This window comes from Homalodisca vitripennis, chromosome 1 (genome assembly GCF_021130785.1).
Source record: "Homalodisca vitripennis isolate AUS2020 chromosome 1, UT_GWSS_2.1, whole genome shotgun sequence".
NCBI classification, from domain to species: Eukaryota; Metazoa; Arthropoda; class Insecta; order Hemiptera; family Cicadellidae; genus Homalodisca; species Homalodisca vitripennis.
In genome coordinates, this window is record NC_060207.1 from 140,223,822 (window position 1) to 140,295,910 (window position 72,089).

General features: G+C 31.3%; 2 protein-coding genes across 5 annotated transcripts; one reads left to right on the plus strand and one right to left on the minus strand.

Annotated features, from left to right (window-relative positions):
* Nucleotides 1–215: 215 nt before the first annotated feature.
* On the plus strand, nucleotides 216–37,497 carry LOC124372224 (E3 ubiquitin-protein ligase FANCL). 4 transcript variants are annotated; one of them, XM_046830607.1, is made up of 10 exons: nucleotides 216–311; nucleotides 16,831–16,981; nucleotides 19,149–19,265; nucleotides 24,803–24,865; nucleotides 26,932–27,183; nucleotides 28,287–28,440; nucleotides 30,930–31,054; nucleotides 32,037–32,255; nucleotides 36,209–36,280; nucleotides 36,771–37,497. In XM_046830607.1, exons 2-10 carry the CDS (start codon nucleotides 16,892–16,894, stop codon nucleotides 36,798–36,800), a joined length of 1,122 nt encoding a protein of 373 aa, XP_046686563.1. In that variant the 5' UTR covers nucleotides 216–311; nucleotides 16,831–16,891; the 3' UTR covers nucleotides 36,801–37,497. The 4 variants fall into 4 exon arrangements, with proteins under 4 accessions (XP_046686563.1, XP_046686557.1, XP_046686570.1 ...); XM_046830601.1 differs by having other exon boundaries at nucleotides 225–311; nucleotides 16,825–16,981; XM_046830614.1 differs by lacking the exon at nucleotides 216–311 and adding an exon at nucleotides 343–520 and having other exon boundaries at nucleotides 16,825–16,981.
* Nucleotides 37,498–47,112: 9,615 nt separating this feature from the next.
* Nucleotides 47,113–69,805, minus strand: LOC124372247 (39S ribosomal protein L9, mitochondrial). The gene is made up of 5 exons (XM_046830625.1): nucleotides 69,570–69,805; nucleotides 66,724–66,880; nucleotides 64,313–64,482; nucleotides 51,051–51,254; nucleotides 47,113–47,312 (listed from the first exon to the last, which is right to left on the minus strand). Exons 1-5 carry the CDS (start codon nucleotides 69,702–69,704, stop codon nucleotides 47,151–47,153), a joined length of 828 nt encoding a protein of 275 aa, XP_046686581.1. The 5' UTR covers nucleotides 69,705–69,805; the 3' UTR covers nucleotides 47,113–47,150.
* Between the last annotated feature and the right edge of the window lie 2,284 nt (nucleotides 69,806–72,089).

Here is a 72,089-nt window from a genome sequence, read left to right on the forward strand (position 1 = left end):
ACGGTTGGAGACAATCTTACTAAGTTATAAAGGCTATTGTTTCCTACTTAATAACACGAGGTATCAGGAGAAGACCTATCACTACACTTGAATTCTACCATTCGATTTATATTGAATGATGAAAGCATTTAAGTCCGTGTTTGTTGACCTTTTAATTTTTTCTTCATTCTCTATGATAAATACAATACTCTGCTTTGTTTTTCTGGTAGCATACGTCGGTGCATTGGCGGAGTTATAAAGTTGCTTGAGTTGTGAATGTTTGTATTTGAAAGTAAAGTAGTAGTTTACAGTGTCATGTCATTTTAATTTATGTAGGTTATGTATTAAAACTGTGAAGTATTACTTATTGTATTACTGGTGTTTGGCGTGATTGTGTTGGTGCATTATTAGACTTTAGTTACTTGCTTCATTGGTTAAAATTTACTAAATAGGCTATGCTAAATTAGGCTCTTATTTCTATAGTTTTACTTAAAAGTTTCTTTTATTTTTCCTCTAATTAATGTTTTTATATTATTAATCTGTAAGTATTAATGTAATAACGTAAAGATAAAGGGTAGAGTATGATAAGTGGACCAGCTTTTTATATCGATTAGTTTAATCATCAATGCTTAATATTCAAACATCTTATATGGTCTATAAAGCATATAAGATATCTATAGTCATAACAATCATATTTAATATGATACTCATAGTTACAATCTCATAAATAATAAATAAGCTATAATGATCAAACAATTGGAATTTGAAATAGGAAAACTAATAAATAATAACGAAATGGTAACAACAACATAATAAACGTTTATAAAATTTCTTTTCACAATCCTCCACAAGCTTTTGACTGTCTGTTGTTATCTCTAAAAGAAAATAACTATAATATATGAAAAAGTGTTTATAGTCGATACAAGTTAAATATTGTTAAAAAATCAGTATCGGTTTGTTATATTGACAGTTATAATTGGGTAGGGTCCAATAAGCGGACCCGGTTTTTTATATCGAAGAATATAATCATCGATACCTAATATTCGCATATCGAATCATAGACTATCAATCGATATAAAAGTAATAACAATCATATGTTTTACATTAAAATGTGAATTTAATGATGTAACAAATAATAAATGAACATAACCAAAATCAGGGAAACTCATAACTTTAACTAAATGAAACAGAACGAAAACGTTTTTACTAAAGTTGTGTCCACCATTACCTTCTTTTAGCATCTGAAGACGACCATGTTAGCTCCTCTGACAGTTACATTTGTTACCTTTCCACAAATATCATATAATGGATTCTTAGGTCCTAACCCAACATTCTGAAGCCATAAAAACATGTTTTATCGTCTTTTAAAGCAATTTCGTGAAGCTTGCTAAGATTGACAGCCATTTTTAATACACAATGTTACTTATATGAAATTTAAAATATTACCTTAATTGTATTATTTGAAAGTGTTTACAGCTGTTCATATAGATTATTTGAGTTAATTGTTAAAAATAATTAATCAGTATCGATTGATTATATCGATGGTTATGATTAAGTAATATCGTTTGCCAATTTCGATATAAAAAACCGGGTCCGCTTATTGGACCCTACCCTTATAATTAAGTAATATCTTTTGCCAATGTTGATATAAAAAACTGGATCCGTTTATTGTACTCTTCCCAAGATAAATACTTTTAAATGAACAAAGTCTACTTTTATATTAATAATTGCCATTTGCAGTGGCAATTTTTGGGACTGTACTGTTCTACAGGACAAGTTCTGATAAATCCTATAAATAGTCCCGTACCTCAAAAACTTACGAGCTGATTTTGATCAAACTTTATAAAAATCCCAGACATAGTTCTCTATAATAGTACTACCCTCATTCTTAGGCCAGTCCTATTTTCGGAGCAGCTACTACATCAATGTTACAGCCTATGTCCTGAAAAACAAACCTATGGCTGGCCGTACCTCAAAAACGTACAAGCCGATTTTGATAAAACTGTACGTACTTACACACTCAATTCATAGTCTACTATGTTATGGTATTTAAACCTTATTCCTAGTCCAAACCTATTTTTGGAACATTGATGTTACAGAATATGTACTGAAAAACGAAACTATGGATGGTCGTACCTCAAAAACATATGAAATGTTGATAAAACAGCATACACATTCAATACATAGTCTACTAGGGTAGAGTACAATAAGTGGACCTGGTTTTTATATCAATTAGTACAATCATCAATACTGAATATTCATTTAACGAAAATACGTTTATAAATCATCTGAACATATCTATTGTTGTAATAGCAATCATATTTTAAATTAAAATCATTAATACAATGCTCATAGTAATAATCTTATAAATAATAAATGAGCTTTAACGATCAAACAAACTATTAGAACTGGAAATAGAAAAAAACTCATAAATAATAATGAAATTATAACAACATATTAAACATTTATAACAAGAAACACGAAATGTGTATAATTATTGATATTTTTTTCTGAGTAGCAATGATTAACCGCTTTCGAGAAGTTGTTGAAGCATCTCCTCTAGTAAACTGTACTTATTTTCTGTACAGATATTCACAGAGATAACCTGCAAACAGGTCGGCTAATATGCCACTTTTTAAACTTCGTTTCGTAGTCCTCTACAAGCTTTTGTCTGTCTGTTATTATCTATAGAAGAAAATATGTTTATTACACGAAAAATTGTTTATAGTTTATATAAGTTAGTTATTGTTGAAAAATCACTATTGGTTTGTTATGTTGAAAGTTATAATTATTTAATATCGTTTACCAATATCAATATAAAAACTGGGTCCGCTTATCGTACCTTGTCCGTCTACTATATTACAAACCTCATTCATAGGCCATGCCTATTTTCGGAGCTACATCGATTTTACAAACTATATACTGAAAAAGCCTATGGGATGGTTCTGTACCTCAAGAAATACGTACAGATTTCAATAAAACTTTGCATATTCATTTAAGATATAGTCCTCTGTATTATATTACTGCTCTTATTCTTCCCTAAGAAGTGTAAACATCAGTACTCTTCTAGAATCACATTTAGATACTCCTTAAGAGTGTTTTAAGTAATTTTAGAGTTACTTTGTTACTCTCCTGTTTTTCATTGTTTTGGCAACAGTTTCTTCTTCTGAGGTGAAGTTTGATTGTTGTTTTCCTCTTGTTTTATTGGACTTATTGGAGTATTTACTTATTTAAATATTTTTCCTATGTTCTGATTTGTCATATTTTGCTGCATAGTTAATAATAGTAAATGTTTTATTGCATTTACAATTATTCATTGTATAGCCATACCATTGTATCGTCATACAGGTATTGAATTTATAAATGTTTCACATATCCTTCCATCTAAATCCTTTTTTAACATAAATGTTATGAATTCATTCATCTCAAATCATTCAAATTGTTCCATTCTAGTCCCCGGTCAGTATTCCAAGTCTACAGTCTTCCTATCATTATGTGCCATGAACTTATCTGTACTCTAAAATGGTTTTGCAATTAACATAGTTTTCAGGCATATTTTAAATGCCCTAAGCATTGGGATACTTTTAATCGAATTTGGTAATCTGTTGACAGATTGAACTCTTGTATGTGAAGGCCAACAACATGTACTATCGTTCTGTGTTCAAGTAGCTAGTTCTCCACATAATTTTTTAAAATTTAAAGGTGGTGTTGTGATTTACAATTTCATTTTTTTGTACTAAAAACAATGCCACAATCTGTTTTGAAATATCTTTATTCAATGAGCTTTATCCAAAAAGATCCTAGGTAAGGTAATAATGGGAACAAGTGTATAATGAAAATAATCAGGAATAATGAATAGAGGAAAGCCAAGTAGAACAATGCTTTTTATATTTACCTAGATTAAGACCAGACACAATATATAAAATAGATGCAAACGAATAGCAGGGCACAGGCAATATAAGATTGAAAGACAGTTTGTTGGTGAGAGACAAAATATGAGGTCCATTTTCCACTTTAATAAAGTTCTTTAGGACTAGAAATATTTTCTGAATGCCTAAAAACATCTATTATTTAGACCAGTAAACAAAGGGAATGAGAAGAAGGGTATAGAGAATCATCGCTCCATTGCCAATCCCCTAAAATTATTAAAAAATATGTAGCAAACAATGTATATCAATATTTAAGGGGAGTTGAACGCAAAAATCGGCAAAAAAATGTTTTTTCGCTTTTATTTTTTATTTTATTATTTGATTCTTTCTGAACAATTTACTGCAATCCCTACATAAAAATGGCTTACCGTTGAGCTTTTATGATTTTTCAAATATAAGACTACATAACAAATTTCGCATCAACTTTGCCCTCCGCCTCCTAACACCTGGTGCAAATACAGGTTAGCAGAAGTAAATAAAGAAGAAATTACCTACAATCACAAACATTCTCTACCTCAAGCTGTATTGACAGCAATAAAACCTACATACAGAGATTTGTCAAGATTAGATCTACTAAAAAAAATGTCTTCACGGTAAAACCCAGAACGTGAACGAATCTTTCAACAATGTAGTGTGGAACCGAATCCCAAAAAATGTGTTTGTTGGAAGAGAGACTCTTGTATTAGGTGTTCATGATGCTGTTCTAAAATTCAATGAAGGTAACATTGGAAGGATCAAGGTTTTAAAGGAGTTAGGAATAAAAGACTGTGGCAAATACACCGTAAGGACATTGAAGAGCCTCGATGAAGTCAGGATGAGGAAGGCAGATCTGAAAGCAGAATCAATGACTAAGGAAGCAAGAATAAAGAAAAGGAGACAGTTATTAGGTGAGGAAGAGGAAATGGATGGTAGCTACTGTCCTGGAGGCTTCTAAAGGTAATATAAACTTATAATTATTTAGATTTTTTGTTTTCCGCTGTTTTTAAAAATTACCGGTTTTTAATATATATGTACCTTTTTCTCAGAAACTATAAATGCTACACACATGAAATGTTTACTGGTTATAAAGTAGCCTTTTAGAAGTATGTAGCTCTAGTTTTATCAAATTTCATCAATAAATAAATATTTAGAAAAATATTTTATCTTAAAATATAAAAATAAAAAATAACACAAATACAAAAAATTTTTTCTTTAGTTGTATCAATTATTTTACAAAGATTTTAGAGGTATAAATACGATATTATATCCTACACCTTGTGTAAAGATTTCAACTTCCTAACTGTTATGAGTTCTGAGAAAAAGGTACATAAAGTTACCTTATTTTAACATTGGGCCTTATGGACCGTTCAACTCCCCTTAATTTAAAATCATAAATTAAAAAAAAGTTAGTTTGCATTTTAAAAAGGAAAAAATACAGAATACTTCTAAAATTTAAAAAAAATTTATTGATTTCACTAACTTTGTTAGGATAATGTGATATACTATGTCTATTTACTGATTATCAAAAGAATCAAGGGTTAAGAAATCTTTATTGTTTTTAAGCACTTATGACAATGCAATGGACGTCACTTTTTCTTATAATTAAATGACCTACTCTTATCACACCTTTAATATCCTATAGAACAAGTGTAATGATTAGACATTTACAAAATTAGGTAAAAATAAATTTTATACATACATGGTAATGTGAATACCGCCACAATCTAGAGGATTGTCTGCTCATTAAAAAGAAAATAAAAGTAAATATTGTGTTAACAGCATCTCATTAAATATATATAACAAATCTAATACATTATATCGTCGGTGAAGGAACAATACCGCCTAAGTGACAATTCTAAAACTTTACAGGAGGCACAAAAAACTGCACCATATAGTTTACGACAGTTAATTTTGCATAAAACTTTTTTCGTAGCCTTTTAAATATGTTGTATAAACTATACAATATAACTTTGAATACTTTTTCTTAGTTTGCATTTGGTTATTTCACTTATGCGGTATTACTACGTTGTTTTATTGTTTCTTCAAAGTCAAAGTCAAATTCTTTATTGCCATAAACACATTTTATACATGTATGACATCGTCAATATTTAAACAGTGATACTAATAAATGTATTTAATAATTAGTACAATATAAAATGAACTCTTTTACATCATAGATACTTAATTCAATCAACAATGACTTAAGCTTAATTTTAAATTTATTGTCATCTAAGCATTTAATTTCCCTAGGTAACATATTATAAATTTTAATCCCCATTTCATATGTTGATTTAATGGTTGCTTGGTAATTGCATTGCCTGATTCTAAGCAAGTTTCTTTGTCTAGTATCATGATCATGAATTGAACTATTTGTAGGTAAAACATTTAAATTTATCCTAACATACAATAATAACTGTAGTATATACAATGATGTAACAGTCAGAATACCTAAATCTTTAAATAAAGGCTTACAGTGAGTCCTACAGCTAGCATTGCACATAATTCTTAAAACTCTCTTTTGCAAGATTAAAAGTTTTTTTATATTACTATCACAGCCCCAAACAATGATTCCATAAGATAAATGACTTTGTATGTATGCATAATATACTGACTTGTAGATGGGCGGTTTTAAACTTTGTAGTTAAGCGGTATTAGATTTTAAAAGTACTTCATATTTAGCAGTTAAGCGGTATTAAATCAATCATTTCATTATAACACAATATTTAATAGACATTTACATTTTGTAGATTACAAAAGGAAGTACATTTTTAAGTAGAAATATTTTAAATTATATTTTTACAGTTGGTCTAAACTGATGACACTATAGCAGTCAATAAAACAGCAGTTTGTATACATTAAGGCAAAAAATATCAGTCTTCCAAGTGAGGTAGTTGGTCGTAAAATGCATGACAGTCCTGTGGAAGGACACACATTAAATCTTGTAGGTCCTTATATTTAGAACTCTATACAGGTACTTTTTGATGGTACAATGGTGGGAATGCTGTTACAAACATACCTTGCTTTGGTCGTCTAGGTAACTCTACATAACTTGATTTGAAATCTAACTTTGTTTCAATCTTCCCATTAGGATTATATCTGATAGCTGCTATGTCATAAACCGTTGGGTCACCTTTACCTCGGCCAGGCCTGATAGATTGATAAATCAAAGTTTCTTTCTTTGAGAAGTCCATGAAATAATCATGGGTCAAGAATTTTGATTTATATGGAAAAGGTTTAACTCTGGCTTCTTGAGAAATTTGATGATACTGACTTGGGAGGTGTATTGATTTGCCTTTTAATGCAGTTTCGATTGTGCTGTGTACGGAGTCACACTCCATTTGGGTGTGTCCTTTTACTAAAAATTTCTGTTCTATTGAAATGTTTTTTTCAACTGCCAAATGCAGAAGAGCATTTGAAAACACTGCATTTTTGTTCTGATACGGGCATCCGTCAGACCATAAGATTACTGATTTAGGATCATCATTTAAGATAGACTTCAGAGTGTCAATGACACAAGTGGCAAACACTGATGCTACAAGTTCAGCAGTTGTCTCGTCAAACCAAAAGCACTGCACCTCCTTTGTGGAAAGATTGTACATAGTGAAGTTGTGAATATTTAACTTTGTCTTGTAATATAAGGCACTGGCATTTACACTTGGGCAGAGCTTAACTGCCTGAACATCTGAGCAGAAAACATAGCATTGGTTCAATTTAGCTTTCTCCTTATCTGCATCCTTTTCTTCTCTAGCTTCAATTTTTAATTTTACATGCTCGTTGTAGTCCTCATCAGTAACGTTGCCAACCTCATGACCCACACACACATCACACCTGTCCTTTTTAGGCTGATAAATGGCCAAATTCATTTGTTTGAAAAGGTTTTCAAAGAGAGTTCTGCTAATAACTGTAGATCCTACTTCAAGACAACGGTCTTTGTATACTCTGTAGAGATGAGATAGTGTAGTAAATATAGGTTCAAGATAGAGGCGCGTCGTAGACGTTCGACAGTAATGGGATGGCAACTTAGCCAGGCTCTGAAGGAAAGATTTTGCGAATTCTTTTGCCTGAGCTTTTTTAGGCTTTTCGGCGGAAGATGGACGTGTAACTGAAGCTTGAAGGGCCATGCCAGCAGACGTGTAGTTTTCTAGACTCTCATTACCACTGCATTTGTCACCAGATACCCAGTAACGAACTGTCCATTTTTTAATACCTAATGTTTGTAAGAACATCTTTTGACAGACCTGTCTCTTGATATCATCTATGCTTAAAAAGTATCTTAAGGTATCACCTCTTCTGCTTGTATCTGCAGCACCTTCTACAACAGTGGTCCTCCGTTTGACAACGGTTTTTTCTACCATATTCACTAGGTAAACTTTCCGCTGGTCCCAATTCATGCCTTTCCAGAAGTTTTCAAATATGGTTTTTCTCTGTTCTTGTGAAAAATCATGACAATGCCTAACTTTTGATTTTTTGCACATTGCTGACTGGCAGGGTGCCCCCATTTTTCGTTCTACCTTGTCCTGATCGTGAAATACCTTTCCTTCTTTTGTGCGCCTATACCCAACATAAGGTTTTCCACTCATTCTCAGCTGTTTATTTACATTTTTCTTCCAATTCTTAGAATTATTTTTCTTCCTTTTCCGTTCGGGAAGTATTGCAGCTTTCTCATCATTTTCGAAATTCTGAGTACTCGGAATTTCACCTGCTGTAACATTTAACGTGCTGTTACTTCTCTCTATGTCCAAATTGTCATGTTCGTTTTCTACAGGGTTTTCTTCTGGGTCCAAATCAGATTCAAATAGATTTTCAAAGTTTACATCATTATTGGAGTAAAGAATTTCTCCAGTGTCATTAATTTCAGTCACTTCTGTTAATTGATTGTCAGAAATCATAACTTGTTGGTCACCATCAGTGTCGTTCCCTCCTTCTTTATTTTGTAAGTAACGAAATTCTTGTAGGTTATTTGTCTGTATCTCCTCTTCTCGTTCCACTTGTTGGTTCTCCAAGGAAAACACTAAAAATAAGAAGAAAACTTGTTAACTTTGCAATATTTTGTTAGTTGTAACATAACACATCATTATACTTCTGTGTTAGTCTCCTTATAAAACACTTCCACAGAAACACCTGTTCCATCTAAAAATAAGTATAACACTTGGTACCGGTAAAGTTTACAATATTGCTGAGCTGTAGTGGAAGACATAATATACCTCTATCCTAGTTTTGATAGGTTGATTATGAGGCTGCATCAAACTGAAAAACAAGAAAGGGCCATCGGCAGTGTCCTACACTTACTAGATGTGATGTGTGTGATACTGATCACTGCCGTTGGTTTCCAGTGGGTTAAGTTGTAAAAATATTAGTGCATGCGATTAATGTTTTCAGCCTTTAATAAGACTTATTTCTCATACAACATACAACAGCTCAATTAATAATTGTTGCATTAGATACCAGTCATTTCAAAATAGACTGACAATATTGACTTAATTAATTGACAATAGACTTACCTTCAGGTATAATATGTTCTAAACCAGCATGAGTATCATCGATTTCAATTTCCGCTTCACTTGTGTCGAAATCAACTGGAGTGTCTGGGTCAAGAAGTGCCTGTATTATTTCATCTGCAGTTATTAATTTCGCCATATCATCAATCCTGAAACAATGAAGCAATTAAATACGGGAACACTTAATAATGTAAGTGTTTAGGTTGGTTGATAGCTGTAGTTTTTTTATATTTTTACATTAGACCTAACAGAACATAACGTACAATTATGTTAAATTACTTAATTGAATAATATTCACAAGACCCTTTCCATTAGTGCAGTTTAACATTGCAAAAATAAACCAACATCTAATTTGTAATACCGCCTAACTACAATTTATCATGTTGATTTTGTTCCAAATAATACCGCCTATCTACACACAGCTTAATCACTGGATTTATTTAAGAATCCAAACACTAAATAAGTATAACTATTGTGTAACTGTAACTAATATAATATAATTATGCTAACAATGAAAATAAGTAGAAGTGTATAATTAACATGCACTTCAAATGTACAAAATGAGGTGTCGAAGACAGCTTACCTGTTGCATTCAGTGTTGTTTAGTGACGACTAATGCAGTTGGGCGGTATTTCAGGCAGAAATCTGATTGGCGGTATTGTTCCATACGGTATAACTGCCCTATCTAACGGAATTTTTTTAAAACTACGACCAAGAAAGAAGCCTATTCACAGTACCTTTCTATTGGGACCAGTAACTCTATTTCCGAAAAATGTGTAGATAGGCGGTATTGTTTCTTCACCGACGATATACAGTATAAATTAAATAGGTAGTAAATAAATAACAATAAATTGATAACAATACAACAACAAATAAATAGCAAACATTAAATAGAGAACAAAACAACAAATAAAATATAACAACATAAATAAATAATAGGACATATAACAGGAAACAAAATCTTAATTATTAAAAAATTAAAGTACTAATATCGCAGGTTAAGTAGTCCTTAAAGAATAAAATTTTTTATCAACAAGCCAATTACTTACAACATATTTAAATCTACAAATAGACAAATGCCATGTTTTTTCAGGAAGTTTATTAAAAAGTTCAATCCTTATATAAGTAAAAGTGCCTTTAGTTTACTCCAATTGAACATTCATCTGTTCAAGCATATATTTTTTCTAGTACAGTAGGAGTGTATTTCTTGTCTACTAATAAAACTGTCTCTTATACTAAGTAAAATACAATAGATACACCTGGATGGAAGGGTCATAATTCTAAATTATGTTTTAAATTGGGACCCAAGAAACTCTATTGCCAACAGTTGCAATAATTCTAATTATTTTCTTTTGCCAAATGAACTCAGTTTTTAGCACTACTGTTTCCCCAAAGTGGCTTAATATGCTATGATTAACATTTCATTGCTGATACTATACTTTACTTACTTTCTTCTGTACTTAAACCTTTTTTTCTGAGTTAATTTTTCCCAAGCAGCTTTACATTTATTTTTTTAATTCATGATATATTTCTCATTGAATAATGTTTTCTCTTTTTTAATATTAGATCTATATGGAATTTTTGCTCTTGTGTACACATTTTTATATTGTAGTTCATGAACTGTAACTTTATTGTTCTTAAACTTATCATATAACATGACTACTATTTTCCTAATATTATCAATTCTTTTGTATGCCATTTATTACTTAACCTATTAGTATTGTCACTATTGCCTAACTTAATAATCTTTAAAAAGACAGCACACATTGACAGTGCTTGTCAAAACAAATTTAAAACAATGAAATGCTGCATCTACATGGTAAAACGTAGCTGTGACCAGCCTACATGAGTCGAATGTTCCCTAAAAGTTTCAATAGAATAATGGCGTTATCATTCTACTGGTTTTGGTTGAAATACCTTTTTTTATACCTGAGTTTGGAGCACTAATTGTGTGAAAATTTGCGTAAACTGCTGCGTGATCTGATGAATAAGGTTCAATAACATTATAAGTTACAGTACCTTTTTTTACATTAGTAAATATATTATAAAAGGCATGCCTCACCCCTCGTGTTTACTAGATTTAAACAATACATGTTATGGGAATACAGTAATAAAATCAAATCAAAAAATCTTTATTCATCAGATATATACACTAAGTATACAATTGAATAGTGTCCAAAGACTCGCAGTCTGTACATCTTAAAACTACTAATATAAGTACATATAAATCTATGAGGAGGTGGAAAAGTACTCCTCCAGAGAATACAATGCCTTGTTTATCAAAAAACATTTAACTGTGTTTTTGAATATTCTCAGATTAGTTAAATTTTTTATACTAGTGGGTAGATGTTTAAAAAATTTCAGCCCCATGTATGATGGTTTTTTCTCATAATACTTTAAATTGTGATGAGTTGTTACAATGTATTTTTTATTTCTGGTGTTGTATGGATGAGGTTCAAGATTTAATTCATTACTTATTTGATTATTTTTTGCAATTAGAATCGTGTCAAAAATATATTGGCCATATATTGTTAGAATTTGTAATTCTTTAAATTTCTCCTTTACTGTTTCATTGTAATCTAGTCTCAATATAATTCTAATTGCCCTTTTTTGTAGTTTAAGAATTTTATCCATATTTGTTTTTGTCGTTGCACCAAAGAGACATATTCCAAAAGATAAATGAGAGTGGAAATTTGCAAAATATATATTTCTTAGTGTTTTTTGGTTACAAAAAAACGACATCCTATAAAAAGAAAATATCCCCGAGCTTAATTTTGATAATATTTTATCCACATGTTTGTCCCAGCAATGTTGATCTATTGTTAGGCCGAGAAATTGTGTGCTTTTTTTACTCTCAATTTCTTCTGAGTTGTACGTAATTAATGGTTCAGATATCTGTTTGTTGTTGTGTCTTTTAAATCTTACAAAGTTAGTTTTTTGAGCATTTAACATTAAGTTGTGCTGCTTAAAGAAAGTTCCAATATTTTCTAATTCAATGAAACTTATTATCTCAACCTGTTCAACAGTATTGGCTGCTACTTTAAGATTTGAGTCGTCTGCATAAAGACACAGATTATTTTGGGGTGCACGTGTGAGTGCGCTCCCTACATCATTTATATACCAGAGGAACAGAAGAGGGCCCAAAATCGATCCCTGAGGGACACCATATCTAATCATTTCAGTTTCTGAAGAAACCCTTTAAGACTCTATTTTCATGCGTTCTATGGGTAATTTCTACAAATTGGCATCTATTGTAAATGTACGATTGAAACCACTTAATTGCATTTTTTTGTATTCCTAATGATTGTAATTTAGTTATCAGGTGAGAATGGCTTACACTATCGAATGCCTTAGATAGGTCCATAAAGATTCCTGCTGTATATTCACATTTGTCTACTGATTCGATTATAGACTCAACAAAAGATACAGCAGCGGTTATTACTGATTTTTGTGGTCTAAAACCGTGCTGAATATTAGTTAGTAATTTAGAATCCTCTAGGTATGTTATTAATTGTTTGTTAACTATTTTCTCATAAATTTTTGAAATTATCGGAAGAAGGGAAATTGAGCGATAGTTTGACACAGTTTCTGGTCAGTTTTTCTTATGGATTGGTATGATTTTTGATCTTTTAAGCTGATTTGGGAAAATCCCTGAAACAAATGATGAATTTATTAAGTGGCTTAAAATTTGGATTAAATACTGTTTGGTATTTTTGATCACTTTTATAGGGATTTCATCATATCCGGCAGAGTTTTTGTTCTTTATTGAGTTTATGGTTTTTTCCACCTCCTCTGCATCAATAAATTTAAAGTTAAAACCTTTTCTAATACATTGTGCTTGTTCCTTTTCGCTAACTTCTGTATTTTGACAACTAAATTCACCGATCTCCTGAACTACATGTACAAAGTATTTATTAAATACATTAGATACAGTTTTAGGACTATACCAACTTTTATTTCCCTCTTGCAAAGAGAGGTTTTTAGTTTCATTCTGATTTTTTTGCCTAACTTCAGAGTTAATAAGTGCCCACACTGTTTTTTGTATATTTGTAGATTTTTCTATTTTATTTTCAAAATAATCGGTTTTAGCTTGTGTTAATTTTATTTTATACTCACATTTTCTTTGTTTCAAGTCTTTATTTAAAAGAGCATTTGTCTTTCCTCTAGTTTTTTTAGCCAATTGTATTAGTTCTTTTTTGTCATTTTTAAGATCTTCTGAAATCCAATTTTGTTTACAAATTTTTTCAGTAACTAAGGTTTTAGGAAAAGAAATATCAAAATAATACTGTAAAGTATTATGAAACTCGTCATATTTTTTTTCAACAGAGGCCATGTAAACGTTCTCCCAAGCTTCATTTTTTAGGAGCCTATTAAATTCACTCATGTTTTGGGCTGAAAACTTGCGTATTTCGCGCTTTATAGGTAATTTTTTTTCGACTTTTATCTTTGGATTGTGAATATGCAGCAATTGTCCGTCATGATCTGAGAGACAGGTTATTAAGTTAGAGAGACCCCCTCTACAGTTAGTAAGGAATCATGACAGTTTTTTACTATGAAATTATCAATTGCTGATGCAGAATTTTCTGTTACTCTTGTCGGAAAATTGATAAGATACCTCATGTTGTGACTTTTTAATATATTTTTGAATAATTTGAGTTCATGGTCATTTTTTAAAACATTTATGTTAACGTCTCCCCCTATAACTATATGATCAAATTGTTTAAAAAAATAGTCAACTAATATGCTTAACCTATCTAAAAATACTACACAGTCTGACCTAGGCGATCTATATACCCCTATAGCCAACATTTTAAAGGAACCAACTCTATAGCTACAAGCACTAAACTCAAACTGTTTTTCTTCGAGTAATCTGTCTGACAAAGATTTAGGTACTTCCACCCGCTTCCAATTCAAACCCTCCTGGCAGAGCATCATGACTCCTCCTTTAGCAGTGTTCTCTCTACAGTAAAAACTGTGGAGAGTAAGTTAAAAAAATCTACATCAACACCAATTTTTTTATATTGATATTACTATCACCTGATATGATAAATTTCACGTTAGAATATTTTTTATTTATATAACCAAGTAGCTCATCAAAAAGACTTATAAAATCATTAATAAGAGAATTTGGTGTTTGATACATTTTTATAATGATAACATTTAAACTAACTAAAAAATACCTGTAACCTCAAAAACGAAATCGACACATCAGTGATCTAATTCAATAAACACATACACAAAAACCTGCTGGCACATATAACAAAGATGCTTCTGGACAAAGCCAGTGTTCATTTATAGTTAAAACATCTATATTTAAGTTATTTGACCATAGATTTAATTCTTCTAATTTATTTCTTATACATTGAATATTTAAGTGATTAACAACCAGGAATGAGTCCTTAGATTCTTGAGAGCTTCTACTTGTGGGCTGCAGTTTTTTCCAACTGGTAAGCAGTTCCCTGACACATTATAAGTACCTGGAGGAGGAGGTTATATATCTCATAGGCCCAGCCTGTGGTCAGGATCCTTCTTGGCAGTAATGGCTTTTACTACTTCTTCAGTTAACCACTTCTTTCCCCAAAAGTTAAGGCAGAGACCTTGACAAGCATGTAAAGCTCTCTCTGCTTTACTAGATTTCACTACTGTCACGTAGGAGTTCTTGCCACTAAGTTCTTCGAGGCGCTTATTTGTCTTTTCAACTTCTTTGTTGACACAGAACCAATTAACCAGATCATAACGGTGTGAAGGTCTACTAAAATAATGTTTGTATTTGTAGCTCTGTCCAAGGCTTCAGATATTAAAGTAAAAGCTTTTGCTTCATTTTTTACCACATCATTTGTGCCACATACCATCACCATGTAATCGTTTTTATTTAAATTTACTTTTTATAATTTATAATCGATGCAATAGAGTATATGGAATTTATTAAGGTACTAAAAAAATAGGACTAATATGGGTTAAATAAGCTGGTTTGAATTGTACCTGAAAAATAGAATATTTCAAGTAAAAGAAGACTTTTTATAGTGAATTAAGAGATTTTCTATGGTATTCCAAGACTAAGGCCGCTTATTGTTTTTTGTATATATCAATGAAATTTTGAAATAAAAATAATGTCATATATGGGCATATGCTGATACAGCCACAAAAATCAACAAATCTTCCATTCAGACTTCACCAAACTATCGAAGTGAGCTAATCATAAAGGACTCATCATTTCTTAAAAACTCAGTTGCTCTACTGAGCATTCGGATCGTGTCTTAAAACATCATAGTAAACCTGATGATGAGAACATATTTTCGTCTAAATAACACTTTGTAATATACTACTACTATACACTTTAAATAAATGGTTAAACTTAATTTGTATTCTGATGATTATAGCTAGAAATAATAAATAACTCAGTATGATACAAATGTGAACTTTAATGATGATAAATTGACATACAGGTTTGAATTTTGAAACAAGATGGCGGATACATTAATGGTAAAGTTTTTTAAATATAGTTCTTAAATTTTAGGGCAGGGTGGTTGTGCTGGCTTAATGTTAAAATAGAAGTACTAGGTATTGATTTTAATAAAAGATATATTGTAATTTGAAAAATAATTTTGTTAAATTTTAATTATATTAATTTTGAATTGTTAGCCAAATCGAATGTTCCTGGGTTTTATGTTCTTCCAATGGATCACTGTTAAATTTAAAAGGAATTTTCTCACCCAATGTCTGTCTTCTGCTTCTCTGTACTTCAGTGATAATATGAATTTAATAAATTAACCTTTCTTTTGAATCAAATACTGCTGAATAAATGTAACCAGTTTCTTTATTTAAATAATAATAATCTTGCTTCACTTCTTCTATATCCCTCTCTCCTCTTCACTTTTTAAACCTCTGCTCTCTTCACTCAACAATCATCCCTGCACACTGTATCACTGACTTTAGTTTACTTTATAACTTTTGAGTTTTGTATGTAATATATATATATATATATATATATATATATATATATATATATATATATATATATGTAATATATATATATATATATATATATATATATGTAATATAATATATGTAATATATTTAATTTTGTATTATTGTTTTTATTAAAATTTGAGACAATTTATAATTAATTATTCCTTAATTATTTAATTATTATTACTAATAAATTTCTAAATTAAATTAAATATTTAAATGAATGCGAGATGGGTGTATGAAATGAATCATTACAACTTTATGGCTGCTGAGTAAACCAGACAGACCTCTTTTGTGTTCTAGGTCTCTGATGTCATTTTTATATATAAATGTTACCCGTTGCAATCAGGTCTGTTATTTGTGAATATCTATATTAATTACTGAATGTAACATTGATAAATATTTTAATATCTAAATCAAAACGAACCAGGAAGTGTAAACCACAACAGATTGTTGAAAACAGTTTTTAGTTTCAGGTATCACAGACTTTTTATTTATAATTTCATTTGTTATGATTTTGGAGACTGAGAAGATACAATGGAACAAATATCAAAAATCTTAAATCACTTTCCATTGCTAATTCCCAGCACAGATTTTAAATTGTGGTCTGGAAGTATATTTTTTAAGGTGAGAACCTAATTAGAAAGAAGATTATTTAGGTCTAATATCATTTGATAGTTATTATAAGAATATGTGATATAACTATATAAATGCTTGATATTGACATATATTACGTTTAGTGCATACAGTAGTATGCCATACAGTATTGTAGTAATAGGTATCTGTCCAATGCATTCTATAACAACAAATAGCAACAAGTAACAAGAAGCATTATAAACAATATAAGTTTCAGTTTTGTTAATATTCCGTCAACCATATAGTAACTTCTGTACCTTGTCAAACCCATATTGGTCCCTTTATAAGGTTTTTTAAAATTGTTTCAAAGTATGCAAGTTTCATGCAAAGCTGCACTTATTGTGTGCGTGTGCATGTGTGTGTGTATGTGTGTGTGTGTGTGTGTAATTAAAAAAATCTTGGGAGAAAAATAAACATACATGTTGTGTTGCAAAAATATAAAAACTCATAAAACTATTTGCTGAATTCTTGTTGGTGATTAAAAAAAATGTTTCTATAAAACCAGTAATTTTATCACATAGGCTAAAATGTAAGCGTTCCATTGAAAATAACATGTAAATGATCATTCTTATCTGATTAAAGGTTGAAACTTTTCAATTCAATTCAAATATATGTTATTCATTATTTGACATGAAGGACAAATAAAGAATATAAAAATATAAATTATATAACTAAAAAACTATATATTAACTATGTATATTGCTAACTATCACAACAAAAATCTTCAAATTAATAAAGGGACTTTCTAATATTAAGGAATCCTTCATCTTATATTTAAAAGTCTTAATGTTACTAATTTTCACTATGTCAAGAACAGTACAAGAGTTTTTTGTTATAAAAATGTAAATTATGTTGTGTTACAGCTGGTTGATTACAATGTCTAATTGAGTAGTTATAGTGTGCACCTAATAAAGGAAGCTTTGCATAATTCTTTAACTATTTAAAGAAAAAATGTCTCTAAAATGTATAAGCTATATAAAAAAATACATATTTTTAACAGTGTCTTAAGATTCAACATTATTCTCTCACAGCTCTTTTGTTAAGTTTTAAAATGTTGTTCATATTATTAACATAAGTGCTTTGATACATTTCAATATCAAAGAATATGTGGGAGTGTATATGTGCAAAATAAAAAATGTTTAAGAGGGACAACAGACCTCAAGTTTTGACATAATTTTCAATGCATATAACCCAGATGAAATTGTTGTATTACTATATTTAGATTTATTTTATTTATGTTTTGTTGTATATTGAAATAAATACAGTTTGTCTTTTGAAAATATATAAGTAAATTATTATTGGCTAAAAAATTATTAGCTGACGTAAACATTGAAGTAGTAAACCACTGTGTAAATATATATTATACTATAGTTCCAAAATATGTTAATTTCACTCTCAAAAATGTATCCAAACTGATTTTTTATTGTTTTAAACAAAAACCGCTTGACATGGGTTACTGGGCATTATAGAAAAACGCACTGCAGTCACTGGACAACCAATTTTTATATAGTGTAAATAAAATCTACAAATTTGTAAACACCGCAAATATATTATTTTGATAAATAACTGGACAGTATTTAGAAAGCACTGTCCTATTCAGTGATGTAAGTTTTGTTCTCTTAAAGTGAAACTTTTCTCTTGTATGATAATTAGAAGTATCTTTAGTCTTTTATCTTACTTCTCATTCTGTATATGGTACTAACTACACAATTAATTGATAAGTTGGTAAAATCAAGTGATGACATTTATCAGAAATGTAATACCTGTTTGGAATAGTTTAGGTCATCACGTAGATGTAATCTTTGTTGGAGTTAAAGCTTTGATTTTTGGTTAAATATGCCATATTGCAAAAAAGACATACAAAGATTTTTTTTAAATATGTCTTAATCCATACTTTGTAAACATACTTTTAAGAATATGTATGGCTCTTTGTAATAATATTCACAATATTTGAGGTATATATAGAACCATAACATTTATTTTTATTTTTAATGTTGTCTTGGAATGTTAATGTGAAAAAAAGAGATTTGGACAAAAAACTTTAAAACATCACCAGGGAATTTTTAAAAGAGAAGCACTCAGCTGATGATTCAAAGGTTATGAAATATATGTTGTACTGATTTATAAGTGTTGTAAGAGATTTCTTAAATTGTTATAGGATGAAGAAATTCCAATCTCGATTTCAACGCCATATTTCCCTTTTCTCAATGGGTTTAGTATCATGTGCCCAGCTGACCTGGAGAACGATATTCAACAATCTTGTAGCAGTTATGAAGTATGATAATTATGAGTTATACTTATATACTTAATTTTAAATTAAAATCAACTTTACTACGAACTATTTAATTACTTTGTGGACAGATCAGTTTCTATGTTTATATTTTGACAGTACTGTTTAACATTTTGTTATTCCTAGAAAGAGATATTGTACATAATTAAAGAAAAGTGGTTTTAAAAATTTGTTAAGTAATAAAAACTGTTCGAGTTGCAAATCGATATCAGTTTATTTTTTCATGTTTTATGCGTGAGCTACAATACTATGGTCATTGTAGTTCAAAACTCTCAGTAATGGAGTAAAAGAATTATTTAGTTGTCAAACTACCATCAGGAAACCTAAAAATTCACCACAGAAACCAAATAGGAAGATGTATAGTATAAAGTCATTTGGTATTATATGCCTTTCTTTATAAAGCCTTTATAAAATGTGGGTGTTGTTTACTTTCTGAGAGTAAGAATTGTTCAGGATAATTTCATTACAGTGTTCACATAAAATGTGTGAAAAATTGTTGTAAGGTCAATTGTTGATATGCACAGTAATTATTCTTGAAAACTTATTCAATGTATTTTTCGCTGTTATTACAATTTCTTTCTAGAAGACATGAGTATGTATTGGCTTCTTAAGAATCTGGGAGTTGGACTCTGACATTTGATTCTGTGAGTATATTTCATTATTTCCCAAACAAAGCAAGCAATGTATAGCTTGAATATTTTTAAAATTATTTTGTTTCCTTGGCTCTCGGATTCATGAAGATTTATTTCATCAGGTATTTAAAGTACTTTAATGTTTTATCTGCAGAATGTTTACTCTTGCAGAAAACATTAAATACTGTAAGATAATTTAAAATTTATTTGTTCATACTCAAGCAAAAAGCATTATATATATATTTAGCCCTAAAGCAAGCATACTTATAGTTCACAGTTTAATTTTCTTCATTAGTTGGCAGTTTTTATGTCAGATCTAGTTAAGCTACAATGGAAAACAATATCTTATTTCCCTGTCATACTGTTGCTCCGACAAACAGCATCCCTCCCTCTCCCCTGTGTGAGCTATCTAGTTCTCCACAGGATTTAAGTGAAGATGTTTGGGGATATTCACTGGATAAGAGTTCATAGGAGAATATCAGAACTTTCAAATTTTACATTCTTTCCTTATTCCTGTATTTATGGCTATTGTTACTTGATAAATTAAATTTTTTTTAATGAGCCTTTGATCTATATTTTATATCATGTGGCACCAAAGAAGTTCTTTGAGTAATAGTTATTGTAGAATAGCACATGGTTGGCACGTTGAACATTTAGTACTATTATCAAAATCTATTAAAAACCTTTATTTAAAGTGCAGTGGGAATATGTAGTGTTTTCGAAGCAGATTAAAATCAATGTGTTGTGATTGTTTTAATATGAACTTGTTTTGATAAGAATAAACTTCACTTATTTATAAAATGAATTAAATCATTTTACTAATGATTATAATCTAAGTTTTGTAGTTCATTATGTATTGAAAAATTGCTAATACAGTATACTCTCAGAAATTCGGGCTACTGTGGTGAACAGCTGATCTAGACTTTAAAAAACCCAGATTTACTGGAATTCTGTATGACTCATTATTTCCGTTGTTATCGTGGAGAAATATGACGATGTGCGGTAAAAAATAATGGCATAATGCGTTTATGGCAATGTATAAATATAACAATGAGCTTGTTTGAATATTAAACGTTTATTAAAACATAAGATTATTTACATTCACAATGTAGTACACTATAAACGAAAGACAGTTGAAATCAAGTTACTTGTAGGAAATTAACAAGGAAATAAAGTAAAAATACAAGGGATGAACATTATGTAGTTGAGAATAAATGTATTTAATATTCATTGGTCTAATATTTAAATAAAAGAATGGAACTAGTTAGTAATGGATGTCTGCTTTACTGTTTCGGCTTGTCTTGTTGCTGCAGAGTCTATCCACATTCTCAAACACATAATGTTGGCTGCGGATATTCCTTATTGTTGAGTGATGTATGCTAGTGCCCCATTTAGCCTCCTAAACCTTTTGGAATGCAAGATACAATTTTCCTGGTTTTCAGACATTTCGTCTTCCAAAGTTTCTATATTGGTCACCATTTCAACAATATTGAGTCGTTTTCATTTACTTTGTCAGATACGGGAAGTTTTTATAACATTGAAGCAACATTTTCTTTATTAACCTCATTTTTTTTAAACTCCCTTCTTTCGAGTTCTTTGAACTTATTGATGTCATGTTCCAACAAAACTTTCCACAATTAAAATCAATGACATAAGAGTTATTTCTTCCTACCCTTCAAATAACTAATTACATTCAACATGTCAATTTTCTTCAAAGTACTGATGTAATCCTCACCATTATCTATTGTTAAAATTAAATAACTAAGAAGACGGCGGCAGCGGTATTTAAACTTTATTGCCTGAAGTATGCTTTGATCCATAAGCTGGTAGACGATTGTCACATTTGGAGGCATAATTACAGCTTTGATATCCTTGTCTTTTAATTTGTTAGCCATTGGGTGTGTTTATACTCTTTTAAGGAATTATAAATGCAATAAAGTAAAATTAGCCTAATTTTAAGAAATGTTGAATACTTAAGTTAATGACACTATTCAATGTATTGACTGTAATACCTATGAATAAAGAATTATCTGAATCTGAATCTGAAGCATTATCCTAAGAAAAGAATAGCTTTTGAGGACAAGACTGATGCTTTTATGGCGAATGACATAATGCTTTTTCCATTTATCAGATGTTTTTGCTGTCTGATTAAATTATATTTTACAATTAATATTTATTTTTAAAAGGTTGGTTGATACTTTCTTTAGCTATAGTTTTTTTTAATAAGTTTTTATATCACATCACTAAATTCAGATTATTTCACTAACACATTAATTATTTTAAATAATACAAATTAATACATTTTTTTTCGGTGGAACATATTTTTTACTTGTTTTCATCATATGAGGAATAATTATCTAAATACAGGAAGATTTGCTCTTTCATTGTTAATACCCTTCAAATTACAATTATCAATGAATTAACTCTGAATATAACTAACTGATGGTGTTGCCCTGTACTGCTAATGAAAAATGAGAACTACCTCTCGAGATAGTACCTATAAGGTAACAGATCCGAATTCCCTGGTAATCAGTGTGGCTACCACACTGTAAAATATAATTTAATCAGACAGCAAAAACATCTGATATTTGGTTTTGAGAAATATCTAACAAATGGAACCAATTTGGTATTGAAATAAAGTGAGTATTATTAATTTGATGTAGCCAAAAATAAATTATGATTAAGCCATTAAGAATTTTAATTTTAAAAGTTTAAACACTGAAATTATTCTTCTCATGTTTAGGCTGTTATCCTTCCCATATTAAAACAATGAAGAAACAAATATGTAGGCTATTTACTGAAAACAAAAACAAAACGTCTCTTAAAATTGTCAATAGAATCTACTAAAATTTTATTTGATATCTGAGTAATAATTAGTAAATTCATTATTAACCTTATAAACATTTAAAATCGTGATTGTATGTTTTCTGTTACATAAATGATTAATATACAGAGGTAAACTCTCATTGAACAAAAAGAAGGCACATTCCTTTAATGTGATGTGTAGGTTCAGAGGATTAAATATTTACAATAAAACATTTTTGCTTGTTCTTATAATTTTATGTGTATATTTCTCTTTGATTGTCTAATGCTTGGACTCACATCCCAAAGTGGAACACATTTTGTTTTGCTAACCATTTAAGAACAGATTAGATCACAATATTCTCAATAGCAATTTTTTATCTAAAATATAACCACAGATATACAGTTATTTGTGCTTGATCAAGCCGCCTTGTAGCCTATTATTCTTCAATCCTTTTTTATTGAAACAATGTAGAGTAAAGGTCGAATCCAATACATTTCACTTTCGAATATAATTAATTAATTATGATGTAATATAATTTACAGATTATAATTAATGGTTGCTTTTGACTTTTTAAGTGTCAGTATATACTAATATAATAATTTATTTTTGAAAGTTACAATTTAAAATTAAATTTATATTTCACTCAACTTTTTATTCAGTACAAAACTTCTATGCATTCACTCTTCATACTAATTGCAAAGTATCATATCATCATTTTATGTTAACAAAGTGTGTCCTTTAGAATAGAAGTAGTTTTTTAATGGCAGTCACATATTTATTCCTTTATCTTGTTTGTGCACATAAACATATATATGCAGAAACTGCATGTTGTCCGGGTCCACATTCTTACCTTATATGTAATTGATGACATTCAACGCTGTTAGATATGACTGACAATCGAGCGCTATTCTCAATGACCAGTCGAACTGCCAAATGTTTGAATGCTGTTTATTTACTTATTGTCTACTAACCTTGGAGCCTTTCTATTATACTCTAATTGGTATTGACAATGCCGCAAAGCTAGGAAACAACTTAGGAACATCACATGATGGTTATTGGTTGATTCAAGAACAGGTCACCTGCAGGCCTGACACTCCAATGGATTTCATTGATGGTGCTCGTAATAATACTAATTTAATAACTTTAATAAAAACAAGGGTCACTTAGAAAGTAAGGTGCTCAGTCATCTGATCACCGAACGGGTTGTGATAACGGCGTGATCTAGTGGCATTATGTAGCTACGTTCAGTATAGTAGTGTCAGTGAAAGTAGCAATGCCATTCTAAGTGAGGGCCCACATGGCCACCACAATCAACTCTCCCGTCTACTATGAAGTAATAGAGTCATTGCATTTCATTTGGTATAGGAAATGCAACCTGTGGAAGTTCATAATCATAAATTATGTTCTGTACAAAGAGAAGATATTATGAGCTTTACTGCAGTTAAAAATAGTACCATGTGTTCCATAAGGAACAAACTAATATTCATGAGGAAAGGCAAAGTGGCCGGTCATCTGTGTTTACTAATGCCTCCATCATAAGGTTAGAGAAAATTGAAGTTTCACAATCACAGATTTTTCAAATATTTTTTCACAGATACCAAGAACACTAATATTTGAAACTATGACTAATAAATTGGATATCATAAATTTTGTGCCTGATGGATACTCAAACTGTTGACCAGTTAGCTGAAAACAAAGAGAAGCTCTATAGTTTCTTATCTGGTACCATGAAGGTGACACATTTCTTAACCCCATAGTTACTGCTAGTGAACCATACATCTTTGATGTCATTGTCAAACAAACAAAGACAATCAATGGAGTGGAATCACACCTTGCAGCAAAATCATTGTAATTGGTTACATGCACAGGCGTTTGGATTATATTCAATAGGCATTGAAAAGTTTGTACTTACATGTACAATGCTTAAATATAAATGGTGACTATGTTGAAATATAGTTAAGGAGTTGCTCTTTCAGATGTATGTAATAAACAAGCTGTAAAGGTTATATGTTAGTTTTTATTTACTAAAGCAACTTATTTTCGAACTACCCTCATAACTAAATTTAATTTTTCTTTACTTACAGGTAGATAGAGAGAATGATGGACTTGGCCACTTTCTTGAATACTTACAAAGCAAAGAGGCACTTGTATGTATTAATTTTGTTATAGTGTATTATATAAGTCCTTACTGAGGATGAAAACTTAAACTATGTGTTGCAGTAGACTATACTGTTAATCTAATAACTCTTTCTATGAAACAGTTAACTTCCAGTAGTATCAAGGTTAAAAAGATTGTTCATTTTTATTCACTTTTGTTAAGGGTTTGGACTTTTTCTTTAAAAGTAAAGAAAGTGAAAACTGAAACGTGAAGCATTTAAAAAATTATATATATATATATATATATATATATATATATATATATATATATATTGCATTGGTGCCATATTATGTTGTATTGCAATAGTTATAATACCATTTTAAAGCTATTTAACTTAAACTCATAAATCACTGACTCGAATTTCCATACATTGGCATGTAGACATAACATTCATACAGTACATATAAATATCTGTGAACTTCTCCCCTTGGAATCTAATACTGCTGTGATTGTTACTCCAAAGTGTGTTCCACAGATTGTTACATGCCAAAAACTGAGGACACCAGGTAGTGTTAAAGTGGCCTTTGGACCTTTTTGGATTACTTTTTAATTTAATTGTTTCAGGAAAACTTTAATTTTGTTAATTTTATGTGTGTTAAATGTTTCAAATAGTTTAATTTTCCTCCTTTATACAGGTATACAGTATATATATAAAGGTGATATCTCATCCAACATGATTATATATATATATATATATATATATATATATATATATATATATATAATTTATTATCTTTTTTATCTATGTCATCTATATTTTATACATTTGTTTCTATTATTTGATAAGGTATTATGCAGAGTAAAGAGATGGTTATATGTATAACTTTTTCTTTTTTATCTGTGTCATGCATATTTTATACATTTGTATCTATTGTTTGATAAGTTATCATGCAGTGTAAAGATAGATAACTATGACATTAATACTATGATTAATACATTAGTCTATAAAAAGTAGAAGGTTAAGAGAGCAAGATTAGGAACAAAATTTTACTGTCACTGAAAATGATGTCTGAAGTTTACACTCTAATCCCAAATTAGATAATTAAGCAGTTCATTTTTTCTCAGTCGTATAAACTCTTTCTTTCTAAGTTTGAACATGCAGTCCAGAACCGGATTGAACTATATTATAGATTCTTGTAAGAAATTAATGCAATTGTTCAAGTAAGTTTAATGGAATTAATCAGGCTTCTCAATGTTTATTACTTAGTGCTAAAAGTGTTTCTTCTCATGTATTAATTTTGTATTCTAAATAAGTTATCCATATTTTGTAGTGATTTATATTTTTATCTTAGATTTGTGACGTATCAGAGTTGTAACAACTTTAAAAATTTGTATATTATAATATTTTTGTTTATTTAACACATTGAATGCTGAAAAAATAAGTATATACAACCCCCTATACCTAAAAATAGTTTATGTTACTGTAGCATTGTTTTCATGCAGTACTGGTAACACTGGCTAAAAGCGATGCAAGCATTCAACATATTAACAATTAATCTCAAGGCATAAACTATGCAAAATTACAACTCTGTAATTGAAACCTTTATAAATTATTGGTTTTTTTTAATAAAACATACAATCAAACAAAATTAATGAAATCAGCTTATTAATTTTATGCAATCTCAAATGATGCTCTCTCCCTATGTGTTAACAATACGTGAAATTTTAGTATACTCTTCATCAAATAATGTCAATATTCCTACTGAATTTTGTATAATCACAGTCATAGTCATATTAATCTAATAAATTTGTTTGAGTACTGATTAATTTACATGGTCTTCAGGCTTACCAAACTCCACATGAAATCGTGCAGCCATATTTTTTGATAATGTCAATGTTGACTGGAATTTCTATATGGATGTAGAAGAAATATTTGAATAAATATTGGTTATTAAACTTCACTACTTGAAAATTCCCAAATATCTGGTATTCTCCATGTGATTCAATGAAATAATGAACATTTAGACATTCAAATTTCACCTCAATAAGAAATTATTTTAGTAAAAATAGTTAAACCTAGAAAGAGAAGAAAAGTTTCATTGTTATCATGCATAGGAGGAGCAGACAAGAAGATCTACAAAGCTGGACTACTGTCTATATCAGCAGATACTGAAGGAGCTGCAGGAGTTGGGCAGCGAACATGTGGTAAAGTGCCGAGGAGACTTGCGCAGTTTGGTGCTGCGGACAATAGATGTGCGAGGTGTAGAGCACCAGCTAGGTATTGGAATACCGAGAGACTACCCATCCAGCCGGCCCACCATAGACGATATAGACATGCCTGAAGTGGCATTGCAAGATCTCAGTAAGGTTAGTCTGCAGATGATGAGAACTAATATGTCACCTTATTAGAGGCTGTAGCATTCCGTCAGGTCTCCATACCCTTTTCATAATCTGGCAAGGCCTTAACATCCTCTCTAATTTTTCTCAAGATCTCTTGGCTTTGTCTTGGTCTACCATATTCTATCTCATATATTCTGTGCGCTTGATCTTCAATCTCAAGATTTCAGGGAAAAAGTTTGCTACACAGGAAAATTTCTAAAACAGGAATTTGATGCACTTCTTTTACCATGGTGGAGAAACCTAGTTTAACGTGGAGGGTTGATTCAATGTGAATGATAATGCTCCGTGATTTATTATCGTGTCTACAACATTGTAGAGCATTCAGTTGTGCACCCGATGAGACAATGCTAACACCTCTCAATTTGGATTATAGTGCATGGCTGCTGGGTAATGTGACAGAGCTTTTTTGTAGCCTAGGTGTCCCTGATGTCAAAACGATGCAAAGAGTTTGTTTTTAAACATCTTCGTTGTTGACTTGTTTGAACCTCGTAATGGATAGACTCTAAATTCCAGGATTCAAGTGTGTAAAAGTGTCAGATGTCAGACACTGCAAGAAGTGGAAGGTGAAATGGAGCTAAACTTATTGGCATGCTTTGAAGTCACTAAAATGTATAAAATTAAGAAGTAAGTTACAATGGGATTGGGAATTTGTAAAATTCATCACTTGTAGTCTATGTTTTTTATGTAGAATTTTAATACTCTGGATAATAAAGAAGTTTTATGATCTCTCTCTCAATTCTTGAAATATATTATATCAAAGATGTGAACCATATAATTTGTAATACAAAGGTATGTTTAATATTGTTTTATGTACTTTTGAATAAGATTTTAAAATATTTGTTATATTGAGGAATTGATATCAGAGTGTGTTATATGAAGCTTCACTGCAATAGTTGTATTGGGCAAGCTGTTGCCTCCTCTCTTTTTATCTTCTATACTAACAAATAATGTTTTTATACAACAAATTTGTGTCACATGAACATTATTTGTGATGGTTAAAATTTAAATGTTGTAAGAATTTGGATAGAACACTTTTAAACAAACATTTCCACAATTAATACTCATTTCAGGGAGAAACAATCACAGACGTGTTCAATGTCTTCCAAACTCTGGTGAACTCTTTTCAAGACTTCTGGGAAGCATATGACAGTCTCAAGAGCTGTACATGGCTTATTGACCCAGAACATCCGAGTTTAAAGGATACACACTGCAGGATTATAATTGGTAAGAGTAACCTTTCCTTTCTTTTTCTTAATAATGTTAAGAATACAATCGTAAGAAGTTTCATGGGTGAGAAATAGCTACATCCATTTTATTCTTTGCAGAGCAAATTTTTAAATAAACTTTCTCATACTTATTATTAAAATTATATTGAAATGTAAATTTAAAAAAAATTAAACATATAATAAAGTGTCATTGTAGAGTTTCAGAACAAAATACAAAGTAACCTTTCTTACAAAGTATTGTTAAATCATGAATTTCCTTCAATTAAAAAAGAAATATGTTAATTATATAAGTCTGGTTCAGGTCCAAGCAGAGCAAGTACTAATTATTCATCAATTTTGTTGAAATTATAATTCCCTGCACATAGATACACAAAAAAATCTTTGAAAAATATTCTTATTCAATCTTTTTATATTTAAAAATTTTAATTCTTTATTCACTATTTTCAAAATGGCTGCCATTTGTTATGTTATAGACCAAATAGAAATCAATCGTAATATATACTTTGATACATATGACACAATTTTAATATATTCCACTGTGGGACAACTAATTGTTTCAAAATACTTGGGAAACGTAATTTCCCAATCAGATCTTTTGTATTCATTGCCGTCATTGTTGTTTGGTATAGATTATATTATTGTAGTCTGATGCTACTATTTAATTTGTTCAACACCTCTGTAAATGTAATTTATTTTTATTATTTCTTTGCAAACAAGAATTGCTTTGTTTCATAAAAGTGATATACTGCTGTGTAAGTGATTGTTTTTACCATGGAACGGGATTATTTGGATCGGGACAAAATAGATGAATAATCAGACATCAAAATCAGTAGTTTTAGTGATTTTAATGGTTGATGAAGACGACTATTAATCTGATGATAAGAACTTAACTGATGAGAAAATGATATTACTGATCCTGAGAACACTAACATAGATGTAGATTTTCATCAACTAGTTCTTAGGCCTATGACTGGAAGAGTTGCACATTCAGTTATTTAGGCCTAATATGTCAAACTAAAGTGTGCATGGAAGAAGGCCTATGGCTACTGTATTTTTTATTTGTATTTATATGCATATTGTATACAATTAATGTATGTGGTATCCTGAAATAAACATGTAAAAAGATAAATTTTAGTATTTTACAACTTAACATGCTTTACTCATTTTTGGTTGTTAAAAACTGTATAAATGCTATTAAATTACTTAGATCAGACTTTTTATATAAGTTACAAAATAACTTTATAGAATGAAAGTGTCAAACTCTTATAAGAGGACAAAATATAAAACACCCAAGTACTCCTAAATCCATAAACGGTAAACTGATTAGACTACCAGCTCTTGTTGAAAATAATTTTATGGCTGAGATCATCCAACTTTTCCAACTTCAGATCACGTTGGACGATCTGCCAAGTAATCTGAGATCGGGAAAGTACTGGTCGGAAATACCCTTGACCATCAATGGTGCCTTCGGTACCCTGCACTTCTGACAGAAAAAGAAAAATATCCCTTGAGATTGTACCAAAATTCAAGCTCATATCATGTGAGCGCTCTTAAAGATTATCTTTAACCTCGGTCCTACTAGTATCATATTTATGATAACCTAATCTAAACCAACTTATATCATATAGTAACAAGTACTAGATAGGAACAGAGTGGCCTCCTTCTCACATCACTCCCATCATCATAATGACATGTAATTTTCACAGTAATTTAAAAAGTATGTTATTTCTAACAATGTAGTTTTTTCAAGTCCCCGGTAAGAAAAACTTACAAAAATAGTGGCCTCCGGATAATACTAATTACTGTGATTAGTAGTGTAATGCAGGTAGAAAAGACACAGTTACAATCTGTTTCTAAATATTGCACGAGTGACGAGTTTGTAATCATTGAATGCATCAGAAATACTATTTAAAAACCTACCTTGATGAACAAAGCTATCAATGTTTGCATGAAACATTCGAAATGGTTAGCTTCTTTGAAATTGTGATATGGCATTTTTACAATAGCTTGAAAAAGTTTGAAATAGAAGAATGGGCACTATCATGCGTCAACGAGACATTCTTTCCCCGAATGAGATCTGAAGTATAACAAAACTTCTATCTTGCAAAACTAATTACTAGCAAATCATAAGCAATTACTTTGAAATGTTGCATGGTGTGCTCAGGTGTCCCGGGGGAGCAAGTACTTTTTGTAATTCAATCTGTATTGAAAAATTAAATCATGCTCTTGTTGTTTAGACAAATTTAATATTTAAATAGTGAGCTGAGTGTTAGTGAGGCCTATCACTCGATGGGCTGGAGCAATTTCATTTCTATCCGTATAATATCTTGAAACCAAACTGATCTGTAGACTTAAAATTTTGCAAGAATTTTAAAAATTTAGCTTCATTTCTATATAAGCAACACTTGAGTTCAATGCTAGTGCATGTCACTCCATGGAATTTGGCTGAGTGTTAGCAAATATTTTGTCATTGTCATGTTTTGTCAGGTGAGAATGTATCAATGTTGGTAACATTGAACCCGCAAGATGTAAATACTTGTCCAGACATCAAATTCCTGGGTCCAGAAAATTCTACCATCCCGTACATAAACTCCATGGAAAAGAGGCTTAAAGTAAGTTATTTCTTTATAAATGAAAATCTAGATTCAGTGACACTGTAATGATTGGTGAATTAATGAAATATTTATTCCCATGATATATAAAGTAATTTCACAATTCAACACACTGAATAAGAAAAATATATATATTTGGTTAATAGTTTATTAACTTTACCTATTTTAACTCTTTTATTGCCATGAGATTAGTTCACAGTCTGTCCCTAACTGTCCAGCTTGTTACCAGAAGCATGTCTTAAAACCTGCCAGCCAAGTTTTAGATATTAAAAACAGTTTACTATAAAACTTATGTTAGTATAAAACTTTTATTAATTTGCATATAACATTAGAATTTGCTTTGTTGTTTTTCTGAAGAAATTGAGTATTAGAAAAAGTATTAAAATGTTTTAGGTTATAAAAATGAAAAATAAGTTTCCCTTACTCTTTAAATTTTTTTTTTAGTTTTATTCTGTAAGCATAGTCAAGTTACTTTACTATTTACAAATTTACTTTATAATAAATTCAAAATAGATGTCTCGCATTATATGGCTAATTTATAATACAACAAAATGTAAATTTTAGTTACGGGCATAGTTATGTGGTATTATCAACATTCAAACAATTTTGGTGGCATTTTTAAGTCGGTAAACAAAATTTCACAGTATACTCACAAAAAGGTTGAATATTACTAGATAAAACCTTCCCAGACAACATCACTGCTCAAACTGAGCTTATAACTAGTTGTGCAGTGCTCACCTAAAAGAAATTCGTAATATTAAGCTCTTCTTCTCAGCATAGAATAATTTTATAAATCTTTGACTGCAGTTCCTATAAAAATGTATAACTTTCTAAGTGTAAAAGTTGTCCTACTACAATTAGCATCAGTCTTTTATATGTGAGGGATTGTTATTAAAAATGAATGAAGAGTGCGAAATAATTTTGAAGACAATCCTATGATTAAAAATAGTTTAATTTTGATTGCTCTCTGTCATGTTTGCAGGCGGTCGGGTGGAACGAAGATGTGAGTGTGGTAGACAACCTGCTCTCTCTGCTTGGTCTTCAGCAGTTTCCTCAGCCAGACTTTGAAAACAAAGTGGTGGTGGAGCAGGGTGAATGTTCCATTTGCTTTACACTGCGCCTTGATGACCAAACTTTGCCTAGTAAAGTGTGCAACAATGTCAAGTGTAACTCTTACTTTCACATCACCTGTCTGGCTCAGGTATATACTACAACTAATATTTCAAAGGAAATGCTTTTGTACAATGGGAATCAGATGTGTCACTGTGATAGAAATTTGTATAACACAAATTCTTTAAGTTCTCAATTACGAACAATACATGCAGTTTTAATCTGACTATGTTAATTTAATTAATCTAGTTTGTCCTCTAATAAAAATTTAACTTGCGTTTAATACAGTAAAACACTAGTAAACTGAAATAAAGTGGAGGCAAATTTTTCAGATAACCAATTCTTTGCTTAACCCAATTACATATAAAAATAACCTACTAGAAGGAGTGCGTAGGGAAAATGAATTAGGTACAGACAATTTTTGTATGTTATACTTTGGGAATGGTGGCAGAAGCAGATGAGATGATCAACAGCAGCATACATCAGCCTGTGCGGCGACAGGTGCTGGTTGGTTAGGTAGGGGGATGGTAAATTATCTCAAAGAAATTATTATTTGTCCGCCCATGTAATTTGCTACAGCAATACATCACACCGCATCCCTTCTGCCAAGAGGCGGAGGATTGGCACAGGTTTCTTCTGTTAAATATAAACTATTTTGCTTGGTTGTTTATAGTCATTGAACAATTTCGGTTGACCCGAATTCGGTTAACCAGGGTTTTGATTGTTTATCGTGGATCTCCTAACACTCAGTTACCACCCCAACATTAAAAAAGTGTTTGTTTCAACAAAATGAACTTTGCTTTTTAAAAGTTATTACCTCTGAACAGGAGTTTCAGATTTTGGTCCTAGCAGTGGATGAACTAATTAAACACATTATGTGAAAAATATGGATTTCACAGTAAACTATAATTTTATATCTCTTAAGGCTTGTTCCGCAGCCAGAGGTTAGAATATCCTTAACGTTGAAAGTCTAGAGCTTTATAAAACTCAGGAGTTAAAAATCAATTTCTGCAATCACGGTTTGTAAAATAAACTCTGGAGTTTAACAAGTCTAGGCTATTGTAAACTCTGGTCAGTCATTTCCCACTACTTATAGAAACATTTAAGCAAATTTATCTGCTGCAAACAGTAGGAGAGAACTTTAGATATAATTATAATAGAATTTCATCTCATCAGTTGAAGCTTATATGATACCTGTATAATATATTTTGGTCATTTCAAGTTAAATATTTGGTTTCATAAACAAAATTTTAATGTCTTTTACTAATGATTTTATATAGACTTATGTTAAATACGATATATAAACTAGGAAATCTTGCTATAATAACATAGTTCAAGAAAAACTGTTTTAAGGTTATTTTATTATAGATGATTAAGTCCTTTTTGTTGGACAAAATATTATATGTCCTGTTGAACCAAATTCTATTACATTTTATGTTGACCACATATTGTAACGTGGACCCTTTTTACACAGAAAAAAATATTTGAGACTGGGACTTTATCTATTTTGAACATCTATCATGTCTATTTTCCTTACTATAACACCACTACAATTCTTGTCATGTACCGAATTAAGGACAGCCAGTATAGTAGTAATGTGCGCCCACCATAGTCAATGTGTTAAGGAAAATAAAGGGTATAAATGTTACAAGTTTTATGAAAGTATTCAAAAAGTAACTGCCATTTATGCACACCGCATGGTTTACATGACTGTCAGGATCGGAGCTTAAACATAATTCTTATAATTTGATATTGTAATTTGAACACATTTTGTGAGTTTAATGAATTTCACCAAAATGCCACCCCATATCTCAGGTGCAAGAAAACATATGCGTAGTAGACAGATTTAATAGTATCACAGATCTAATTCTTCTCAAAGCAAAACAAAACAAGCTGTAGTTATTTTTTTTACTAGTTGCTGTATGTGTTCATTCCATTTAAGGTGTCTGTCTATTACTACCCCGAGGAATTTAGAAGGGTGAACAACGTCAATATCAGGCTATTTTACTTCTGGAAACTGATTTAAACGATTGTGTGGAAGGTCATTAATGTAAATTAAAAACAGCAAAGGGCCCAATACTGACCCTTGGGAAACTTCACGTGTAATAGTTTTCCAAGTTGAAATGTATGTTTCCATTGGTTCATCTTTGTATGTGACTCTGTTTCTTATCAGATAAATAAGAACTTAGCCATTCATAGACCTTTCCACGTAAGCCATAATAATCAAGTTGTAGTAAGAGCTAATTATGTTCCACACAATCAAATGCTTTTGTCAGGTCACATAAAATTGAAGCAGTTTGATGCTTTTTATCAATGGAATTTAATACTGAGTCCAATAAATTGTAAACCACAGTCACCGTGGAAGATATTTTAATGAAGCCAAATTGATTTTTACATAAAATTGTATATTTTTCTAAATGTTTCAAAATACAACTTGTAAAATTTTCAAATAATTTTTATAAAACAGGTCAAATTGATATTGGTTTATAGTTAATCATGCCTCTCTTTTCACCCTTTAAAGAATGGTTTTGCTATAGAAAGTTTTAGTTCCTTAGGAAAAATCCTTCTCTGAAAAGATATATTTATTAAACCTGCCAATGGAGTGGAAATCTCAAAGACAGTCTGTTTAATGACAGTAGTTGGGATGTTATCTCACCTAATCGAGTTTGTATTTTTAAGGCTCATTATAATTCTATAAAATTCCTCCGGGTCAGATGGAAACAAAAATTGTTGGATACGTCTTTCTGTTTTTCTCAAGGAATAACAAAAAGTTTTGCAGAGGATAAAACATCTGTTTATAAATCTTTTCCACTTACAAAACTTACACTTACACTTACAAAAAAATATGTCATTTCACTAGGTTTAACAATTGTTTCCCGTTTACTATCAAAGTACATTTTCTTGCTGATTACTGATCAGTTTGCCTGTTTCACACTGAACAACCTCCCATACAGCCTTAGATTTATTTCTCGCACCCTAGATGTGTCTGTCATTGGCCATCCTCTTAGCAGTACTGATTACTTTTTTAAATATTTTAGAATATTTTTTATAGTGCATGGTAAGCTCAGGACAGTCGACTGCTCTCTGGGTTTCAAATAAAAACCTTTTGTTTTCACATGATACTTTAATCCCTACATTCATCCAAGAGGCTGTGTTTAGCTTATTTTTCTTTCGTAGCGGTTTCAAGAGGGCTTACTAAAAGTTAGCACAAGCAAATTACAAAAACATTTTAAATTATTGAAAGAATCAGCACAATTTTGTAAATTGAAGTTAAGTTGAGAAATAAATATTCTAACATTTTCTTTATTAGAAACTCTCTTAAGTTGAGTTTTCTTAGGGTTTGCTTAAATCTTGGAACGGTACATAAATGAAATACATTTTGTGATCTGATAGACTGGGTTGAAGAGTAAAGCTCATACTCAGGAACATTTTTACATAGAAGTTTGTTTTTTATAAAAATTGCAGTGTCACCCACAATCTGTTGTATGCATGAGTACACAGATACTGGCTTGTAACCCGCCAAAGTATTCAAAATAGCGGCACTGACACTATCAGTCCATGTCTCCTGGAGACATAACACAACCGGATGCTATGGGATGGATTGCATGAAGACTGTTAACTCAGGCAATCTGTAAAATAACCACTCTTTATGTGGATCTCACCTACACACCTATTTACTCAGAGCTAACTGTTTGTGTTTGTGTGTGTGTGTACAAATATAGAAAGGGAGTTCACACTAAGCATTATCCTTTTCATCTCCACTAAATATTTGGAATTTTGACAAGTTAAAATGTTAATCATTTGAAATAAATATTTTTAATAAAATATTTTAAGAATTTTCATTAACATTTTTAAGAATTTTTATGTAAATTTTAAGTATTTCTGCAAATATCCATTAAATCGGATGCTGTCAGTTTACATGTAGATTGTAGACATCTAAAAAACCGTATGTTGGCAATGAATGGGATGTTAGCACAGATCAGATTTGTATGTTTATCTTTAAGGATCGTTTCCTCTGTAACCTTATGCTGTTTTTTGTTGCAGTGGTTCCAAGCAGTTCCAACTAATGAAACAAGCTTCAACCTCATATCTGGGGACTGCCCTTGCTGTGGTGAAGTTAGTGTTTATGATGGTCAATTCTAACTGCAGTATGGTTAAGATAGTAGTTGGAAGGTCATGTTTTACATCCCTAAACAAACAACAAGTAACAACTAGCCCTTAATTCATAGCAGTTGTAAAAATGACTGATAACTATGTACAAGTATAAGAGACACATACTGTATATAAATCTTAATGTAATTATTGCTCCCTGGCCAATTCAATCTTAAGTAGATTCAAATGAATGCCAATGAAAATTAGCCATTATTGTTTTTAAAGTATATAAATATTGTAATATTTCTAAAGTAATTAAATTATATTACGTTACCAGAAGTGTTCAAGAAACAGGATAATCAACTTTCCACGCAATGTTATGGGAAAATAAATTTGGCCATAATAATAATAATGAGAGTTGAAGATATAGCTTGTATTGGCTACTATTATAAAAGTGTTAATTATTGTTTTATGTGTTAAATGTAATTCAATAATGATTGTGTTATTGTTTCAGAGAATCCTATGCCCAATCAAAATGAGCTGAAGAGTTGAGACAAGCAGGAATCCACAGAAAGTCTTAAATTACATTTAACTGTTATAATTTAGTGTAAATACAATGTGATATGTAATAAATATTTTATATTGTAATAAAGAGGGTGAATGAAGGGAGTTTACACACACACACACACACGCACACACACACACACACACACCTTATGCAGTTAAATGTATCTCCTAGTCTATAACATTTATTATTTGCTTCAAAATCATTTACTTGTTGCACTACCCACCATCACTTGTGAATGCGACTAGAAATTTCAAGTTTTTACTTAGTTTTGTATTTTATAGAATAAACAAACGAGCAGTATAAGGCGTGTTATATTAAATAGTATACCATGTCATAGAAAGTTGCTTTCTGATGTAACAACGTCAGCAACACAATTATTGTTCTGACGCTATTGTCAACATCACAGTACTGATTATGCTTCTTTAGTTGCAAAAACACATGGTAGTCACTTGGCACTAGATTGGGACTCTTTGAAGGGTGATAAAATTGTTCATATCCAAATGTTATGATACTATTTTTAGTTTGTTTTGTCGCATGTGTAAAAATATGTATTGTCATTTAGCAAAACAATCCTTTTTTCTTGATAGTTTAAACATTAGTATAAGGGTGTTTAGGAGTAACTTTGGTAATGTCAACTTTAATGAAGTATTCAATAAATGTTAAGTTCAATTAATGGGTTATGTGGAATAAATGTTCAAAAACCAACTGCTTGTGTAGAAAAAATAACTGAAAAAAAAAAAAAACATCACCCCAGGAAAACACTAAATTAGGTAAAAGTAAAAATAATATTAACAAAGGAAAAGGTTATTGTAAATTGACCAAACATTTCAAATTCACAAAGAATACAAATTCCATTTACAAATCTATAAATATATGTGATAGTCTTGGTAAAAATTAGGAGGTTTACTGTCACAAGTCACTGTAGCATTAATGTAGGTTACTGAATTATGAAATAATACGATGTCACAGGATCAATATTATTATGATGATTAAGTTCTCACTACAAAACAATTTTCTGCAATATTTTAATGGTTTTTAATATTCCAGTCAATTAAATCTACACATAACATAGCTCTGGTGGGAAGGGTTGATTCAGTGTGAATGCTGAATTTAACTCCAGTTCACCTTCTTCTTAGTGCAGTGCCTGGAATCTGATGCTGTCATAGACTTGACTCCTGAAATTTGGAGTCATGTTTGTCTGAAGAAATCCAAAAAAGTTAGCAACGAAGAAGCTCAAAATTAACTCATGAAGCATTTACATTGTTTCAACATCACAGCCATGTAAACTACAAAATATAGTGTAATGTAGATGAAGATTTTCATGAGTCAAGTCTGTGACAGCATCAGATTCTAGACACTGTACCAAGAGGAAGGTAAACTGGAACTAACCTCAAAATTCACATCACCTTAAATATAGTTATGAATGTTTAATAATCTCTTAATGTCTTTGTAAGGCAACAAAGAATGCATACACTAATGGTTTTACACATTCAAGTTTTTATTTAATTTAAGTATGTCACATGAATGATAAAATTAGTGTCAACTTAACCCTGCAATACTGCAAAAACCATGATCTTGTTTTTAATGAAGACAAGACTAATAAGCTCACCTTTGGCAATAAAAGAAAAGGCATATCTGCAATACCTAAGCTACAGTCTATAATAATAAGTCAGAATAATTAAGAAAAACAAAATTAAATTTTATAAAAGTCACCTAGTCCATAATCCTCTTGAAGATGATCCGGACAGGAGAGTATAATTTTGTTCTCGCATCATTTAGTTTCATGAACTAGATCTTAATTGGCATACTTAAATTGTTTTTTCAGACAAGTCCACTTTCTACCGCAACGGTGCTGTAAATAGGCATAATTGTAATTATTACAACACCAGTAAATCCACACATTTTTGAACAGACTCTACTGTTGGTTGTAATGGGGTGCTATCTTACAACATTTCAGACAGTACAATGACTGGGAATAGTTATGAACAGGTTTTAAAGGAACAAGTCTTGCCTCATTTTACGGTTCCAGAAATGGATCAAGCAATCTTCCAACAAGATGGTGCTCCTTCTCATTTCGCAAATCCTGTCAAGCGATTACTAAATGACAATCTTCATGGCCGTTTGATTGGTTGTGGAAGAGATTTTTTTTAGATTGGCCACCCCGATTTAACTGTGTGATTTCTTTTTATGGGGTTACTTAACCCTAGAACTGGCAATGGTGTCACTCTGTACTGGCGGCTCTATTTTAACAGCCTCGCAGACGTTTCTTATAATGTATCACATTTCATAACTGTTAGTCCAAATATAAACTATTATATGTCAATGTATTCACAACTATTATGGAGAGCATTATAATATAAACATCTTATTGTTTCCGTGGAAACATATTTTTATTTCTTTTACAAAATGTAAGAAAAATGTTTTTTTAGGAAATTTTGTTTGTAAATATTCCGTTGTGTAACTGCTTAGCAATAAGCTTTACATCAAAACTGTAAATGTGTAACTTATTAGAAATTTTGTCCTGATTCCAAAAGTAACTTTTACCTCAAAATGTTTGTGTTACAGGGCTTTGTATAAAAAAGCACCCATATTTACTTATTTTCAAAAATGCGTACATTTCTAAATAAATATTATTGTTCACGGGTAAACATAATCTCTTGACTGCATTTATACTTATATAAGTATGACAGATAAAACAAAAATAAAATAATAAATTTGAATCTTACCTTATTTACATATGTACAATATACACAAAGTTTCATTTTTCACTCAGCGTCCCTAGATCTCGCCCTGCGAGCTCTCTAAGATCATTTAATCGGTCTCTAAAGTTTTCACCCATACTGAACAACTAAAACTATAACCTGAGAAAGCTAAAAAGACAATAATAACAACACCAAATACTATTGGATTCGTAACCTCAAACACAAAACCCGGTACTTGTTTACAGTTTCACAACAATGTGGTTGACCCGTACTACGTTCACGTCAGCTGTCCAAAAAAACGATGTTTTTACGGTAAACAAAGAAGACAATAATCGAAGTAAGAACAGTAAATCGGTACTATAGTTATTGCTCTTTCAGAATATATCAAATAAAAATCATTTATATGACCTTAATTGCCTAAAATTTCAATAACGGTACATGTCTACTTTGGCGACGAATATTCGTCGTTGCCAGATAGGACGGACCTTTGGCGACGAAAATTCGTTTCATACCAGCTGGAGGGTTAAAGGAACAAGTTTACACTTGTAGCTTCAGTAATGATGAGGAATTAAAACAATCAATTGAAGAGGAACTTCTCTGGGTACTGCAGAATTTCTTTGTAAGAGCATACGATTCCTTTGTTAAGCGCTGTTATCAGTGTGTCACTGTGGATGGATTACAGTTAGAATAATTATTGTGGACTGTGTTCCAATTTTATGATTTAAATGCTTTATTTCTCTAGAATATGACAATAATTTTACAAAAACCTAAAATACTGTTTTTTTTTTATTGTTTTTTTTAATGTTTTTAACCCTTTTACTGCCGGCCATTTTTTTATTGTACCAGTCAAAATTGCCAAGGAGGAAAATCACTGTTGTGCATTCATTTACAAAAAATGCTGTATCTTTTTTATTTTTCATTAGATTTGCATGAATTTTTATTTTATTTACTCGTATTTAAATGCTGTTTTTTAAATAATAAAAAGACATTTTAATTTGAAACAAACACATTATTTATTTTTAAAAATGATATAAATAAAAAATAAATAAAAAAAATAAAAATTGTGTTTGGCATCTGATAATTTATTTTTAAAATTATACTAAAATTATGAGCATGATATCATTATAAACTAGAGCAATTGCTTAGAACATATACCAAATTTGAAGGTGCTACCTTGAAACATAACTGCACTATGAGGATTTTCCCAAAACTGGTAGGCCTCCTCTAGGCCTACCAGTGGAATTTGAAGGTAAACTTATCTGTGCCACATCCCCCTCACTATCTAATAACTCCTCATTATCTGATGGTAAGATACAGTCAGGATCGTCATCAGTGTCATCCACATCACTTTGATTGTCATCAATAGCCCTAACAATAATATCAGATTCGTTCTCGGCATCTGAATCTGACAAATTCTGAAGGAAATCGTCACTTAGTTCGTCTTGCACTTACTTATTGTTCCCTCACTCACAGGAGAGTTAGATGTAACTCTTTTACTCATTTTATCCTTGATCAACAAAAGTAACACTTCAAAAAACTTTCGATAACATTGTAAACAACAACAATGAACGAAGATTTCAGTAACATAATCCGATCATCTGGTTTTGACAGCTGTCTAGGTAGTTCGTCAATTCTAGTCAAAGACGACAAAAATAGAAATCCAAAGTTCTTCAAATGGCTTCTTTCATTATCCTTTGCTCCTAAACAACCAAAATACCGAATATTTTGGCATTTGAACATAACAGTAGCCAGTAACGATAAAAAAAACAGACGTCCGACATATCGGACGTTGGCGTTTTCGGCAAAAATGCCGACGTCCGATATGTCGGACGTCGGCAGTAAAAGGGTTAAAGTATAGTTTTACAAAATTCCACCATTTTTTTCAACAATCGCTAGATAGCTGAAATTCTCACAGAATATTTTTAAACTCTATTCAATGAATTGTGTAGAGTTTGAAAATGTTCAGTGCATAAATGGGCAAGTAATACAGAATCAAACGTTTAAACCTTTATGTGGGATACCCGGTATATATATGACTTTATTTTTCTACATAGTCTCCTTTCGAGGCTATACATTGGTCCAGTGAGTTTCCAATTTTTTCAACCCATTGGCAAAGTAGGCCTTATAAAACTCTGTAAAATAGTCTGTCACAGTGGCGGACACTTCCTCATTCGATGAAAATTTCTTCCACCAAGCCAAATCTTTAAGTTTGGGAATAAGTGAAAGTCACTTGGAGCTAAGTCTGGTGAATAGGGTGGGTGAGGAACCAATTTGAATCCTAAGTTTAGCACTTTTTAATATAAAAGATATTTTTTATCCACAATTTTTATTTGGAATAAAAAAAGGTTTTTTATATCAAAACCTGGTAACTTCCATCAAGCATACAAAGCAGAAAATTGAGCACTTTTACCATTGCGATAGTTGCTGTGTGGCCTGTAGCATTGTCCTGGCGAAACAGCACATTCTTCTGTGCTAGTCTTGGGCGTTTTTCAATGAGTTCCTGTTTTAAATGATCCAGCAGAGCAGCATAATAGGACCCAGTTATGGATCTGCCTTTTATAATCTATCAGGATTATACCCTGGGGAAACCCAAAAGCCAGTGGTCATCACCTTTCCAACTGACAAAACAGTCTTCACCTTCTTTGGTGCACTCTCCCCAATCTTCATATATTGTTTGGTCTCTTAAGTTTCATACACAGTTATGAATCTGAACAAAAAGGCCTGTGGATTGCACCTGTAAAGTGAGATTCTGACTATAAATGTTCTTTCGTTTCCGTTTTTGGTTGAAAGTGAGAAAGCGCAGCACCTATCGCGCACAGAGCTTCTTCACGGTCTGTTTTTCGTGGAATGAATGAATGTTTATTGTCATATTACATCTTACAAGATCCAGCTATGCTGGTAAGACAGATGACATAGTCAGAAATTTCCCTTTTTTCGGTCTCCCATCGTTAGTAGTAATAGATTTAACAAGAACAAGATCCAGCTAAAAAAATTTGCTAACAAATAAATAAGCTCTAATATAAATAACAGTATTAACATTTTCAGCTATGAATAAATTAACTATAAACTAATTAACAGTATTAAAACCTACGTCAAACATTTATTTTGTAAAACATTCCTGAGTCAGATAACATTAAAATTGTAGTACACCATAATGTAATAATAATCATTCATTATACTAATTAACAAATAAAACAATAAAATTAATTAAACCATTAACAAATCAAACACTAAAATTGGTAAAAATATAACATATTTAAATAACAAAATGGAGATTAATTATTGAGTTTTTTATTATATTAAATTAAGTTTCTTAGGAGAAAACACTTAATCTTCTTAACTAGATTATTATGTTTTTGTCATTTAGAAATTCGGAAAACTTGTAGTAGGCCTTTTCGACAAACATACTTTTTATTCTATCTAAGAATTCAACCTGTGGCATTTGTTTGAAATTGTTTGGCAATTTGTTGTAAAGTTTAATACCCATATAATAAAAACTTTTTTAAATATGGCTGTGGTGTGTACAGGATATATTAACAAATTGGTATTTCTAGTATTGTGTTGAATAGTTTTTTCTTTAGAAAACCAGTTCAAATTTTGATGAACTTGATTCAGTACTTCATACATGTACACACAAGGGACAGTAAGAATCTTCAGTTTCTTAAATTTTTCATTACAAGAACTTCTTCTGGATGAGAATGTCATTCTCATGGAATGGATTTTTAACACTTTTGCTGCTATTTCTACTGAGCCCCACAATGTAATTCCAAACTTCATAATTGAGTAAAAATAGCCATAGTATAGGGTCATCTTTGTTTTTAAACTTGTGATGTGTGTAACACAGCTCATATTGAAACAAATAGAATTAATTGAGTTTTTTACATAAGTTTTGTATTTGTCCTATTTTTGCAGCTATTTATTTGTTCTTTATCTATTGTGATTGTAAAGATTTCTTCTCTTTGCTGTCTGTTTTTGAAGTGAATAATATTTGTTTTTGTAGTATTCAGAATCATTCCATTAACTTTAAACCACTCTTCTAATTTAACTATAGTTTGTTCTACTAATAATTTCATTACATGTCAGTTTTTCTCCTTGATTATAGCTGTGGTGTCATCAGCATATAAGACTAATTTCGTGTCTATGTGTTGTGGTAGATCATTTGTATACAATGTAAATAGTAATAGTCCTAAAATCGATCCTTGCGGAACTCCTGACACTACATTTTCATACTCTGAATAATACTTTTTATAGTCTGATACTAAAGTTGTTTTTTGTTTTCTCCCTGTAATATATGACTTAAACCAATTTAAAGATGTGCCCTCCACTCCATATAATTCTAATTTCTTCATTAAGATATCATGATCTACACAATCAAATGCCTTTGATAAATCACAGCACACTGCCACTGTAGACTGTGATCCATCCAAAGCATTGTAAACTTCCTCTGCAAGGTTAGTAAGTGCTGTGTCAGTTCAGTAATTTTTTCTAAAGCCATGTTGACATCCAGTAATCAGACTATTTTTTTCTAGGTATTTGTATAATTGATGGTTTACTACTTTCTCATATAGCTTGGAAAACACTGGTAACAATGAAACCGGACGATAGTTTTTGACTTGAGTTTTCTCACCTTTTTTGTAAATGGGTCTCACTACTGAATATTTAAGCTTGTCTGGAAAAACACCTGTTCCTAATGATTGATTAACCAAATTTGTTATTGGCTTCACAAGATATTCCTTACAGTCTTTAACAATTATTGAGGGAATTTCGTCCCAGCCAGTAGACCACTTGTTAGGCAACGTTGATATTAATTTATGAATTTCTTTCGCTTGAATAGGTTTAAAACAAAAAGACGTACTGTTAACTTTTTGTAATTTTCCCACTGCTTTTACTGGAGAGCTTTTTATATTCAATTGTTCTACAGTCTTTAAATAAGACTCATTAAAATGATTAACCATCTCACTATGTTCTCTAATTACTTTCCCATTAACCACTATTTCTCTTACTCCATCGTGATTTTCTGTGTTTATACCAATTTCCTGTTTTATAACTTGCCAGGCTGCTTTACCCTTGCACTTAGATTGTTCTATGTATAAATCATTAGCTCTACGCTTAGCTTCTCTAACAACCTTTTTAAATATTGTATTATATATTTTATAATGGGTTTTAATTTCTTCATCATTTGAAACTTGTGCTTGTTTGTGGAGTTTTCTCTTATTTCTACTTGAAATTTGTAACCCTTTCGTTATCCACTTTGCTCTAATCTTCCTTCTAATTTTGACAGATTTAAGTGGAAAAGAATAATTAAACATGAATATGAATTCTCGTAAGAAACTATCAAAGTTTTCATTAACTTTTTTGGCATTGCTGAATTCCCATTCAGTATTTTTAACGTTGATCATAAAGTAATGTCTAGCTTCTTTAGTGTATCTTCTCTGAATAACGTATTTATCCCTACTTCTATTTTCAAATACGGGCAAAGTTGTTATAATTGGAGAATGCAATGTACTCATTCAGTTAACATGCCTACAATGTTAGCTATCTCTCGAACTTTTAGTCTTCCATCTTCCATAACCATATCTTGCACCTTATCGGTTGTTTCCTGTGTGGTGACTTCAACGGGCTGACTGGAGCATGCTTAATCTTCCATGCTTCTCCGACCACGTTTAAACTCATTGATCCAAAAGTAAATGGTCTTCAATATTGGTGCAGAACCCATATGGACTACATCCAACTCAGATTTTATCTGTGCAGCTGTCCAACCAGACATTTAAATGAAAAAGTTTAATGACCGCACGAAATTCATTTTTCTCCATCCTAAGGAACTAACTACGCAGTTATCACTTCACCTGGCTGCCAACAATCAAGTAATAAAAGCTGCCATTCAAATCGTGCAGTAATATCTGTGGAAATAAGCTTACCAGCAACAGAGCAGGTTCCAAAAATTTTTCGCTCTTTCATACTAATTTACGACTTATCTAACCACCCTCATAGGTTTGTGCATGACTGTATGTTTATTGTGTCTATGCATGGACGTCAGCTGTTCAGTTGTAAACATAACAGAGAATTGCTAGTTTTTGTGTACATTGTAATTTGTGTAATTGTACAAAAATATGCATAGGTTAGTCTTAATTTTTGTATCATGGGTTGAGGGTGGTTTTAATTTGATTGGGATGTATTAAATTTAAAATAAATTATTCCTTCACAGGTGGAAAATTCCTCACAAGAATATTAGTATTACCACCGCAGATGGCTCAGCCTACAATTGGCTAGGTAATTCCAGGGTTCAAAGGTCACAAGTAAAAACAGGAATAATGGGGAACCATGGATAGGCCAGGATATGATATTTTTGTCTTAGGTTGTGACTCCAACAGATGCACCATAAAGCAAGTTAACCAATACACAGAATTATAATCATGACCTCTACACAACCTAAAGAGGAGTATGCTAACAGTCCCGGCATCGCACGTGTCTGACCAGTTCTTGGTGATCCTCCAAGCACGACAGTCCTGTTCTTCTGCTCCGTAGCAAGATGTTAGGGCTCCTAGATGTACAGTCTGGACTAAGTTAGCAAGAATCTTCTACAACCGTATTCTGAACCTAGCCCATGCACACCCCAGGTAATCCAGATCAGAAGTTTCCAGTGACAACACCAACTGCTCCTTCATAACTTCCCAACTACATTCCTATACAAGTAGCAAGGGGCTGTTTCTTTTACAGACTAATAAGGAATAATAGGTATATAGTGGATCTACTTTACAAACCGCAACTTGCATATGGGTATCATTTTACAGCTAGTAGACCTGGCCGAATAGTAAACATGCAATTTGGCAGAGTTGTGAATCAATAATCTATAGGCCTATCATACGGGTTGTAACAAAACTCTACGCAAATCTTAGGACATTGTTCCAAGCACCAAGAGGAGCTAACAACTAAATGCATACAATGGTCTATTTTATTAGTTTTAATTTTTTAAATTAAGAAACTAATAGAGAAAAAAATTCTTCTGAATTTGAGCATAACTACTTTGCATACATCTAATCAATATTCCAGTAGCTGAAAATAGGTATTAAATCTACAACAATTGTGTTCAAAAACAACTTCAAAATGTTCTTTCCAAGCATACTGCAGACCTCTTTTTTTAAATTTAAATATTTTAAAATTATAAATATTATTTATCAAAACAATTATTATTTGCCATGTTCTGTGACAGTTAAACATCTCCGCAAGAAAGCTACTTTTTATATTAACAATTTGGTTAAAATTTGTTAGTTGACAAATATAATGGAGTCATAAGACAGTTTGCTAAATACAATGTATTGAATAGTATATCAAATCCAATATTTTTTCTATTTTAAGTTGTCTTTGAGATTAAAATTGAAAGAGGAATAATGAATAACAAAAGTATATTTTCTTACATCTTACAGAGTTGACAGATCAATAACTTAGTTTATGGCCATAATTCTGTTATTATGGTCACACATTCTGTTATGAAGCCATGTCCTAATTTTTAATTTTGTTGAGAGCTGTAATAAGCTGTTTTGTGATCCCCATAGAAAACACGATAAGGGTAAAGAAATTCCGACACATCTTACTAATACAATATTATTACTAAAAGGCTTATACATTATTGTGTGGTCGAAGGTTCAGTTTCTTTGACGTTGTCTTCAGGGAAAACCTTCTCTAGAGGAGTTAACCAGTAGTCCTGGACATAAGGCAATCTGTCAGTCATGGCAGTGCTCCAATGGTGGATACAGCAACGGACCTTCACTTTGTGTTTTTTGTTGATCTGTAAAAAAGTTCCCAAAAGTCAATAAAATTATTTTTGATCAGAATTTAAACCCATTTTCTGGTGATTATATACCTAACGAAATTGAGCTCACTCTTGTATTTATTTGTTTTAGTGTAAAATATACACTTATCAACATAATTGACGAACCATTGAAAATTTTTTAATATAAGCTATAGACAGCTAAATTTTGTAAGCATTCATACCATGATGTCATTAGATAATGACATTTTGTCAGCAAGTATATGATGGTTAACTAAATTTTTGTCAATGGTTTCAACTTTATTTATGATCTTAAAATTCTATAAACAAAAATAAGCAGTAATACGAAGGTTGTTTTTTAAGTAAGGGCCGTTCTCCCGTACACGGAAGTAGTTCGCGTTCCTGCCGTAACGAGCGTGCGCCCCGCCTCCCGGCATTCCTAGCGAACAACCTCATGTCAGTTGCAGCTCTGTAGCTAACCTGTATGCATTACTGTGGATCTTTAAAATGTTTAAGATTATCGAATCACCCGCTGCGTGTGAGATTCGGTCAGTGATACGATTTTTGACTGCAAGAAACATGTCGGCTGCTGACATTCACCGTCAGCTTTGTGAGGTGTACGGTGCCAAGGCAATGAGTGAAGGTAAAGTGCGGAAATGGGTCCGAGAATTTAAAGATGGCCGCGAAAATGTCCACGATGAAGATCGCTCAGGCCGGCCATCTGTGATCACGGGAGATTTGGTTACTGCAGTTGACGCAAACATTCATGAGGACCGACGGTTCACAATAACCACTCTCTCTATGGAATTTCCTCAAGTGTCCAGGTCAGTACTGTACAAAATTGTGTCAGAAAACCTAAACTTTAAAAAATTGTGCTCAAGATGGGTACCCAAACTCCTCACTGAGGATCACAAAAAAAAGAGATTAAGCAGTTCTTTGACTTTCTTGACCCGCTACGACGAGGAAGGAGATGACATGTTGAGTCGAATTGTCACAGGAGATGAAACATGGGTATCCCATATCACTCCTGAATCAAAGCAACAGTCCATGGAATGGCGGCACACAACATCTCCAGTCAAAGTCAAAACCAAGCAAACGCTGTCGCGGCGCAAAGTTATGGCAACTGTGTTCTGGGACAGGCGCTGTGTTTTGCTAGTGGACTTTATGCCGCGAGGAATGACGATTAACTCAGAAGCCTACTGCGCAACCCTGGCCAGTCTCCGACGCGCCATTCAGAACAAAAGACGCGGCATGCTGACAAAGGGAATTCTGCTCCTCCACGACAAAGCAAGGCCTCACACCGCTGCTCAGACACAGGAAATGATCGACTCTTTTGGCTGGGAAGTTTTGAATCATCCGCCGTACAGCCCCGACCTTGCTCCGAGCGATTTCCACCTTTTTCGGTACTTGAAAAATCATCTTGGCGGGAAGCGCTACAATGACGACGAAGAAGTCAAGACGGCCGTGAACTCCTGGTTGTCAGAGCAGGCGGCAAATTTCTTTGAAGAGGGATTTCAAAACTTAGTTTTAAGATATGATAAGTGCCTTAACAAACAAGGCAACTATGTAGAAAAATAAAAAAAAGTATGTAGATTCTGGAAATAAATGTATTTTGAAAAAAATAATTGTTGTTTATTTAAAAAAAAAAAACGGCCCTTACTTAAAAAACAGCCCTCGTAGCTTAATGTAAGTAACATTCCATTTCAGTTAAGTTGGCACCATGGCGATATTCATGCATGTTTGTGAGATTAAGTTGTATCATAAGCATCATCATATCATTGACAAATAACTTTACAGTTTGAGGATAAAAATGTAATTTGTTTGATTTATGACTTTTTGTCTGACAGTGATGGGACATGTGGAAGAGCTTTAACACCAAGGTAGAAAATGTAAATTTTCTAATGTGCTGTACCTGATTCAGGATTTAAAATTGGAGTGACTGAAGATTCTGGAGCTGATTGCTCAATGGCTTGTAAGACTTTTCTCTATGTCATGGACTGTATCATTGACCAAGCACATAATTGAATACAATTTCTGAATTCAGTGAGAGAATAAATGATACTCAAATCTTGTGGCAGACTTATTTTAGTGTCTGCTTGTATACATGTACCAGTCCCAAAACACATGTTTTGCATTTTTTGTCTTTATAAAAAGATCACTTGATTTGTGTTATTTTATATTTTACAAGGTGTTTATTATTAAATAATTACCATGATAATAGCTTTTAAGAGTTTAAAAAACCATGAAAAACCATTGCTAAAACTTGCAGGTCAAAGGGTTAAGCCCTTGGCTATCCACAACAATGTCACTCTGATGTGATTACCAGGCCACAAGAGAGAAGCTACTCTTGGACTCAGGAGACCAGTCATCAAATTGTTCTCTAGTCTATTGACTGAACGTTGCCCACTTAACTACCACCTGTTTTAGATAAGAATAAGGCATATGTCTCAGTCGCAATATTTATTATATAGAGGGCAAATCAAACTATCCCTTTGTCATTACTACAAAATGTTGTTGCTTTATTCTGCTGGTTTAAAAAAAATTAACAGATTATTTTTATGAACTGAACATTATAAACACAATGTTCACAGCAGTTTAGAATGGCTCAGTTTTATCTTGTTTCTCATTATTTGTAAGTCAATACAGATTATATTACAAGTCTAAATATTTTTCATGTAAAATAAATGCAAAAGAGTGTACCAAAAGTGTTGTATTTATTTGGGGTTTGTAAACCTAGCCTATTACGAAAATGTTTTTATTTTCTATACTTAAACTTTTATAAAACAACAGTTTTGTAATACCTCTATTATTTTAAATGTTTTTATAAATGACCCAATGTCAGTGGTGGAATGCTGATTAATTCCTGCAACTAACAGTAGGCAGGCTTATAAAAGGCATAAAGTTGTAGAAGACTGAATATTCAATAGCAATTATATTTCTGTGTGTTTTAATATAATTTAGGAATTTTTGTAAATGGCTTTCATTTGATCTTTAATATAAAATATCTTGAGAATAAAAATTAAACATATTTGGTTTGAACCAATATCTTTGTTTTTATCTTCTCTCTCCAGCATTCTGTAGTTAGGCCACTTCTCTTTTCACTCTACATTGATAACTACTTATATCCAACACTTAAAGTTCCATCTATATTCTGAAGATTTTCAAATTTACCACCACTTTTCACCTAATGAACAACAAATGGACTTGTAGGCTGATGGCGGATGGCGATTGGGAGAGGGGTCATAGTTGGGCGTAACTGCATGTAAGTTACTGCAGAGTGAATGGTGAATGAAAGCTGATAGGAATAGGATATTATCCATTGTCTATTTGTATTAAAGAGAATTGTTATAAGTTAAAAATGTATATACTGCATTTTAAATTAAAATGTTTATGTTGGACCCACTATGTAATTTATTATTAAACGTAATTTCTACATACATAGTTCTACATGCCAGATATTTTTTAATAGGAATGATTATAATTTATTTTCTTTATTTGTGTTTAGAGATTAAGTGGGAGAGAAGACTTTAAAATTTTAACTTTGTCTCTATTATTGACATTTTTATTTCAAAATATACAACAATATGTGAACCAGTTTAAAACTTTTGAGTTTAGGGAGTCCACTATTAAAAAAAAAAATGTTTTAAAATTTTTAATACTAAAAGTAGGCATTATTGATCCAGAAACATTTTTCACATTTCCTTTTTCTATCTGCAACTATTACAAAATTAGTAGGGGAAGACTATAAATACTTACGGTGACTGTGACATAGAATTCCTTGCCTTCAAGGTCGAGGTTTGGGCCTCTTATAGGCTTGGCGGGCAGTTCTATGCTGCTCTCTGACAATATCTGGACTCCAGCTTTGCGGAAACTAGCCCGCACATGCCATGGCTCAATGGTCCACTCGGTCTCCTTGTTCATCACTATTGACATGCACCTCAACTGTAGATACTTCATACACTGTGAAACACCAGGTACAATATTATGGAGGCTGGAAATTCATTCTTCCAAAATAAATATCAAGTGTGATTAAAAACTTTCTCACAACAGATAGATATACTTATTTTCACCAAATAAATCTATGTGTTATTAAAAAAAATTATTAATAGTTTCTATATCCTTGAAAGTGAATCTAAATCTAAGTGTATTTAATTGTGAATTTAAGTATCTAAGTGAATCTAAGTGTATTTAATTGTTCCTATTAATTTTGGATTTAAAACTAAAATATATTAAAAATTGGTGTAAGTTTACTATGGCATATTTAATATGCAAATGTGCTGTATAAATAAAGGTTATGTTGTTTAAAGGTACTGTTTAATTGTTTATTTGGAATAATATAGTTTTTCTGTTCATAAGCATAAAAATGTCTTTAAAAAATTATGTTTATATATTTTAAGTTGAATAATTTGTGTTTACAATTTATATACATAACTACAGACCTTAAAACATATTACTACATACAATAATAATAGGCAATATTCCATACACAACAATCTTAAAATAAATGTAAAGTCTAGAAACTAGGTTAGGTTATCCTGTTGATATTTCCAGCAGCACTAAATTGACCACCTGTTTATTGGAATGTTTCATCATTGTGTTCGTGTTTCAGCTACTACATTGTCCTCCTCTGTAGACTAATGGTTATAGTCTTGGCTCTCTAACCGAGAGATCGCGGGTTCAAATCCCAGGAGGTCAAATCATGTACATTGTACTTTGAAAAAAAAAAAAAAAAAAAAAAAAAAAAAAAAAAAAAAAAAAAACAGTACACTTTGAAGCCAGCATAGCTGTGTTCTTTATTGTTTAGTTGTCAGATGGTTCATAACTGGTGTAAAATTCTGTTGTTGCTTTGTTATTATGATTATAGTGATTATGAGTGCAATTCTAATATCAGTGATAGTGATGGAATTGTGAAAGATAATTATTTCTCGTACTCAAAAACTGTTTGTCGATTCACATTTGTACTAGGAGGAAGAACTTAAACATCAAGATAAAAGTTATTTGAATTATTTTCCAATGTCACAGTATATTTTATTATATGTAAAATAATAATTACCTACTTTATTTTTGCAGTAATAAAATACCAAATTATTTTGTGTACAGTAAATTAAAAAAATCATATTTTCTAAGAAACAAGAAGTTTGAGTAAATGTACAGCAAATCAATAAAAATCATTACTTATAATAGTTTCCATTATTTTATTTTTGAGCATAATATTTTAAATACATACATAAACATTTCATTTTTGTTAAAAACAATGTCATATCTTTGGTGAAGTATGTCAAAGTTAGTTAGTCACTAAAAAATAATTAAAATTTTTTTTTTAATTTGTAATATATATATATATAACAAAAAACACACACACACACGCATATAGTATACTCCTTGCATTTATCACACGAGTTTGTTTTTAAAACAACATGCACTACAAATCCACTTACATAAACATGACCTATTTTATCATTTTAATATACATTAATTTCTGATACATCAACAGTTAAATCTTAAAACCGTCCTAACTAGCATTACTTGAATCTCGGTTACTAAAATGGACCTGTGAGCAATCACATTGGAAACTGTCTAACAATGTGTATAAGAATTTTAGATCATCGGTAACGACCTTACATCAAAACAATCATAGCAGGGCTACTAACTAACTAGTAACACAGCATAGAATGGTACGGAGAGATTCACCACCCGTCTGCGTGCCGTAGTGCTTGTGGCGGGCCTTTATACCCCAGGAGCGAATAGGGGCTGAGCATGCAATGAAAGTCTGCTTGTTGAGTGCACAAACATGATGTTGCCACCCCACAGTTGAAGATAAAACATTGTACCCAACGTGATAGCTGAAAATATTTACTGTTGGTTACTACATAAAAAATTTTATCTTTAGTAATTTATGAATTGAAAGTAAAATGTCTTTCAATAATATGTTTTTAATATTTAATTGTGGCATAATTTTTTATTTCATTAACACTATTTTAAAAACAATCATGACAAAACTATTTTCTGTATAAATATTTATAGTTATGTTTTTTTTTAATCAAGGTTGATACAAGTTGTAACTCATACATTAGATAAAACTAAATTAAATACTACACCGTGATGCTGTTTTGAAGATTTACAACTAAATTTTCTTTTCTTTGAATTTTATATAAGTTAGACCAAACAATATAATACAAAACACACTTGCATGATTATCTATTACATAGTTATAGTTCTGCTTACCCTGAATGCTTGTTTCAAATCAAATCTCTTTATTGAAATGAAATGAAAATTTGTTTATTTAAACAGGCAAAGTTAGGGCCTCATGGCCCTTTCTTACACTTAACCTGTCTGATCAATAATTATTAACAAATATTAACCAAATTAATATTAACACTAATCTACCGTACTAAATACATTAAATTAAACATTAATCTAAACACTAAAAAATTATAAGTATGATACTTCTAAATAAAAATATAATTATACAATCATAACACAAAATAATATTACAACTTCCATTTTTAATAAGAACCAAAAACTATAATTAATACCTAATAACAATAATTTATAAATATATAATAAGAATATTTTTGAAATAAATAATATATATGCAGTTTTGACTCACTCACACTCCTCACACACAATGCCAGCACGACAACCACAGACCCCTAGGACGGACCCGCCCCGACCAACCGTTCATGGTACAAACATCTCAGTGCCGCCACAAACCGCCGATCTCCCTCAATGGAAGTGATTTCTGGGGGGAGGGAGTTCCACAGACAACAACCCATCACTTAAAAGATCTATCAAATACTACAGTCCTGTGTTGGGGCATTCTTAAGGTACGAGAACCAGAGCGAGTGCTTCTTACACTATCATGAGATATAAATTGGAAATAGTTTGAAAAATATTTTGGAAATCCAGATTGTAAAATTGAATTAACTAAATTTAGTATTTTGATTGACCGTTGTTCTTTTAATTTCAAAATATTTCCCTGAATATAGTACGGTGTAATGTGTTGGTCTCGTCTCACATCATAAATGTAACGTAAACAGTAGTTTTCAGTCCTTTGCAGCTTCTCACTAAGTGCTACCGTCATGTCATTCATCACAGAGTTGCAGTAATTGAAGTGTGGAAGTACTAGTGAATTTGTCAACAGTAGTTTGATCCGTTCAGGTAGAAATCTTTGTAAGCGTTTCAGTGAGTGGACAGATGCAAAGACTTTTTTACATATATCCCTCACCGCTTCCGTCCAAGTCAAATTCGAGTTAAATGTCAAACTAAGATTTTTCACTGTTTCGTGTATGGTAGAGTAGTTCCGTCAATAATTAAGGATTCAATACTGTTCGGGTCCAGAAAGTTCCGTAAACGTGTGTGGCATATAAGTATTGGTTTGGTTTTTGCATGGTTTAGTGTAAGCCCATGGTTTCCACACCATAAAACAATATTTTTAATGTCGTCATTGATCCTGTTGATGCAGTCATTGATGGAGTTAACGTCAAAGTGCAAGTAGATTTGTAGGTCATCAGCGTACATGTGATACCTGCAGTATTTGAGAACTCTGTGAATGTCATTTACATACAGCATACAGTACAAAGAGTAGGGGACCCAGGATAGAACCCTGAGGCACCCCACAAGTAACACACCCCCAGTCCGAAGTCATGTCAGCAACCTTGACACACTGCCTTCTTTCTGACAGATATGATCTCAGCCAATTAAGAACATGATCAGAAAACCCTACTACCCTTAATTTAGCTAACAGTAACTTGTGGTTTACGCTGTCGAAAACTTTAGAAAAATCAAAGAGAGTAAGAATTGTGCCCTGTCTATGGTCCATGGCGAGTCGTATGTCATCAGTTACCTTTAGCAGTGCAGTTTCAGTACTGTGGTTTGTGCGAAAACCAGATTGGTAGTCACTTAATATGTTATAGTTAGTCAGATATTCAGTAATTTGACAGTGCACAATTCTCTCAAGGCCTTTAGATAGTGCAGGTAGAATACTTATCGGCCTGTAATCCGAGCATGACACTGGAGCTGAGATCTTGTTGAGGGGGAGGACAAGGGCAGACTTCCATTGAAAAGGGAAAACACAGCTTCTTAGTGACGTGTTCAAGATTAAAGTAATAATAGGGAGGACAGCAAAGAGGATATTTTTAATGAGGCGTATTGGAATACTGTCATACCCCACAGCATTGCTGCGGATACGGCGTATAGCCCTCAACACGTCACCCTGTATCACTGGCTTAAAAGTAAACTCAGGATAATTTCGCCTGTGATCAGGTAAGTTATGAAGATAGGTTAAGTAGTCATTCACTTGACCTTGGTTGATAGTTGGACTACAAGAAGTGAAAAAGGTATTTAATTCATTCAATGGGATATGGACCTGATGTGATTCACGTTGCTTTCCCACCCCAAGGCTTTTAATCTTTCGCCATAAGTCGCTTGACGACTGTTTTCTATTCTCAAAAAGACTTCGCGTGTATCTCAGTCTGGAATTGCGTAGAAGCTGCTTAAACCTATTCCTAAGTTCACGGTACTGGTCCATAAGTATAAGATCTTGGGAGCGCCTCGCTCTCCTGTACAGACTGTCGCGATGTGCCATCAGACTGAGAATTTCGTTTGTCATCCAGGGCACTGGACGCCTTTTACTAATACGCTTTGTCACTATAGGTGCATGTTTGTCATAACACCCATGATGGTTTTATTAAAATCATCCACCATATCATCTACAGATTCAAGGTTTTGCCATGAAATCATCAAAATATCAGACATAAACGCAGCCTCATCCATATTTTTAAAGTCTCTGTATTTTACGAATCTAACTTGAGCCTTAGGTATATTTACAAAATAAACACAATAGAGCTAGATAAGATATCAACTGTGGAGGGATGAGGCGGGGAGGGGAGGGGAACCTGTCGGTCGGCGCGGCGACAGCTGTGCGGACCCGCTATCCTGGGTCCACAGTCCACGGTGGCGTGACACGCCCGCGGCCGCGGCACTGACATACCCACACACACACTCATCCACTCAATAATGCTCCTAACTATTTTTACCTGAGCCAAAACACAGTTACGTGCTGTACGGCTCCTTGGGCAAAAATAAAATAAAATAAGGGTGCAATAATAAAATAGTTATAACAATGGAATACAATAATAAAATGCTGTATAAAACTAAAGGTTTATAAATTTATATAATTAATTACGGTAGTCGAAATAAAAATATACTAACAAAATAAAGAAGATTTGCGCTAACATAAATGAAAAAGAAAAATAAAAGTTATTTTCCCATGTAGAAGTGTTGATAATGTTTTCTATTTAAAATCATTAATGGTTTATTACATGCTTTTTTTTCTTTATGCTATTCAAAACCGAGTGCAACGTAAAACACAATATAAAGTAATAACACGTAAATTAACATATATACATACAAACATACATACATAATAAAAAAAGAAAAAAAAATCAAGCCTTACTTGTACTTTACATATAAAAAACAAAAATCATAATAAATTATAAATATTTTTTAAATTAAAAAAAAAAATGATATCTTTGACATAAAAATTGATCTTTGATATAAAAATGATATCTTTATTGTCATAAGGCAATTACATGCAGTGACAATGTCAAAAATTCTACCAAAAGTATTGCCAGATTCACAAACCATTTTGGTCCGAAAACTAGTATTAAGCCTAGTTTGGGTTACAGAAATTTAAATAGGCCTATTTTAACAGTTGTGTAAAAGATATTACATAAATATTTATTATTAAATAGCCTAACAGAAAATGTTACAAGTTATATATTTTTAGCATACAGCATACTAAAAATTAAATAATAATAAAAAATAACAAGTTTCATAAAGTTTTGAAAATAAATAACAAGATAACAATAAATAAAACAATTACAATGTTAAATTAGTTCCTTAATTTAAAACGTTTACATTTAAAAATTACTCTGTAAGTTAAAAGTTACCTTACTGTAAAAAAAATATATCTTGCCATGTAATAAAGTAATTCAAAGAATAAAATTGGTTCTTCAGCAACCACTCCACTAACTTCTTTTTAAAAGTTTGAGTATTTTACATTTTAATGAGGTTCTTAACTTTTATAAACTTTTTTGAACAAACAATATGACTTTTCACAGATTTACTTAATCAAATAAATGCACCATTCAAAGTTTTAGATACTGATGTCACTTTCTTCATGTTTGTAAAGAGATTGTTCACTTCTCCTGTACGCATACAATAATTGCAGCAAGACGATTTATTTACAAGAAAGCCACAAGTCGTTTTTGAGCACTTTTTGCACGTATTAACTTTTACAGGATAAACAACAAATATTTACTAGCTGATAAAGATGAAACGAATTAATGTATTTACTATCCTTACAATTTACTCCCTCTGTCTTAATAATCTATAAATAAAAATTGTTGGGTTACCGAAGTTGACCTGCTGTTAGAATTGGTTCAACAGTTGAAGCCATCACACCAATAATTTGTACCTTAGTATTAAGAAGATTTATTTCTTCCAGGGCTTTTGTACAAACTGTCTCAATTTTGATGACATTCATTAAATCATACCTAGACTTTTCTAATGAATGCATTTTGGATATGACAGACTTGGTCGATGGTCAATCAACTCAAAACTAACATATCACGAATTTAAAATTTTCCTTAATGTTGGGCTCAAATTGGTAGTCAAAATTTTCTTCTTCAATTCTTTGCCTTTATTTTCATATTCTGAGAAAGAGATTTTAACTAACACCTTCTTCTCAATTGCTTTTTATATTCCTTTACACTTGTATACAATTTTTTTTTTCCTATTGAATATCTCGAAAACTTTTATTTCTTTACATTAAGAAAGAATCTTTATGCTTTTTCTGTATAGATCACTCTGCTTGCAATATTACTCAACCCTTTTAATGCCAACATCCGTTTACACAGACGTTTAAAAAACTATGTAGAATGCCAACATCCTTATATACGTTTATGGTAAAAATTCTACCACCAAATTATTTTTATGTATTATAAATTTGTTGGTATATAAACAATCAGAATTAACCAAAATAAAAGAAAATATATTTATAGCAATTTTCTAAAATTATTTAGATGTTTAGTTTAAAATTTAATGTAAAACACAAAAGAGTAAAAATCTAGCTTTCTAAAAAAACAACACAACTTTTAAAGTTTAAAAAATACTAACCATATTTGTATTTAGTTTCATTTTCTCTTTCAACTGACATTTATGTTTTATAGTGGAATAACTTTTTCAAAGGGCTATTTTTCATATGAAACTGAAAAAATATATACTGTAAGTAACATTTGAAATTTTTAAAATTAAACTACATTTAAATGTCAGATTTGTTCATTACTTTCCATTGTACTTCACAGTTTTATTTTAAATATTATTTTTACAATTCAAGTGTTTAACTATTTGGAACTCAGTAATAGCCCGTGTATTTTATAAACTGTGTTTAGGAATCTCATGAGTTTAGATTAGGCCTATGAGAAAAATTGAAAATGTAGGTTTACATATATCTTAGTATTATCTCTACATTTTTGTGAATAGAATAATTTTTGGTGAATAAGTACAATTTTAGTTGTTGTACATAGTAGTATCAGTTGTTTTGAGGAAATATATTTTTCTAGTTTTATTTTTCATACGAAACTGGAAAAATATTCAAACATTTTTCAAACATTTACAGTACTCAAGTACCATTTGAGTGTTGTTTTATATAATAAATTAGCAGTATATACATGTTTTAAACTAAACAATTTATATGTAAAGAAAACTTAAAAAAAAAAATAAGAGCCTATCTAAAACGGTTTTTATATTAGGGATGTTTTAGTAAAGTGTTACAAAATCGCTGAAATAGGCTTAGAATTTTTCAGCAGAACCTTGAGAGAAATATGTGGCATTATTCAGTCAAACTTTTTTATTATGCTCCGGCACTAAATGAGTTAATTCAGACATAGAGTTCTCAAAAAGAGTGTCGTTACAGTTAAAAAATATAAAAAAGAGTATTATAAAAAAGAAATTGTATTTTTAAGTAAAAGAAAACTAAAGATAAAACTTCGTTGTAATAACCTATTTGAGAGTAAACATTTTAGGTATTAAATCGCTTTAGTTACAATGCATTAACTTTTTTATATTTATAATTTATATGCAGGGTTATTAACTACTTACATAACTACTAGTTATGTGGGTTTTTAACTACTTTACATAACTAGTTTCACAAGAATATTTCTACTATACATTTCAATAACTATAAATTACTTCACTTTTAGATCACAGAAATAAATTTTAAAACGAATTAAACCATTATTTTATCATCACAGTATCATAACAGCTCCTACTGCCATCAACACCAAGTAAAGAAAGAGAAAAAGCTTGGAGAGGATTCGGGGTCGACGGAAATGGCTCCCTTACTTTTAGTCTCGGACCCAAACTACTACACTCAAATTTTAATATTTTTTTAATACTGTTTATAAAACATAAATTTCTTTTGTAACTGTTACAATTTAATCATTTGAATCTATTCCAATATAAATTTAATTTATCTTTTCTCTAATAATTATTTTAACCTTCACATATGATTCGGCATCACAGTCAATAACAAAACTATATTACTAGAGTTGATTTGACTGTATCCGCCCCTCCTGATTTGCCATGAACTTTTCAAAATTTGAACTGCATAATATTGACCTGTTACAAATTACTATTTTTACCAACAATTGAAAAAATCATGGAACATTATATTCCAGGTTATCTAAACAAACACTTAAAGGAAAACAAAATTCTGAATGTCAAACAATTAGTATTTTAAAAAAAGTAAATAACTGAAAGCGCATTACAGTCATTTGCAAATAAAATTAATTAATGTTTGCATAATAGAAATCATGCACTTTTATTATTTATAGATTTTAGCAAAGCCTTTGACACAACTGACCATAAAGAATTACTGAACTCACATGACAAAATTGGGATTAAATAGTTACTTATGTTCGTTTGAATCTTATTTAGCAAACAAAATTTCTCGTTAAAGTAGATCATAAATTTAGTAATATCAGGAACATTAAGGAGTAGCTCAAGGAATGTTACTTGTACAAATATTTTTTTTTTTTAACATACATAAATGATATATTTGAACTCATAAAGAATTGTACAATATTAGCATATACCGATGATATAGTTATTATATGTAGAAATAGATACCTGGACCTAGCATCAGAGCATTTAAATGAAGATTTTAAAAATCTAACTCAGTGGGGCTATGACAAAAAGTTAATTATTAATGGTCTTTCATTTGAATGGCATAATAGTCTATAGTTTGTTATTTGTTACTTCTACTATTTTTCTTTCCATTGTTGCTATTCAATTTAAAGTGTATTATTATTGATATCTCAGTCTGTATTGTGTTACTTATTTTTTGGGTAAACTCAGTTGTTGTTGAATATTTATTTAATCTTTATAAGTGATTTCCTTATATTTATTAACTACTATTCATTCTTATATTAGGAATGTTTGCACCACGGCCACTCAAATGTTGTAATCACTCGATCACAGTAAAGCATAATATTAATGAAATTATAAATGTACAGTACACGCGCTGAAGGTTCGGCCCTGTCGTTGCCCTACTAACCAAATAAAAACATTGACTCTCCAATAATCCGTCACGGATGGCAACGTTTAATTCTCGCTCGACAATCAACTTATGGTTAGACCAACTTCCTGTACAAATAAAATTCTGAACTTCGCAGATCTATTTTCCTGTTTATGCCAATGCTAATGGATGTATTAGGTTTCAATGTCTTATTACTTTTCTTCAATAAAATATATTTTAAAATTAACTGTGCCAAAATTGTGATACAAAAAAGTTTGTATGTAAAGATTTTTTTTATTATTTGGTCAGGAAATTTTCACCAGCGGGAAAGTTTCTCTGACTGAACTGAAGTTAATTTTAGATTTAACTTTTTTCAGATGCATAGTTTAGGTTAGCCGTAACTTAGTCTGAAGTGGAATGTATCACCAACACCGCTGCCCTACAGTTTATGGCTCATTCACGTAAATGCAACACAGCAATACCATTTGAAATGTTTAACATTGAATCACTATGCAATAGTTTATTTCTGAAAAAAAAAAAAACAAAAACACTTTAGGCCATAAACTAAAAGTTTTAAACTTGAATGAAATTGTGTTGAATTTCATTGTATTATATTCGAATAGAAAGTGTTTTGGGGTGTATTGTTTATAAACTAATGTTATGACAGATGAATTAATACGAAACACTGTTGTATAAAGAATCCTGTTTATGATAAACTTAATTATTAATTATGTGGCATGACAATAAATTATATTTTAGCATTTCTACGAATACACTATACATAGAGGCATTGGTTATATATGGATTAAACCGTATTACATTGTAGCATTCAATTCAAAATTCGAATACTACCTTAGCAATACATTGTATATTAATTGACTTTCTGACAGATAAGAAATAAATCTATTAGTGATTAAAAATCGTAAAATTACTAAACGTCTAACAATACAAATTAAGAATTTAAATTCTCAACGCATAAATGTAGAATCCGTTATTTTAAAATCGGCGTGGTGAACAGTATTTTCCCTAGATTTTACTTTGTTTACAAAGCTGTTCTTACATATAATAGAGTTGCCAATTGCGAGTTATTTCCCTCCTCACCACCCGTTTCCGATTCTTCGCTGGCATCCTGTTTACTGTTGCTGCCGTCAGATGAGTCATTCAAACTAATAATAAATCTCTCTGTTGTGTCATCAATTAAATGTTCCTTTTCATAATATTCATCTTCAAATTTTACAACTTTCTTACACACCTTTCCCCAGTCTTCTTTTATTATTGAGTCTATCTTCTCTTTGCATAACGCTATGGTATTTTTAATGTTATTTACAACGTATTTTTGACCTACATAATTTTTTATTATTCCCCAAATATTCTCAATCGGATTTAGATTTAGGAATGAGCTCAGTTCTTGTCCATGTCATGAAGTTCGCATGGTTCATCTGATCATGATAATCTCCTTCGCTCGTTCCCGCTTTCCAGATTAAGCAAGCTCCAGGAATAAACCCCATTTCACCCCCTGCGTGCAGTATTATGGCCCTCTCGCCTTTACTTATTTTCTTTTTAAAATCTTGAAGACTGACGTCACTCCATCCCTTTTCAGTCACATGAGATGATAATATATACGATTCATCAATGTAAACAATAGGAGAGTTCTCTGCTCGCGCTTGTTTTATACTTCGTAAATAGTTTATACGCTTCATTCTTATGTCACTAGCTTCAATCAAAATTTGCCTATTATTTTCAATTTTTTCCACCGAAATCCTAATAATGCTAATATTTTTCTGAGGCTAGTTAAACCCCCTTCATAGTTAATTTTTCATTCAGCTTGTTTTTTAACAATTGAAGAGTTGGCAGGCAACTATCAGTTTTATAAAATTCATGGACGGTTCTTCGAATAACACATTTTTCAAAATCGTCTAGTTCTACTATTTTCTTTTGTATTTTTTAGGGGTAGTGAACGAACACTCCCCTTCAGTGGAAGAATCCATAATTTTTTTTTCACGGTGAATCTCCTTAATCAGTATCTTTGAAACACCACAAGCCGCGGCAGTTCTTTCTAAACATTTATTTATAGGGGTTCGTTCATCATTAGATAGTTTCGACTCATTTGCCATGAACTCACTAACCCTCCATAAATTTCTCGAGCCTGGCTTCTCGTAGTTTTTCCTCGAGCCACTTTGAAAACGTATCGGGCCATTATACTGACTGAGATGATGAATCAAAACAAAACTACTAAAACTTGTAATATAACCTTAATAGCAAGGATAATTTTAAATAATTTGTAATGGCCTACAACTACCAAAATTCACTAACCTCACTACTAACTAAACTAATGAATTGTGTATAACGCACTTAAACCACTTGTCCACTTCTAACAACAGTGAATACTCGACTGTGAGGGAGAACAGGGACAATAAATATTCAGACTGCAGCGGGCCAAACATTGGCGGATGTCTGCAGAACAGTTGTTATATCAGGCAATCTACCCGTAGTCCGCTCGGTTGACTCGGAGCCAAACCTTCAGCGCGCGTACTATAAACTTTTCTTGAACTCTCTATCCTCACTGATAGGTCATATTGACTTGGTGAGGTTTGTTATATTTTGTAATCAAGAAATTCAAATTCGAACCCTAGACTTGGCAAAATGCCTGTAATGGGCTCTTTAAAAACGTTTCCCACGTGACAAAATACGCACAACAGAGCTTCTAAAATAAGGGTTTTGCAGAACGCATTCTTCACTTATTTGTTCACTACTAAATACATGTTATTATATATAAAATAAAAGATAAACTGGAAAGATATACTGATTATAATGGCTTTGTCTCTTTAGTTTTATAATTTATTACAACTTACAAAAATATTATAAACATTGAATAAAAATTAAGATTGCTCATTGTAACCACACTAGTAAGAGGCTCGTGCACTGTTTTTATGAGAGTGACGAGTAAAAATCAAAATATTTATGTATATTGTTTTATTTCAAATATTTTCAGTTTTATATAATGTATAGAACAAATTTCCATTGTTATTGTACATTTCTGTTGATTTTCTTTATTCATAATTTTCATGAAAAGGTCAGTTTCATTAATAATAATTAAGCTTAGCTAAAAAATAAAAATGTTAAATTACTAGAATAAACATATTTTATAATATAGAAAATCTGCTTTTCTTCCAAATGAAATGTTTTGTTGGTAATTTAAGTTTGAATAGCTTTCATTACTTATACTGAAAATACATTTTTTTGAAATTTAGTTTACTTTTATGAAGATGAAGGTTTTTTATAAAAGATCTTGATCATAGTCCTTACAAGAAACAATAAAAGCTACACTAAATCAATTGTTAAGCTCTACATAATTATACAGTGGACAGAAAAGAGAGTTAGCATTTAGAAGTAGAGTTCAATTAGAAAAGGTTAGGCCTATGGGAAAAATACTTACATATTCAACAGATGGAGATACTTGTTTTTCCTGTACAGATACATCTTTCTTTAGTTGACTCGAATATTCCAATGATTCTGGTGTTGTATAATCTGCCAAGCCTGGCAGAATAAGTTTATAATAAGCAGTTGTCCTTTTTAAATTAATAATGTCTCCATCATTTCCTACACCTGCACAAGTTAAGTAATAAATAATAATAATATATTTTTGTCATATTAATTAGTAGTTTACAATCATTTACAAAGTCAAAATCACAGCAGTTCGCATAGAAACATGCCAAGTCAAAAATATATAGTATATGGTAACTAATTAACTAATATAATAATAAATTATGAACACTTTTATAAACTTCAACCTACCAATTATGTTATTAAAGTTAGTTAACACATAAAAATTAAAGTTAAAGTATGAAAGTTAAACTTTAAAATATTTTAAGCAAAGATAAATTTAAATTATTAAGAGTTACAGAGAGCCCAGGAACTGAAATAAGTTAATTCTTATGCTATCAACTGATACTGTACCAAGGCACTTTGTAGAAAGAAGGCTATTCAGCTATAACACATTACATATCATACTAATAAATCAGAAATATAAATACAACTCCAACAATAACCAAAGTTCAACATCACACAACCAGAAAAATCATTTAAATAAGTTTTAATACGATCTTTAAAATGAGACACCACCCATAATTCTATGACCTAAAATAAAGGCATACAAATTTTCTTACGGCTTGTCATACAGGCCTACTAATATCAGTTTCTTCCTCTTCATCAAAATTATAGTCTTCAAGCCTATCCTAATTTACTCTAGGCTTAGCTCTATTAGGTTGGGTAATTAGACTACTATTATCTTCGTCACTGCTGCTTGCAGAATCAAACAACATTGGTCTTGATCTATTCTGATTAGGTCTACCTGTTAAAGTGGAAACCATAGAATTAGGTTTATAACATGGACCTTCATCAGTGTCATCGATAACTGAGCTTTCAGCGAACTCATCACTCAAATTATCTAACTCTAACTCAGCGCAAACTGTATTCTCGCTTAGGAATGAGCGCGATCGTTTCATTTTCACTTATTCATTTACTAAATCACATTATTTAACTATTTTACTTAATAAATCATGTTATTAAACTATTTTGGTTGAAGAATCAACAAATAAACACTGTGCAAATAAGAACACAAATCAGTAGTGATGGGTAAGAAGAACTGAACCGTTCTATTGGAACCGTTAAGTGCCGGTAACTACTCTGTTCCAGAACCATTTCTCAAGAACTAGCAGTTTCGTTCCGCAGTTTCAAGTAAAGTAACCAAACCATTGCATCCCAACTGGCAACTACTATGATTCACAATTTTTCTGCTGCACATTCCAGCAGCACTGTATAGCAACTAGTTTTTTTCTCCTAGTTTTCTAACGGTTCTTTACATTTCTCAACTCAACTCAACAGTTTCAATGTTTCAACTAACTATTACTGCCGGACCGTTACGGTTGTTTCGTTTATTGTACATGCTTTCGCAACATATCCTTGGTGGATTCTGTAAAAACAAATTAGGCTACAGTTGTTTATTTGTTGTGTTTTAAGTTTAATAGATTTGTGACATTATTCAGTTTAAGTTCCCGAGATTTATATTCACAGCCGTTATAAGAAGTATAAGCTTATGTCGGTCAGTCCCACTACTACCTTTCCTTTTATTTAAAATAACATTGATCCACCAAGAAATATTGGTAAGAGGTTGCAGCAGATGGTTCCCATAGTTATATTTAACATCCTCATAAACATAAAACCGTTTCAAACAACCAAACCTGTAATGTACAACCAGAACTAAACTTCTCAGACAGTTCTATAGAACCGTTTAATAGAATGGTTCTTGCTGCATAACCATCCCGTCTGGAACCGTTCTGCAAAACAGACAGTTCCCCCCAACTCTACAAATCAGCAACACGGAGGTTAGAAATGAACGTTAAGCCGACGTAACTATGGCCGACTCAATAACTCCGTCATATCTATTGTGGCCAAACAGCTGATTTAAGTTACAATATTGCTTGAAACTGTTTTATCTTGTAACTTGGTTCATTCTGATATTTTATAAACCAATAAATGTATAAATGTAAAAAAAATTATCTCTAAAATTTTTCCCACAAATGTCCATTTATACGGACTTTAGCATTATTCGGTAGTTTTCGCGACTTCCGTATGTACTTCTCTTTACTATCTTCTGTTGCATTTCTCTTTAGTTTTTCAAACGTCCGTGTATACAGACATTGGCATTAAAAGGGTCAACTATACGTAATACAACATCTATTGCAATATAACTACATGAGTGCATACTATATAATATCTAGGTGTTATTTCTGATGATCATGGTACTATGAAAGTAACTTATGCAGAATACAAAAAAATTAGGCTTACCTGGAACGTTTGTTTTCAATACAACATCGACTAGGGGATCTGGTCTATAATCAGTGTCTTCTACCAATTCATAAAAGAAAGTTTTTCTACTTAATCTTGGTCTGTTGCCTTCTCTGTAAAGACCAGGTGGGTACCTTCTCTTCACCACCATGGTTGTCTAAAACAGAAATTGCCCGAACATTTGGAATAAATGAACACAATTTGTATTAAGTAGTATACTATCAAGACAAGAAAAGATTATAATGGCATCTTTTTGGTTTTCAACTTGTAATCAATATAATTATTTACTGAAAACTCACTAGATCGAAACCAACTTCACATTTTGTAATAGTACAATAAGCGGACCCGGTTTTTTATATCGAAATTGGCAAACGATATTATTTAATCATAACCACCGATATAATCAATCGATACTGATTAATTATTTTGAACAAATAACTTAAATAATCTATATCAACAGCTGTAAACACTTTCAAATAATACACGTAAGGTAATATTTCAATCTTACATATAAGGAACATTTGATTATTAAAAATGGTAGTCAATTTTAGAAAACTAAATGACATTGCTTTGAAAGATGATGAAAAGTTTTACGTGGCTTCAACATGTTGGAATCATACCGAAAAATCCACTATGTGAAATTTGTGGGAAAGAAACATCTGTAACTGTAAGAGGAGTAAATATGGTCGTCTTCAGTTTTCCTAACTTTTCTTATAATAATTCGTTTCATCACTGTAAATATCAAATCCATATTTTAATTTAAAACATATGATTGTTATTGAGGATTATAGATACTTTTATATCGATTGATAGTCTAGGATTTGAGATGCGAATATTAGGGATCGATGATTTACATTCTTCGATATAAAAAACCAGCTCCGCTTATCATACACTACCCTACTTGGGTAGGGTACGATAAGCGGACCCGGTTTTTATATCGAAATTGGCAAACGATATTACTTAATCATAACCATTGATATAATTAATTGATACTGATTAATTATTTTGAACAATTAACTGAAATAATCGGTACCAGTAAGATTAAACGCCGGGGCGGCAAATCACGAATTTGACGTTACCAACGTATTCTGCTCACCCTCCTGAACAAAAAATATATATAGTACTAGGGGGTGCAAATGACAAATAACATGATTTTAGGGGGTATATTGATAAGTGGTAAAGTTTCTAATGTTTTAATGTTCAGTTTGTGTGCTGTGTCTGGATAATCTGTTTACTTGAATATTATCTGCGGCCGGGACTGATAGCAGCCTGATAGCATACCTGTTATCTGAGTTGTCCGGGGCATAGGTCAGTTCTACACAAGATATCGTGTTCAGTAGGTCGGATTGAGTGAGTGAGTTTACAATGATGAATCAACCATCCACTAGTTCAACCAACCCTAGTGAATTGTGTGTGTCGGAGTGTTTCGTAGGGCACGTAAAGAGCTTACGTTTTGACCGAAACGAAATTATCTCTTTTTTAATAGAACAGGGCATTTTTAAAAATGAGTGTATTTGTTCGTCGTGCGGTCGAGTGGTGTTTTTTAAACCGGGAGACTGTGTCGTTTCGTTGTGATAGACCACTTTTTTGTTGCTGCTGTTTAGCTATATCCGCCAACACACTAATGGTAAGTGTTCTCTGTTAATATCCATCTATATATTTGAGTTTTTCATGATTTATTTAGTTTTTAAACTTTACATAATTGCCTTTGCATTACATTTCAATTTATATTTTTGATCAGCCCCTCTAGAATTTTATATTTTACTGATAGGTACTATCTCGAGGGATGTTTTTCTTTTATTGACATCAGCGCAGGGCAGCACCGAAGGTGCTGCCGAAGCCCGCGCTGATGGCCGGAGGCACTCGTAATTAATTTTTTTCTCGAAATTAAGAAAAACATTATTAATTTTGAACAAAATTCTGCTCATTTCTGTAATTTCTCATTTACGTTTGCAAAGATGGCGGCGCAACCGATGACGTCATCACGAGGTTCAATCATTGGCCACAAAAGGTCACGTGACGCTAGACGTGGATGTAGAACATGGAGATATTACTGGAAAGTTATTTAATTTTTTATTTTCTAGAACTTCGTTATTTCTCATTTCCACCCCATCAAACCTTATACTTTTTTTTATATAGGACGATTCCAATAAGTTAAGAACGCAAAACTCGTATTTTTCCGCCCCGGCGGTTAATATGATAATTACCAAATAATCTATATCAACGGCTGTAAACACTTTCAAATAATACACATAATATATTTAAATTTTACTTAAGTAACATTTTATTATTAAAAATGGCAGTTAATTTTAGAAAACTACACAATATAGCTTTAAAGATGATAAGGCACGTTTTTCGTGGCTTCAACATGTTCGACTAGTATACAAAAAAACATGTGAAATTTTTGGGAAAGAAACCAATGTAACTGTGAGAGGAGCAAATATGGTCTTCTTCAGATGCATAATAATTTGTAAATTATATTAATATTTATACATTAATTTCTAATATTGAAAACTAGCCAAACCATATTGTTCTATGGAATATCTAGGATATTACATAATTTGGTCAGACACTTTGATTTTTTGTCCTTTGAATAGACAGTCATGAATATGATGATTCCACACATTTGATAATCATCATCAGATTGTGTTGGTGGCCCTTATACTTTAGCCTTAATGAGTATTAGGTGGAATTTACTATTATATTAATGGAGTTACTATATTATTCATAATCAGAACTTTTTCCTCACTAAAATCCATAGTAATAATGACAGTTTATATAGTCAGGAATATTTTAGATCGTTTTAGTGCGTGTCCTTAGAATCTGTATCGACCAATTAAACTTACCCTTGCAGGTACCAATACTGATGAAACAATGTTTGTTCTATTTAAAAGTGTGACATTAAATACGTTGCAAATTTTGAGGCTTGTACAATTCAACTGTTTTGAAAGCCGAAACAAAGAAGGAAGGTTCTCTAACATTTTAAATTAACAATGACAACCGTAGTTGAAAACTTTAATTGTCTTATTCTAACCTATCTAACAGATTAATAACTCACAACAGTGTTTTCAATTTTGTAGTGTAGTACAGTTCACCATTTTTTTTCTATTTGCCATAGGATAGGCTTAAAAGCTTCATGCAATCTATATATACACTGGTGTAGTAGTTCTATAGCTAAATTATTGGTATGCTTATAAGGTTTACTACATTATATTTTGTTATCTTATACCATTTAAGCATAGATAAAATACAATGCACTATACAGTACAGAGTAATCTGAATGATCCACCGTAATAACTTTTCTATAGGTTTACCAGCAAAAATTTGTTAATGAAATCATCTTTTTTATATTTCTTGCATTTATGATAGTTCACTGTGTTACTAGATTGTTTTCGTTGGTTTGTTAAACAGTATTGGAAGACATTACTATGCCGAACGGAGCGAATCGAAGATGTTTCAAGAGTAAAATTGTATCACTTTTCTATGTCTTGTAGAATTTCACACCTGCTTTTACATGAAATAAAAAAAATGACAGACTTTACAACGTCCTTAGTTAATAATTTAAAGACATTATTTACAAATTAATCTTGGAAATTTAATATTTTCCACACCGCAAAACCAGAAATATACTTTACTACATACAACGTAATAATATCTATACTAGATGAGATTTTGTCACGTAAACTATGTACATAAAATATTATCGGTTTCAGTTTCCTACCCTTCTTACAAACACGTCAAAAAGACAGATATTTATATATCATCTTCTGAGGTTGCATGTATTTATATTAAACGAAACAGTTAAACACTTTCAAACAGTTCTGTATGTTAAATTGAATACAATTCTGTTTAATGTTGCTTTGTATTCCTGACAAGTAGAATTATTATTCGGACAAATTCGTTTTTTCATATAGCCAAATAGTCTTTCAACGTGGTTCTATCTAATTTTGCTTAACAAGAGGACTTTAGATCAATTTGCAAACCATAATTTTTTAACCCGAGATCGCTATTTGTCGATCTCCACAATTTTAGTAAAAATACATTGAAGAATAGTTTCTTTGAAGGATCAAAGTTTTGATTGCGCAATATTGTGAGTTTCGTGTACTTTTACAAAATTCAGAGAAACTAATTTTTTTCATCCTTGAGTGTATTTTAGGGGTAGGCTACGATAAATAGTCCATTTGTCAGCCTATGGATTTCTTTAGTCTCTGGTGTAACCCAATTCTTTCTGCTGCATCATTGTATCAAATCAAATCAAACGGCTTTATTTTTATCATATACATAATGTACAAAAAGGCGAATTTAGGGCCATAAGGCCCCACTTACAATTTTAACACTAATACAATAATACTTGTTTAGTGAAACAAAACTTCTACATTTATTTATTTTATTACAACGGACATTTCCAATTTTACATAATAGCTTACTTAAATAGTTGGCTTAAGTTATTTCAATAAACATACTTTTTTAAATCGATAAATCTTGCATGCCTGATATTTAATACTAATACTAATGCCACAACAGGATGACTGTACCGTACCGCAGTATAACTAATGATTCAACATTAATGCGCGATAACTGTAGTAGATGTGGAGATAAATATAATAAGATAATTAGCAATCAAATATATGCAGTAACAGAGTAACAATGTGTTAAAATAAAAAGAAAGAGAATAACAAGCAATGTAACAGAGTAACAATATGATAAACTACAAAGAACATAACAAGCAATAGTGCGTGTCAACAATGCAACAATTACACACAAGCAGCATTAATGAGAAGCAGACAACAATAAATAAGAAATGCAAAAAGTAACGAGATAATAATATTAATAATAAATAACAAACAACTTAGAAAAAGAAATGCCCTCTGAACGAAAAAATAGCACCAAACAAACCAATTGTGTGGTACTTAAAAAGACACCATTCCGGATACTGAATGACTGCGCTGGAATTACCAGTAAAATGTTTTTCCAGAAACAAAGTTTTATATCAATAGATTTTTGTGCTTTTTGGGTTAAATTGGATCGTACCAATTTAATAGTCCAACTACCACTTGGTAAAGGATTAGCTGCTGGCACCAGGCCAACGTTGCCGGGGATACGCCTGAGCACTGAGCTTAATGTTATTTTATTTATCAAGTATTTGTCTAAAGGCACCACCCAAAGCACCAAATCCACTGCACTACAACAGCGAACTGTTGATGAAAAGGCTAAAGATACATCACCTTCCATCAGCTAATTTTAGAAAAGGATTTTGAATATAAATTTGCGTTATATGATTGTGTGTGTGTCTAAGCTCAAATAAAAAAAGTTAACAGTAATTTTGGCATAGCTGCAGTTTGTTAGCCATATCCACAGTCATATAA

Coding starts and splice junctions, on each gene's coding strand:
- LOC124372224 (XM_046830607.1), top strand. CDS start 16,892: ATGGAACAAATATCAAAAATCTTAAATCACTTTCCATTGCTAATTCCC. Junction 16,982..19,148: donor CTGGAAGTATATTTTTTAAG/GTGAGAACCTAA, acceptor AAATTGTTATAG/GATGAAGAAATTCCAATCTC. Junction 36,281..36,770: donor ACTGCCCTTGCTGTGGTGAA/GTTAGTGTTTAT, acceptor TTATTGTTTCAG/AGAATCCTATGCCCAATCAA.
- LOC124372247 (XM_046830625.1), bottom strand. CDS start 69,704: ATGTTAGAGAACCTTCCTTCTTTGTTTCGGCTTTCAAAACAGTTGAAT. Junction 66,881..69,569: donor CAGTATTGGTACCTGCAAGG/GTAAGTTTAATT, acceptor TTTCTGTTTTAG/ACAACCATGGTGGTGAAGAG. Junction 51,255..64,312: donor TATCTCCATCTGTTGAATAT/GTAAGTATTTTT, acceptor GGTGTTTCACAG/TGTATGAAGTATCTACAGTT.